Below are 72,089 nucleotides of genomic sequence, written 5' to 3' on the forward strand. Positions count from 1 at the left end.
GTTTGGAGATGTTTAACCGGCTGATTTTCTCGGCAGGATCGATAGATGCAGAAATTCGTCCCCCGGCTGTGTTTTCTTCATTCTGGTCTCCTGAAGTGTGTCTCTGAAGTAGGTATTTCGGAGCCTGCCCTGGGGACTGACGGTACCAGTGTACTGTGTACTGACAGAACCCAAAATATTCACAGCTTAAAGTAACCGTGTCACCGGCAGCAGAGGTTTGTAAAGGCGGATTCTGGGACACCATTGAACTAGAATCTGTAGGATGAAAATGTGATATTATTATGTCTTTAGCTGCTGTTTACCCTGGGAGACCTGTCAATCACGGCCATAGCTCCGCATTCCGCGATAATGCTGTTCTTTATTTGAAGCTCGTTCGAACTTTATTCACTTTAATTGGGAAATGAACAAACTAGGAGCTGCGAAGAAATTTATTTACAAAGCGAATTGTTATGATCCGGAATGCACTGCCTGAAAAGACGGTGGAAAAAGATTCAGTAATAGCTTTCAACAGGGAATTGGTTAGATAACGGAGAAGGAAGAATTGTCTTTAGGGAAAGAGCAGAGCAAGTGGAACTAACTGAATAGCTCTATCACAGAACCAGCACAGACAAGATGAAAGGAATGATTTCATTCTACGTTGCACGACTCTATAATTTCAATTAAATTTCTGTTTCTATTTTCTTGGTGAAAGACATACCACAGAAACATTTTAATGGTCTATTCTGCTCCCGGAGCCAATCACCTTCCCGCAATGTTTGACCAGGTGTAACCCAGCTGTGTTATGTTTAACTGAGCATGGAAAGTTCCAACAGGAAGCAGTGAGATTCATGAGCACAATTGGGCCAAGTGACGCTTAACATCTGTGTGTTGAAGATCAGAGTTTAACTGCAGTTTCACCCTTCAAGGGAGCTCCTGCCTGTCTCAACATCTATTTGTTTATTTTTCTCTAACAAGGGGCCTGTTTTGTTCCATTTCAATTTAATCTCAGATTTCTATGGGCACAGCATTTTATTTCGACATCTGGAATGTTCATTTTGTGACTGGTTTTGGATCTTGGCAACATGCGAACTTGTCCCAAAGTCTCTCAGTTGTCAGTTGGGTTCAGTCTGTGCAGTTTCCGCAATGGTTTTACTGTTACTCACTGGAAACTGGCACTTCTGGCTCTCTGACAATTTCAATTCCTTCAGCCCATTGGCTCACATCTACCCTGTTCGCAAAGCGGAGTCTCTCTAAGTTTAATATTGTGCAGAATCTGCAGAGCCGGATTTTACACACCACACGAGCTACTTCCCACTGTAATAACCTCTTACAATCCTGACCTCTTTGTCCCTTTATTCCTTTCCTCCTCGGTATTTTTCAAGCCTTTCCTAAAGTGCATCAATCACATATTCTCCAACTACACCCTGTGGCAGCGAGTTCCACTCTGTGTAAACAAAGTCTTCCTAATGTCTTTATTTGTTCTGTCGGTGACTATCTTATATTTATGGCTCTTTGTTCTGGATTCGCGGACAAGTGAAAACATTTTCTACACGTGTACCCTAGGGAACAACTTTAGCATTTTAATTGAGTCCACCAGGTCTCCTTGTTGTTTATTTATTTATTTATTTATATTTAGAGATACAGCACTGAAACAGGCCCTTCGGCCCACCGAGTCTGTGCCGACCAACAACCACCCATTTATACTAATCCTACATTAATCCCATATTCCCTACCACATCCCCACAACCTACCTACACTAGGGGCAATTTACAATGGCCAATTTACCTAACAACCTGCAAGTCTTTGGCTGTGGGAGGAAACCGGAGCACCCAGTGGAAACCCACGCGCCACTGTGCTGCCCCAACTTTCTCTTTTCAAGAGATAAGAGCGTCTGCCCGTTCAATCTTTCCAGATAGGTGTGAATTGCTGTTGATGTCTTTTCTCAGGTGTATTAGAAATCCAAAGTTGAGGAAAAAGTCTGGAATTCAATCGCAGCCCGTCCCTCCAGTAAATCTCACTTCCCGGCTTTGGATTTTATTTGAACAGCCCTGAGATCAGTGTCTCCAGAATCCCACCTGGCCGGTGAAGTCCAGTAGGTCTCCCTTTCGGTGAATTATTTCTTACTGGTTGTAAATGGACTTTCTTCCTGTCTGCACTCGTTCCCTCGGCTGTTCCTGTGCCCCTTTTGTAAGAACATTCGTACCTCGCCCTGACTTGTTCACTGCCACGTGTTAATTCAATTAACAGTAACCAAGGATGCAGATGAATTCCTGCAAACCTATCTCATACATGAACAACATGTATTACATAAACTATCACAGATGTACAGCAGAACCAGGCCATTCGGCCTAACTGGTTCAGGCCGGTGTTTATGCTCCACACGAGCCACCTTACACGCTACTATATCTCACACAGTCAAGATGTCATTCCATTGTTTTCTCTCTCAAGTGTTACTGTAGCTTCCCCTTGAATGCATTGATTTTGTTCGTCTCAACTACTCGACGTGATTGCGAGTTACACATTCGAACCACTCCCTGAATGAAGAACTTCCTCCTGAATTGTTCTGTGCTGTTATTAAGAACACAAGTTCACAACATAAGAACAATAAGAAATAGTAGGCCATATGACCGATGTGGAGAGCCTGGAGCTAGGGGTCAAAGGCCGAGGGAAATGAATGACTCATCTATAGAATCATAGATTTGTTACAGCTCAGAAGGAGCCCATTCGGCCCGTCGTGTCCCTGCTGGTTCTCTGAAGGAGCAATTCACCGAGTACCTAGGAAGGTGATCAAGAGTCATTCCTTCATTGAGTGAACTGCACATATTTGGACTTCTGTAGCTTCGAGGACTGTGACGCTTCTAGTTACACCTTGCCATTCCACAAATGATCTGTTTATTCCTACTCGCTGTTTCCTGATACTTAACAAATGTTAAATGCATGCTAATATAGTACTCCCAAATATTGTGTACCGACCTGCTGTGTGGCACCTTATCGAATGCCTTCTGAAAATCCAAATATACCGCATCCACTGGTTCCTTATTAACTACCCTTTAGTGAAACCACAAAATAGATTTGTCAAGTATGATTTCTCTTTCATAAAGCTATGTTGATTCTGCTTAATTGTATTACGAATTTCCGATTGCCCTATCATTGTGTTCCCAATAATAGATTCTAGTATTTTGTTTATTACTGATGCTAGCTGGCCTATAGTTCTCTGTCGCTCCTTTCTGGATCAACGGGTTACATTTCTATTTTCTAATCCACTGGTACTGTTTTAGAATCGAGAGAATTCTGAGATCAAACCAATAATTCCACTATCTCTTTTAAAACCCAAGTTCTAGGCAATCGGTTCTAGGGGATCTGTGAGATTTTAGTCCCACTATTTTTTCCAGTATCTTTTCTTTATTCATATTAATTGTTTTAACTCCTTCTCTCTAATTAGACACTTGATTCTCCACAGTTTTCATTATGTTCTTTTTTTATTCATTCATGGGATGTGGGCGTCACTGGCCAGGCCAGCAGACATTGCCCATCCCTAACTGCCCTTGAGAAGGTGGTGGTGAGCTGCCTTCTTGAACTGCTGCAGTCCATGTGAGGTAGGTACACCCACAGTGCTGTTAGGAAGGGAGTTCCAGGATTTTGACCCAGCGACAGTGAAGGAACAGCGATATAGTTCCAAGTCAGGATGGTGTGTGACTTGGACGGCAACGGGAACTGTAAAAGCAGACGCAAACTATCTGTTTAAACTGTCTGCTAGTTCCTTCTTCCCAATTATAACTTCGCTTATCTCTGCTTCTAATGCCATGCGTTTACTTTCACTGCTCCCTTCCTTTTAACATACTTGCAAAGGTTTTTACAATCTGTTTTCATTTTTCTTGCTAGTTTACTCTCATGTTCTATTTGCCTCCTCTTTATTATTTTGTTGTCATCCTTTTAAAACCCTCACAATCCGCTGGCTTATTACTCTGACAATATTGTTATCTTCTTATTTCAATGCTATAGTATCCTTAACTTCCCTGGCTATGCATAGCTACAACACTTTGCCAGTGGAGTTTTCTGTTCCTCAAGGCAATGTATGTTCATTGAGTATTAGGAATTATTTATTTAAATGCTTGCCATTGCTTATTGAACATCATATATTTGAATATAAACTCTCAACCTAGCTCAGCCTGCACGCACCTGATCCCTCTCTAATTGGCCTTTTAAAACTTTAAACCCTAGTTTCGGGCTTAACCATATTACTCTCAAATTGAATATGACATCTATCATGTTATGATCACTCTTTCCCAGAAAATCTGTTACTTTAGGATTATGAATTAATACAATCTCGTGACAAAATATTAGATCTAAGATAGTCAATTGCGTAATTAGTTTCCTCGACACATTGTTCTCGGTAGGTATCTCCAATGCATACCAGAATCTTATCCTCCAATCTACTTTTGTTAATTTGGTTTGCCCACTCTCTATAGAGATTACACTCTCCCGGGATTATTGCATTCACCATGTTACATGCTCCTTTAACTTGCTGATTTAAACTCTGTATAACAATATGATTGTTTTAAATGCAGTGTTTTTTCTGCACTTTGTTATTTCGTTGCACACCATACTAATTTTAGATCTTGACTTTTTGGTCTAAGATCCTTTCTCACGACTGCCTTTATCTCATCCTATATTACCCGGCCTTGTCCGTTTCCTTTTTCATTTTGCCTAGTTTTTCCAAAAGTCATGTACCCTTGTATATTTAGTTCCCAACTTCAGTCACCCTGTAACTATGTCGCAGCAATGGTTACTAGATCAAATACGTATTTGTGTCATTAATTCAACTGTCTTCTTACGAATGCAGCGTGCATTCAGATATAGCACCTTTCATTTTCCCCCCCACTATCTTTCCCTTAATCGCTCAAGCCTTATTACCGTTATTAAACCATTTATCACTTGCTGACTCAACCTGCTGGATTTTACACAAATCGCTACTCTGCGCTACAGCCTTGACTTATCTTTTCAGACTTACTAAATCAGCCTTGGGAATATATTTATTTAACTGGCGGTATCGAACAGGACGCTGCAGGTATGGAAGGGGCCGCTGTAGTATTGGGTTCACTCTCCCGGTTACTCATTCACGCTGCCCGGCCCGGAATGGAATATCCTGTCCACGAGAGAGAGAGAGAGAGAGAGCTCTGTCACCCTCTCCCGAGTCAGGGAGATACAGCTTCCTCAGTCACAGTGAACAGCGGGAGCGGAGGCCGGAGTCATTTAAACCAACTGTGGATCAGATTGAGAAAGAGTTTGGGATGTTTTGAAGATCCTCCAAAGTCTACGTTAAACTAATGATGGTCCAGATGGTGTCAGCACTCCGTAGACTGTCTGTTCCGTGGGGATCTCACTTCATCCCTCCAGACGCAAACCTGGACCCTACTCCCGGTTCATAATCTGCCCTAAACCTCAAACTGCAATGGAAAAGCTCCATTAGGAAACTGCTGTGTTTTATTTTCAAGGAATTGAGGTGATATTGATCGCGATAATGAACTGAGGGTGAACATTCACCAGGACAGTCTGTAACACGGCGGGGTTTGCAGTCACTTACCGGCTGTGACCGTCACCACCGTCCCGGATCCATCCACGTATCTAGTCTCGGAACACAGTGACACCGCTCTCAGTCACCCCGGTACAGGAACTACCGATACCTCAATCTGCCGGTCACACATCACCAGATAGTCGACGCTGCCCAATTATTCCAGGGATTATAGATTAATAAACAATATTCCATGTTTCACAGTCCCTGTCGGTTCAAACCATTCTTCATGAGACTCTGAACTCTTGGTAAAATGGCCCAGGAACACGGGCTGAGGATGGGCGCTTCATATAAACGGAGGAAATGTCAGACAAATATAACAGAAAGGAGGAAATTGCAATAAAATTAAACCAGATTCCAGCGATGATAATATCAACCCGGCAATTCAGGGCCCGGACCCGGGGAGTTTCAATTTTAATTGTACAGAGGTATTTGTTCAGGTCTCATTCACTGTGACTTTTCCCCAAGTTAACACAATGTCTCAAGTCAATACAATATCCCCCGGTACTTGGTGAGATGTGGGGATATCAGTTAACCGGCGGGGACTGCAGTTCCCGGTTCCAGCTGTTAGATCAGGATCCCATGTGGTGTTTGGGATTTGTGACTGGGATCAGTCATTCCCAATCTCCATTCATTGACAGCAATCCCGGGAATGTCATCACCATCCGCGCACACTCGGCATTTATAAAACTCAGGATGTTAACGGCAATAATCCAATCTCATTATAAACTAGACTGTGGGGGAGACGGTGCGAGGTGGAACTGTGAGGGTTAACGGCAGATTAACTCCGCTTTTTCATTTGTTTCTGTGATAATCTGCAGTGAGAGTTTTTGTACCGTGGGACGCCGAGGCCCATCACTGTGTATTCCAGTACCAGTATTCAGCTTTACAGTAATAGGTGGCGGTGTCTTCAACTCTCACATCCCGAATTCGCAGAGAAAAAGTCTTTTCTGCCTTATTCACCGACACATCAAATCGGCCTCCACCAGAGATCCGCTCCCACTCTGTCCCGGTCTGGGTTTGTCTGAAGAAATGTCCATTTCGGAAAGTATAATCCCAATAACCACCATTGTAAACACAGGTGATGGTGAGAGACTGACACTCCTTCCTGCTCACCGCTCCCGGGGTCTGTGTCACTGACTGACTGAAAGAGCCTGGAAATTAAACAGAGAGAGTTTAATGGGCCAGCAGAGCCGAAACACACAACGAGGCTCAAACCCGAGACAGTGTCTGTAATTGGGATGGACTCGGGCAGCTTTATATTAAATCCACACAATGTCGGTTTGTTTGATTGGTACTCACGGGGTAAACAGACACACAGGGTGAAAACAAGGAGGATTCCCATCGTTTTGCTGCCTGGAGCTGATGGTTTATATGACGGGGAGCTGGAGACTGCAGCCCTGGACTGCTCTGGGAGACTGGACCTCAGAGCTGGACTGAAATACTTCAGGGGGTCGAGTTGATTTGCAGAGGACAGTGTCCCGGAGATGATTGATGGGCCGCACGGTTCCTGGGTCTCTGACTGTGTGTTGTGTGAATAAGCGACAGGTTTAAAGAGGGAACCTGCAGTTTTCTGTCGTTTCATTGGGTCTGTGAGGCCGATGTGAAATCCCCTCCCACATTAGTCTGATGTACAGGGGGTGGGGCTGGGGGAGTTGTTCTGTCAGTAGAGGCTGCCGCCCTCCTTTCCCCCACAGTAATGAGCTGGGAGGTCGCTCCATGTGTTTTTATTGGGTGGTGTTTGTTGAGGGTGGAATGTGGGCCCAGGACACCGGGAGAATCCCCCCTCCCCGCTCTTGTTCCAATAGTGCCGGGGATTCTTTAACATCTCCCTGAACGGGCTGGCGGGGCCTCGGTTAAACGTCTGATCTGAAGGACGGAGCCTCAGACCCGGCAGCTTCCCTCAGTCCAGCAACTGAGACAGTCCAGTGACATTGTCAATATCCAGGCAGAAATACACAATAGACACAAAGAATAAACTCTCCCTGTCATTTAAACACATGCTTCCTGCATCCTCCCCTTCTGTGGTTTGTATTTAAAACGATGTTTTAATTCAGTAATGATTGGTTTCCAGGTCTGTAATATTCAGAGTTTCCAGTTGCAGTGACAAAGAATGAAGAGACACTCCGAAGTAAAATGGATGTTGGGAGAACTCAATGCGTGGGCCTGTTTTAAGGATCGCAGTCACGATCGTATGAAAGCTGTTCATTGTGTATAAACTGTCTCTGACCCAGCAATATACTCTGATCAAATAAACCATGTGAAATGGCTCCGGGAAACTGACAGGGAATATGGGAGCAGGGCTGTTCAATATTTCAGGCAGGCAAGGAAAGGGCAGTGAAGGACAAAAGGGGAATTCAGGACCAAGGTACGTCACACAATCATGGCCGACCTTACGTCACACAAATAGGAAGCCAAGTTCAAATTTTGACAGTGGCTATCCAAGTCAGGCCGTCGCCCTCATATTGAACTCTTCCCCCTGAGCAAATATAACCATCTCCCCTTGACATTGACATTCAATGACATTACAATCGCTGAATCCACCACTATCAACATCGTGTGGGTTACCATTGACCAGAAGCTGAACTGGAGTAGCCATATAAATACCGTGATTGCAAGAGCATGTCAGAGGCGAGGGATCCTGTGGCGAATAACTCACCTCCTGACTCTCCAAAGCCTGCCCACCATCTACAAGGCTCAAGTCAGGAGTGGGTGCAGCTTTCTGGTTGGGTGCAACTTCAACAAACCCTCAGGAAGCTCGACACCATCCAGGTCAAAGCAGCCCACTTGATTGGCACCCCATTCACAAACATTCGCTCTCTCCACCACCGACGCACAGTGGCAGCAGTGTGTACCATCTACAAGATGCACTGCAGCGTCGCACCAAGGTTCCTTAGACAGCACCTTCCAAACCCGCGACCGCTACCACCTAGAAGGACAAGGGAAGCAGATGCATGGGAACACCACCACCTGCAGTTCCCTCCAAGTCACACACCATCCTGACTTGGAACTATCTCGCTGTTCCTTCACTGTCACTGGGTCAAAAACAATCCTGGAGCTCCCTTCCTAATAGCACCGTGGGTGCACCTACCCCACAATGGACTGCAGCGATTCAAGACGGCAGCTCACCACCACCTTCTGAAGAGCACTTAGAGATGAGTAATAAATGCTGGCCTGGCCAGCGATGCCCACATCCCAAGACCGAATGAAAAAACATATTCTAGTGAAGTTTAACTGAGACAGGTCTAGTGTAATATAACCAGAGACATGGTCTAATTCTGTAATAATTAATACACGGCCTAGTGCAAAATAAAGAGAGATTGTGTCTATTGCACAGTGGTGCAGTGGTTAGCACCGCAGCCTCACGGCTCCAGCGACCCGGGTTCAATTCTGGGTACTGCCTGTGTGGAGTTTGCAAGTTCTCCCTGTGTCTGCGTGGGTTTCGTCCGGGTGCTTTGGTTTCCTCCCACATGCCAAAAACTTGCAGGTTGATAGGTAAATTGGCCGTTAAAAATTGCCCCTAGTATAGGTAGGGAAATATAGGGACAGGTGGGGATGTGGTAGGAATATGGAATTAGTATGGATGGGTGGTTGATGGTCGGCACAGACTCGGTGGGCCGAAGGGCCTGTTTCAGTGCTGTCTCTCTAAACTAAACTAATTTGAGACTGACCCATGGGTGAAAAGATGATGTGAATGGAGTTCACACTTCTAACCAGATCATCTTAAACCTGATTGTGACCGCATTAACAGAATGGGTGTTTGAATTTGTAGGTCCGACCGGAATCTGTATTTTGTTACCGAGGGACCATCGAGTGGGATGGAGACAGGCTGGAGAATCCGCTCCCCAGAGGGCAGGTGAACTCAACAATTTAATCCAAGAGGGTTCTAGGAACACAGTAAGATTTGAAACCACGAAGTCAAGTCCCAGATCTGCCAGTGAGTGAAACTATCTCCAGGAACCTTGGCTCAGCAGCTAATAGCTGACTCTGTGTGACCTGTATAATACTGGGCTGGCAGAGACCAGCTTTTCCGGACAGATGCTTCTGGATGATTCCTGCGGATCTGCTGCCATCTGGTGGAATAAATCAGAATTCTCCCCCGCAATCTTTTTCCTTTCATTGGAGAACTTTTGTTTTAGGAGTACATTTTGTAAGACATTCAATAGGAGATTACACCAAAATGGTTATGATAAATAAATGATTACTGCAGGACAAAGAACCGTTAACTAGTCAGATTGTTAAGAATCTTACCAACTAAGGTAATGGATACAGTAGAACTGAAATTACTCGTTCCCATTGGGAGCAGGGTGGGTCTCTTGCCCCGACACCATCTCAAATTCGTATCAGTCAAGTATTTTGAGCATTTATGTGCTGTACCGTTTATAGTCTTAGCCACATCTTGCTAACGTGATAACATGTCAATGATTTCAGATTATTTTAATTCATCCTAAGTACGTTAATTAAAAGATGCCATTCTCTTTAGTTACTCTGCGCTCCGTTTTCTAGTCTTTGTACAAAGTCCTTTTTCACGGTTAGTACCTCATTATCGGAACATTTCTGATACCTTTCTTAATGGCATTTTTGGATTCAATCCGCCTTCTGACGATCTGGCCCCGGCCGAGAACACATCACATCTGTCATTACAGATGACTGTATGACTGTAATGACTCCATTAAACATTGTCCATCAGCTTCTAATCCTGTCCTGAAAACGACCTCTTAGAACCTGATTATATTGTACATTCTTAGTTCAGAACATAGGAACATAGGAGCAGGAGTAGACCATTCAGCCCATCGAGCCTGCCCCGCCATTCAATATGATCATGGCTGATCATCCACCTCAATGCACTTTTCCCACACTATCCTCATATCCCCTTATGTCATTTGTATTTAGAAATCCGACAATCTCTGCTTTAAACAGACTCAATGACTGAGCTTCCACAGCCCTCTGGGGTAGAGAATTCCAAAGATTCACAACCCTCTGAGTAAAGAAATTTCTCCTCATCTCTGTCCTAAGTGGCTTCCCCCTTATTTTGAAATTGTGTCCCCTGGTTCTAGATTCTCCAACCAGGGGAAACATCTTAGCTGCATCTACCCTGTCTATCCCTTTAAGTATGTTGTAGGTTTCAATGAGATTACCTCTCATTCTTCGAAACTCTAGAAAATACAGGCCCAGCTTCCCCAATCTCCCTTCATAGGACAGTCCCGCCATCTCGGGAACAAGTCTGGTGAACCTTCGTCGAGATCAGAGAGAGAGAGAGAGAGAGAGAGCACGGTGGCAGCAGAGCTTTAAAAAGTGCACCAAAAGGAGAGTCGGAGACCAGAGAGAGAGAGAAAGAGAAGAGAAAGAGAGTGCACGGCGGGAGCAGAGGAGGGGGAAAAAAAGCGAAAAGTGACATCAGAGTGACGTCGCAGTCGACAGAGAGAGCAGGAGAACAGAAAGTTGTCCGGGGTGAGTATACAGGTAAGTTTTTAATTTATCTTGATCTCAATCAATCAATTATAAAATAAAAATTGATCGATTCTGTATTATACAAACTAAAAACTAAAGCAAATTTTATAATTTGTAAAACAGAGTGAAAGAGACAGAGACCAGCAGGGAGTGGTATTCGCTCAAATTCGACCAACTAATGCTTAAACTGTATTAAGTATTATTAGAGTTTATCAGTATTTGTAAGTTTTGCTAATAATAGTAAGGTTTATTAGAATTGGAAAGCTTTATTAGCATTAGTAAGGTCTGTTACCAGTAGGAAGGTCTACTTATCTGTGTAATCAAGGAAGGTACAACTTTAAAACAAGTAAATAGCTGGTGAGTATTTTAATAAGTAAGTCGCTGGTGAGTATTTTAACAAGTGAGTAGTTGGCGAGTATTTGTTGTTAGTAAGGTTTATTTTAATAAAAGCAAAATACTGCAGATGCTGGAAATCTGAAATAAAAGCAAGAAATGCTGGAAATACTCAGCAGGTCAGGCAGCATCTGTGGGGAGAGAAGCAGAGTTAACGTTTCAGGTCAGTGACCCTTCATCAAAACTGGCAAAGGTTAGAAATGTAATAGGTTTTAACCAAATAAAGCGGGGGTGGGGCAAGAGATAACAAAAGAGAATGTGTTGATAGGACAGGGTCACTGAGAATAGCATGCCTCATCGATAAATGAGATGCTGTTCCTCGAGCTTGCGTTGATGTTCACTGGAACACTGCAGCAAGCCCAGGACAGAGATGTGAGCATGAGAGCAGGGGTGTGTGTTGAAATGACAAGCAACTGGAAGCTCATGCTTTCTGACTGAGTGGAGGTGTTCCGCAAAGCGGTCACCCAGTCTGCGTTTGGTCTTCCCAATGTAGAGGAGTAAAATTGTGGGCAGCAAAAACAGTATACTGCATTGAAAGAAGTACAAGTAGATCGCTGCTTCATCTGAAAGGAGTGTTTGAGGCCATGGGTATTGAGGAGAGAGGAGGTAAAAGGCAAGGTATTACTCGTCCTGCGATTGCATGGGAAGATGCCGCAGGAAGGGGACGAGGTGTTGGGGGTAATGGAGGAGTGGACCAGGGCGTCACGGAGGGAATGATCCCATTGGAATGCTGACAGCAGAGAGGAGGGGAAGATGCGACTGGTAGTGGCATCACACTGGATGTGGCAGAAATGGCAGAGGATGTGGAGACTGGTGAGGTGGAAAGTGAGGACAAGTGGAACCTTCTCGGAGTTCTGGGAGGGAGGGGAAAGGGTAAGGTTCGTGGTGCGGGAAATGGGCCATATGGATTGAGCTAAGGAACAAATAAAAGGGCAATCACACTGCTGGGAGTCTACTATAGACCCCCAAACAGTCAGAGGGAGATAGAAGAGCAGATATGTGGGCAAATCTCTGAGAAGTGCAAGAACAATAGGGCAGAAATAGTGCGGAATTTTAATTACCCCAATATTAACCGGAACAGTTCTGGTGTGAAAGGAATTGAGGGAGCAGAATTCTTGAGGTGCATTCAGGAGAACTTTTTTGTCCAGTTTGTAGCAAGTCCAACAAGAGAGGGCACAGTTTTAGACTTAGTTTTAGGAAATGAAGATGGGCAGATGGAAGGAGTGGCAGTGGGAGAGCATTTTGGTTGTCGTGATCATAATTCAGTCAGTTTTAACATAATTATGGAAAATGACAGAGATAGAACAAAAGTTAGAGTAGTCAATTGGGGCAAGGCCAATTTTACTACAGCGAGGAATGATTCAGCGAAAGTGGACTGGAAGCGGCTACTTGAAGGTAAATCAGTGTCAGAACAGTGGGAGGCATTCAAAGGAGAGATTCAAGGGGTTCAGAGTAAACATGTTCCCACAAAGAAAAAGGGTGGGACGGCCAGATCTAGACCCCCATAGATGTCAAGGAGTAAGGTAAAGTAGAAAAGGAAAGCTTATGTCCAACACCGAGAACTCAATACCGAAAGTATAGAAAGTGGAAGGCCGAAATCAAAAAGGATATTAGGAAAGCAAAGAGAGGGCACGAAAGAATATTGGCAAGAAAAATCAAGGAGAAACAACGATGTTTTATCAATACATTAAGAATAAGAGGATAACTAAGGAGAGAGTGGGGCCCATAATAGACCAAAAAGGTAACCTATGTGTAAGGGTGGAAGATGTTGGTATTGTTCTTGATGGATACTTTGCATCTGTCTGCGCAAAAGAGGGGGACGATGCAGATATTGTAGTTAAGGAAGAGAAATGTGAAGTATTGGATGCGATAAACAGAGGGAGAGAGGAAGTAAGAAGGGAACAAGCATTTTTGAACGTTGTTAAATCGCCAGGTCCAGATGAAATCTACCCTAGGCTGTTAAAAGAAGCAATTGAGGCAATAGCAGAAGGTCTGACCATCAGTCCCACTGGGTACCGGTGTGGTCCGGAGGATTGGAGAACTGCTAACCGTGTACCTCCGTTTTAAAAGGGGGTGCAGGATAGATGAATAGTTACAGGCCAGTCAGTCTAACCTCAGTAGTGGGCAAATTATTGGAATCTATTCTGAGAGACAGGATGAACCGGGTGCTCCGGTTTCCTCCCACAGCCAAAAGACTTGCAGGTTGATAGGTAAATTGGCCATTATAAATTGCCCCTAGTATAGGTAGGTGGTAGGGAAATATAGGGACAGGTGGGGATGTGGTAGGAATATGGGATTAGTGCAGGATTAGGATAAATGGGTGGTTGTTGGTCGGCACAGACTCGGTGGGCCGAAGGGCCTGTTTCAGTGCTGTATCTCTAAATCTTAAAAAGGCATAGGTTAATCAAGGATAGTCAGCATGGAATTGTTAAGGGAAGATTTTGTTTGACCAACCTGATCGAAATTTTTGAAGATGTAACAGGGAAGATAAATGAAGGAGTGCAGTTGATGTGGTCTACCTGGATTTTAGCAAGGCCTTTTACAAAGTCTCACATGGCAGAATGGTTAAAAAATTAAAATCCCATGGGATCCAGGGAAATTCAGCAAGGTGGATTCAAAATTGGCTCTGTGGCAGGAAAGAAAGCGTAATTGTTAACGTGTGTTTTAGCGACTGGAGGACTGTTGCCAGTGGCGTTCTGCAGTGCTCAGTACTGGGTCCCCTGCTTTTTGTATATATTAACGATTTGGACGTAAATGTAGGGGGCATGATCAAGAAGTGTGCAGGCGGCACAAAGATTGTCTGTGTGGTAGATAACGAGGAGGACAGCCGTAGGCCGCAGGAAGATATTGATGGTCTGGTCAAATGGCAGAAAAATGGCAAATGTAATTCAACCTGGAGAAGTGTGAGGTGATGCATTTGGGGAGGTCAAACCAGGCAAAGGAATACATGATAAATGGGAAAATACTAAGAAGTGTAGAGGAAGTAAGGGACCTTTGAGTGAATGTCACAGATCCCTGAAGGTAGCAGGACAGGTTGATAAGGTGGTTAAGAAGGCATATGAGATCCTTTCCTTTATTAGCCGAGGTGGAGAATATAAGAGCAGGGAGGTTAAGCTGGGACTGTATAACTCATTGGTTAGGCCACAACGTGAGTACTGTGTGCAGTTCTGGTCACCTCATTACAGAAAGGATGTAATTGCACTAGAGAGGATACAAAGGAGATTTACAAGGATGTTGCCAGAACTGGAACAATGCAGCTATGAGGAAATATTGGATAGACTGGGATTGTTCTCCTTGGAACAGAGAAGGCTGAGGTTAAATTTGATTGAGATGCACAGAATTGTGAGGGGCCTGGATAGAGTGAAGGTGAAAGGTCTATTCACCTTAGCAGAGAGATCAGTGACGAGGGGGCATAGATTTAAAGTGATTGGTAGAAAAAATGGACGGGAGATGTGGAAACCCTTTTTCACCCAGAGTGGGGTGGGGATATGAAACTCACTATCTGGAAGGGTAGTTGAGGCAGAGACCCTCAGCTCATTCAAAAGGAGTCTGGATATGCACCTCAAGTGCTTTAATCAGCAGGGCTACGGACCAACAGCTGGAAGGTGGGATTAGAATAGGTGGATCGCTTTTCGGCCAGCACAGACACAATGGGCCAAGTGGCCTCTTTCTGTGCCTTAAACTTTCAATGATTCTATGATTCGTTGCACTCCCTCTATGGCAATAATATCCTTTCTCAGGTAACGGGCCCAAAACTGCACACAGTACTCCAAGTGCGGTCTAAACAAAGGTCTATACACTTGAAGCAAGACTTCACTCCTCCCGTACTCAAATCCTCTTGCGATAAAGGCTAACATACCATTAGCCTTCCGAATTTCTTGCTGCACCTGCGTGTTAGCTTTCAGTGACTTATTGACAAGAACAATATGTGGAAGCGTCTTTAACATTCAGAAGTGTTTAATCAAGTTACTTAAATTATTAGGATCTTTCCCACCAGGCGTGTTTCTGTCCACATTGTGGACTGGCAGAAACCAAACATTATTTGTTCATTTACAGTGAGTTATATCGGAAGTAGCGGTGCACGGATATAACTAGTTCCAGGTCACCTGCTGGAGTTTATATTCTCAATGTGAATGGCGAATTCCCAGGGATACACAAATAAACAGCAGACAATTCTGCCCTCACACAGTTAATGTGACAATCAGACTGAATCAGTGTTCGATGTGAATGATTTTACATGGTGTTTATGTGGATTGTGCTCGGGTTCTGCCCGCACAGGAATGTATTCACGTGTCAGTGTGTGATCCGCTGTTATAAACAGCCCTCAGCAGACAGCAGCTGTGACCCAGAAACCTGCGGCAGTTTTTGCACGAGGCTGTAGCTCGTTCCCATCACTGTGAGACTCAGTGCACAGTAATAGACCGCTGTGTCAGACAGCCTCAGCTTCCAGATGGTCAATCGGTACAACTTGTCTGAATGCTGGACTGCATCAGAAAACCGATTTTGAGCGAAATCCGCCTTACGTTCAGCACCGCCGCTCGTGTGCCTCCGAACTGCAAACTCGGGCTGTCTGCCTGGGTATTGGCGGTACCAGAATAAGTAATTACCATCGTCGGTATAGGTGCAGGTTAAAGTGACATCTTCTCCCTCTGTCCGTGTGCGAGAGGACTCCCGCTGAGTAACAGAATCTCCATCGCTCAGATCTGGAACACACGGTTAAAAAAACAGGAAATCACCGATTAAAACTTCAACTGAACCGAACTGACGGTGAAAATTCTCAGTCAGTGTTTCATAAAATTAAATAGAATTTGAAGCACAGTAAAGGTCATTCGGCCCAACTGGTCCATGCCAGGGTTCCCACTCCACACGAGCATCCTCCACCCTCTTCATCTCACTCTATCAGCATGTCCTTCCATCCCTTTCTCCCTCATCTGTTTATCTAGCGTCCCCTGAAATGCATTCATACTATCCACCTCAACCCCTCCTTGTGGTAACGAATTCCACATTCTCACCACTCTCTGGGTAAAGAAGTTTTCCCCCCCCCGAATTCCCTTCTCGATCTTATTGTAAATGTTATATTTATACATCTGGAATTCGACACAAGTACCAACATCGTCTCCACGTCTACGCTACCCAACTCCTGCACAATTTTCAAGACCTCTACCAGATTACCTTTCGGTCTCTGTTTGCTAGAGAAAGGAGCCTCAGCCTTTACAGTGGTTTCTGAGAGACTATCTCTCTATTCTAGTATCATTCTTGCAAATTGTTTTTTAAAATTTCTCCTGAACTCTTATCTTGTAGAAATATGAAGACCAGAACTGCTCACAATAACCCAAGTGTGGTCTAAACAAGGTTCGATACAAGTTTAATATTAACTCCCTGCTTTTCAATTCAAGTCTTCTGGAAATTAAACCTTTCAAAATTACTTACCGATAATGAATGTCACCCAGACCACAGCGAGAACGGGGAGCCGCATTGCTGCTGCTCCGGAATTCGACGGACCTTTTGTGTCTCAGAAACCTGCAGAACATCGAACAGGAAAATCTGATGCTGGCCTGATGTCATTTCCTGCAGGACATCAAATAGAAAAAGCTGAGAGGATTGGCTCTGACCAGTCTGTTGTCATTTCCTTAACTAGAAGTATGTATTTTTCGTTCAGAAAACTGAGACATTAACATCGAATTCTGATCATCAGAGACAAAGATTATTAAAAATAGTCACCTGGATCTCTTATTAACCTGAGGGACAGTTTGGTCGCTAATTAACCTGAGACTCAGCTTGATCTCTAAATGACCTGAGAGACAGTTTGACCTCTAAATGACCTGATTGACAGTTTGATCTCTAATTGACCTGAGAGACAGTTTGATCTCTAATTGACCTGAAAGACAGCTTGAACTCTAATTGACCTGAGAGACAGTTTGATCTCTAAATGACCTGATTGACAGTTTGACCTCTAAATGACCTGAGTGACAGTTTGATCTCTAAATGACCTGATTGACAGTTTGATCTCTAATTGACCTGAGAGACAGTTTGATCTTTAATTGACCTGAGAGACAGTTTGAACTTTAATTGACCTAAAGCCAGCTTGAACTCTAATTGACCTGAGAGACAGCTTGATCTTTAATTGACCTGAGAGACAGTTTGAACTTTAATTGACCTAAAGACAGTTTGATCTCTAATTGACCTGAGAGACAGCTTGATCTCTAATTGACCTGAGAGACCGCTTGATCTCTAATTGACCTGAGAGACAGTTTGATCTTTAATTGATCTGAGGGACAGTTTGATTTCTAATTGACCTGAGAGACAGTTTGATCTTTAATTGACCTGAAAGACAGCTTGATCTCTAATTGACCTGACAGACAGCTTGATCTCTAATTGACCTGAGAGACAGTTTGATCCCTAAATGACCTGAGAGACAGTTTGATTTTTAATTGACCTGAAAGACAGCTTGATCTCTAATTGACCTGAGAGACAGTTTGATGTTTAATTGACCTGAGAGACAGTTTGAACTTTAATTGACCTAAAGACAGCTTGATCTCTAATTGACCTGAGAGACAGTCTGATCTCTAATTGACCTGAGAGACAGTTTGAACTTTAATTGACCTAAAGACAGCTTGATCTCTAATTGACCTGAGGGACAGCTTGATCTCTAATTGACCTGAGTGACAGCTTGGTCTCTAATTGACCCGGAAGATAGTTTGATTTCTAATTGTCCTGAGAGACAGTTTGAACTTGAATTGACCTGAGATACAGGTTGATCTCTAATTGACCATGTGACAGCTTGATCTCTAATTGACCCGGGAGATAGTTTGATTTCTAATTGTCCTGAGAGACAGTTTGAACTTTAATTGACCCAGGAGACAGTTTTATCTCTAATTGACCTGAGAGACAGTTTGAACTTGAATTGACCTGAGAGACAGTTTGATCTCTAATTGACCCGGGAGACAGTTTTATCTCTAATTGACCTGAAAGACAGTTTGAACTTTATTTGACCCAAAGACAGCTTGATCTCTAATTGACCTGAGAGACAGTTTGATCTCTAAATGACCTGAGAGACAGTTTGATCTTTAATTGACCTGAAAGACAGTTAGATCTCTAATTGACCTGAGAGACAGTTTGATCTTTAATTGACCTGAGAGACAGTTTGAACTTTAATTGACCTAAAGACAGCTTGATCTCTAATTGACCTGAGAGACAGCTTGATCTCTAATTGACCCGGGAGACAGTTTTATCTCTAATTGACCTGAGAGACAGTTTGAACTTTAATTGACCTAAAGACAGCTTGATCTCTAATTGACCTGAGAGACAGCTTGATCTCTAATTGACCTGAGTGACAGCTTGATCTCTAATTGACCGGGGAGACAGTTTGATTTCTAATTGTCCTGAGAGACAGTTTGAACTTGAATTGACCTGAGAGACAGTTTGGTCTCTAATTGACCCGGGAGACAGTTTTATCTCTAATTGACCTGAGAGACAGTTTGAATTTGAATTGACCTGAGAGACAGTTTGGTCTCTAATTGACCCGGGAGACAGTTTTATCTCTAATTGACCTGAAAGACAGTTTGAACTTTATTTGACCTAAAGACAGCTTGATCTCTAATTGACCTGTGAGACAGCTTGATCTCTAATTGACCCGGGAGATAGTTTTATCTTTAATTGACCTGAGAGACAGTTTGAACTTTAATTGACCTAAAGACAGCTTGATCTCTAATTGACCTGAGAGACAGCTTGATCTCTAATTGACCCAGGAGACAGTTTTATCTTTAATTGACCTGAGAGACAGTTTGAACTTTAATTGACCTAAAGACAGCTTGATCTCTAATTGACCTGAGTGACAGCTTGATCTCTAATTGACCCGGGAGACAGTTTGATTTCTAATTGTCCTAAGAGACAGTTTGAACTTGAATTGACCTGAGAGACAGTTTGATCTCTAATTGACCCAGAAGACAGTTTTATCTCTAATTGACCTGAGAGACAGTTTGAACTTTAATTGACCTAAAGACAGCTTGATCTCTAATTGACCTGAGTGACAGCCTGATCTCTAATTGACCTGAGAGACAGTTTGATCTTTAATTGATCTGTGAGGAAGTTTGATCTCCAGCCGATCTGTGCAACAGTTTGCTTTTTACTTGGCCTGTGGTAAATCGTCTCAAAGAAACAAAGACATACGTTGAATGGAGATGAAAATATTCAGTTTATTTCCATTGCTGTCGCTAAACACACTGAGCTGGCTGACACGGGTTAGGAGATGGGGAGTGCGGAGGGAGTGCGGGCGCGGGCGTCAGCTTTCATTAACCTGTCGCGGGGGACACCCAGGGAAGGATTTCCGCTTGTCTCTCTGTATTAGCGACATCCCAAACTGGATGGGAAATGTCATCTGCTGGCTAGATTAGTGGAAAACTTTCGCATCATTTTAGACTGTGTTCACCATGTCTGGAGCTATAGCGACCAGACGAAATCTACCCGACCGAGTGGATTGTTCAGTGTAAACTCCAATGATGCAGAAGAATGAAATTAATGCTGTCGGTGAGCCGTCATCAAACAGAAATCAACCAAACACTCAGAAAATAGACGGATTAGAGCCCTTTGAATATAATCCCAACCCCTAGCAAACTGCACATTTCTGTGCTGGTTTAAGTAGCGTGAAACAGAAAAATAATACATCGGCATTGAAGTGGAACCTGAACTGGAACACACACTATACACAGTCAGTTGGCCTATTAAACCTGCGCGGGTTTCTCCTGTTCATCCCTCATTATCGAATGAGTGAAATCTAAAATCTGTATTCAGTGCTGTTGGGACCTGTCCTGCGGGAATATTCTATCCGAGTAGTATTTGTCCTATTCAGACATTCACAGGGCGGGTAGCCCGGACACACATTGCTTTATTTACAGAGCACAGTAATACACGGCGCTGTCTGACAGCTCCGCCCCACAAACGCTCAACTGAACCGTGCTCTCCTCTGTGTTCAGCTCGGCTGTAAAACGGTGCTTGGCGAAGTCGGCTGAGAACGTGCCTTATTTGTTGAGGGGCAACACGTTTCCCCGAGCCGGATGGGGAACCTGCCAGCACCAGAATAGATCAGCGACAGTGTCTGTTGCTGTAAAACTACAATTTGGCGTCAGTGTTTCTCCCTCCTGCACAATCTCTTCTTTTCGCTCCCACTCTATTTGTTGCAATCACTTGATCAGTGAGCAGTAGCAGTTTATACAGAGACATCTAGAGATGGAACCATCGCCATTTCCGCTCCATCAGCTCCCAGTGCAGCTGAGCGGCGCCGCGCACTTTCCGCCCTTACACAGAGTTTTCAATTCACTCCATTTGTTTCTGCGGTGTCCCCGCCCACAGTTTCCGTTTGCTGTTCTCACTCTGACCCACCTTGCCTGCCCTGTGTTACTGGAGAGATTGCTGCTGCTGTTCCCTGTTTGGAATTGGTCGGATCAGTAGTGCAGTGGGGCAGGGGTCTGTATTTCTGCTCGGACAGAGCTCCCACACTGCGGAGTTACAGACTCAGGGAGCATCATGCGGAACCGTCTCACACCGCGCATCATCATTATATCACTTCTCAGGAAATATTCTCAACTGGTACAGTCAGCAACCCCGGACTTCCGCCACAGATTGGAACCTAAATCTCACGGCGTCATAGTTTAGAGGAGATTTCACTGTTCTGGAGGTTTTTCCTCTATGGTCTATTAAGTAGTTACTGAATGTAACCCCAACTTTCAGTTCAGTTCCAGCCAACTGGAGCGCCAGGTCTGATTGCGACTCTGACACAGAATGAGAACTAGTTTTATATTTGTTTCACTAAGATTGAAATTTAAGGTACCTATAAAATAAACCGAGATTGGAAGAGCAGTCCATTCAGACATCGTACAATGAAATTAACTTCAAGATTATTATATAAATAATAAACATTACTCCTGAGCTGCACTGTTAGTTGGACGGCTGTTGATTTGTCTGTTTTTACACTAACATTCTCCTGTGATAAATACTAACTCTCCGCCTTTCACCCCACACAGCCCGCTGCTCCATTCACCTTGTCACATTGAGGCAGTGTTTTTGTACGAGGCTGCCTCTGGTTCCTGTCACTGTGTCTTTCAGCCCGCAGTAATACATCGCGCTGTCAGACAGCCTCAGGTCGTGGATGGTGAAATTCCCCTCACTTTTCGACTTGTCGAGAGATGCTGAAAATCGATCCCCCACCCCCTTTGCTTTGAAAACATCTCCGTAGTTAGGGATGTAGATGAGGAATTTGGGGGCTTTATCCCGGTCCTGACGGTACAGTTGTAAGGAATAGGAAGTAGCAGTGGTCGAATAGCTGTAATTAATGGTCAGCGAGTCTCCTTCAAACTGCATCGCTATAACCGGCCCCTGTGAGACCGAGTCTGCACCACTAACACCTGCAGAAATTTAGAAATACAGAACTTTAAGCTTCTATTATCATTTTATTATAACTAATATAAATGCGACAGAATCGTTGCAAATAGAGAAAAACAACAATTAAAAGGTAGATTTTCTATGTCAGTGACACCTTCAAAGGGAAAAGGAAAGCTTGTAAACTTTACCAGTTAAGAGAGCTGCAGCTGTGAGGAATGAATACAAGGTAACAACTAACATATTTGCAGAGAGTTGATGGCGGATTTGAACAGAACGGGTTGAACTTGTAACTGTCGAAGTCAGAGCTGGGAAGATGTTGAGTAATATCCGGTCTTTCTACCGATTGGTTCATTCCTGACAGAGTGAACAGGTCACATCCAATTAGCTCAAAGCTCCTTGGCTCTCCAATTAATCCAATTAGCTCAAAGCTTCTTTGTTCTCTGATTCATCCAATCATTTCACAGATCCGTTGTGCGCCAATTCTTAACGCCAGAGCAAGGAGCAGGAAACAGAGTAAAATTGTTCTGCTTACAACAGAGAACTGGACGGAGATCAAATCTAATGTTAGCCCTTTAACAGGGTCAGTCGGTGAGATGCGTCCCAGTCTGTGGACCAACTACTCATGTCTTCGAACTAACCCTATCCTTACCTAGCCATACACACACACAAACTCACACAGTTTGACTGTCACTTTCTGTCTATGTCTCAGTCTGTGTGTTTGTGTGTGTGTGTGTGTCTGTCTGTCTCTCTCACATACACACACGGTTTTGATGTCTCTTTCTGTCTATGTCTCAGTCTGTCTGTCCGTCTCTCTCTCTCGCTCTCTCTCTCTCTCACACGCACGTACACACACACACACTCACATATACACACAGGCAGTTGGTCTGTCTCTTTCCATCCGCCTCAGTCTGTCTGTCTTAGTGCCTATTTGTCTCTCTCTCCCCTTTCTATGTGTTTGTGTGTGTCTGGCTCTCTCTCTCTCTCTCACTCTCTGCGTCTCTGTCTCGGTGTCAATCAATCTGCTTAACTTGGTCTCTGTTTATTTTTGTCTCTGTTTGCTTGTCCCTTTATCTGTCTGTCTGTCTATTTCACTCGCTGTCTCGGTCTCAATCACTTTGTTAAACTTGGCGTCTGTCTCCATCTCTCTTCGTCTCCCTCCTTCTTTTCTTTTTTTTTAACTCAGTCGAACGCTGTCTGTTTAACTCGCTATCTTTCTCGCCCCCTCTGTCTGTCTGTCTGTCTCTATCTCTGTCTCGCTCTCACTCACTTTGTTTAAGTTGGCGTCTTTCTCCATCTCTCTTCGTCTCCCTCCTTCCTGTGTCTTTTTAAACTCAGTCTCACTCTACCGTTTAATTCACTATCTTTCTCGATCCTATCTCTCTCTCTCGCTTTCTCTCTGTGTGTTTGTATGTGTGTGTCACTCTCTCTTTCTGCGTCTCTGTCTCGGTGTCAATCAATCTGCTTAACTCGGTCTCTATATCTTTGTCTCTGTTTGCGTGTCCCTTTGTCTGTCTGTCTGTCTCTCTCTCTGTCTCGGTCTCACTCACTTGTATAACTTGGCGTCTTTCTCCATCTCCCTTCGTCTGCCTCTTTAAACTCAATCTCATTCTATCCGTTTAATTCACTATTTTTCTCGATCCTCTGTCTTTCACTCGCTGTCTCTCTCTCTCTCTCGCTTTCTCTGTGTGTGTTTGTGTGCGTGTGTGTGTCTGTCTGTCTCTCTCTCTGCGTCTCTGTCTCGGTGTCAATCAATCTGCTTAACTCTGCCTCTGTATATCTTTGTTTGCTTGTCCCTTTGTCTGTCTGTCTGTCTGTCTCTGTCTCTGTCCCTCTCTCTCTCTCTCCCTCTCTCTCTGTCTCTGTCTCGGTCTCACTCACTTGTTTAACTTGGCGTCTTTCTCCATCTCTCTCTCCGTCTCCCTCCTTCCTGTCTCCTTTTCAACTGAACCTCACTCTGTCTGTTTAATTCGCTATCTTTCTCGCCTCCCTCTGTCTCTCTGTTTGTCTCTCTGTCTCTCTCTCTCTCTCAGTGACATGAGCAGCAGAAAATTATCGAAATCAGTCTCAATCCCTTTCATCACTGGCCAATGATGTTCATTACCGTTCATAGCCTGAAGATTATGAGGGACATGATGTAGTGAACATCACTGTGTCCTGGTGGGACAGTTTTTAAAAATGTGCCCTGATAGAACTGGTTACAGTCAAGATTTTACTTGCAGAAAATGATTCTATTAGTCATCCTAGAAATCTGCATGTCCGAGCTGACACTGAGTGTGAAAATGTCTGAATTTGACCCTGACGTAAAATGGTTGAGAAATATCACTTATCCCAGCACTGACAGCAATGGCATCGCCTGGAGAAACCCGATCGGATCAGGGTGCATATTCTCTCTCATTTTCTGTACAAACTCTCGGGGAGTAAATGCCTTGTATTTATTTGAAGGACCGCACGGCGCCCTCCTCCCCCACATTCCCATCACCAACCTAGATGCCGAGCAGTACCTTATTTTTGTACGAGGCCCAAGGCAGTCTCGTTCACTGTGAGTCTCAGAGCACAGTAATACACTGCGCTGTCTGTGATCTTCAACTCTTTCACAGGCAGGTGAAAAGTACTTTGTTTCTGGTTGAGATTCGCGCTGAAGTGTTCAAAACCTGGAGCAGTCTCATTATACCCATAACTATTGGCTCTGAGCATATACTGAGGGGCTTGGTGTGGATACTGGCGATACCAGAACAGATAATAGCTTGTAGCTGAATCCGATACGGAGTAACTGCAGTTTATTGCTGAATCTGCCCCCTCTTCTGATCTGACCCCTTGTTCTGACTGGGACACTGGGTCTCCATTACTCATCTCTGAAAGTAAACAGCAGAAACACGGCAGGTTAGACGGAGTAACAGAAAGAGAATAATCACTCGGAGATAGAGCTGTGAAATTGTTTGAGAACTGGGAATATTGTAGAAAGGTCCCAATATCACTGACCTGTGATCAGGACAATAATCAGAGTCAGACAGAGTTTCACCTCCATGGTTCCAGTGTGAACTCCAGAAACAGAGACTGTGATCACTCCCTTTACCGGACCTGCAATGGCAAAATCTCAAACAGCGCCGAGATCTCATCAGATCGGGTGTCTTCTCCCCGCCCATCCGTTTCTCTTTGAGCAGCCGCTTCCTGCAGCTGGGATCATGATCTTTATCAAGTGTCCCGTGGATAGTACAAGCCATACATGGAACATTGGAAATGCACACAGACGGAGCCAGGCACCGATAAACACCCGTACACACACATGCATATACAGACAGATAAATGCAATATATAAACACACAAGATGTTGTGGAAGTTTTTTTTTTAGAAAAAAGCAGAACGTGTGAGAGCGCAATTTACTTCACATCACCACTAGAGGTTCCTCACTCATCGTGCTGACATTTTCATGGCAGGAGATCAGTTTTAAATGCATAAAGTATTGCCGGATGAGGGTGGCCGTTTGTCCCATCTCAATTCGTCCTTCGACAAACCACACACCACTGCATTTTCCTTCAGTTGTTACAAAGATAATTCCGGGGTCTGGACTCTGCAACTGTGTGGAGACCATTCCAACTGTCAACCACTCTCTATGTGACCAACAATTAGTTGATATCAGTCCCAAGAGACTAATTTCATTTTTTCCTCTTAACTGCAGCCTCTGAAGCTGAAGAGACAGCCTCCTGGATCACTCCTGCTGTACCCCCCATGCTTGAATGTCTCCCTTGTAACTTGGTAACCAAAACTAAAGACAGTGCCCACGGTGTGTTCCGACCAGAGCTCTGCACTGTTCGATCAGGATTTCTTTTGACTCGTGTCCTTATTGCCTCGAAGTTAAATATCCGATTGGTGTTGATGACTTCTCCACTGTATTCCCAGCCCATAATGGGTGTGATTTCAGTGGGATACATCAAAAATAGTGGGTCGTATGATTAAAGTTTCACTTAAGGAGGTCAATACGGTCGTGAGGCCCAATTAGAGAGCTACAGTAAGTCCCAGATTTGCCAGCTACGCCCAAGTCCTAATAATGTGTCCATTTTAAAAAAACATTCTGCAACAACTTATGGCGTGTCTCCTTTATTATTTAGTGTCGCTTCAAATCAAATAAATAAAACTGGAAGCGTCCATAATATTTGCAATCGTGGAGGGTTAACTTACCGCATAGAAAATACCCCCCTCCGCAGTAAAATAAATAGAAAGAGTGCAACAGTTCAGGGACTGAATATCAACTTGGACACATTGGACAAACTTAGGTTACTGGAGTGCACCACTAGATGGCGCGCCTGCTCCATCAGGAATATTCACACAGGTGAAATGACAATCACAAACCGTGAGAAGCACAACAAAGTGAATGGTGTAAAGTGCAATCAAATAATTGTGGTTTCTCGTTGTCTCATACAAAAAAAAACATAGAGACCAGACGAACGTCACAGTAAATACAAAATGGAAGAATAATGAAAGGAAATATGAATTAAATACTTATTTAAATGAGTAAAGGAGGAGAATAAATTGGGTTTTGGTGCAAATATTGGAGAACACGCTGCTGATGTTGTGAAAGGGTTAAGGAATCCTAGAGTTGTAAACAGGGACAAGGATTTCAAAACACATAGAGACGATAATAAACCTGCACAAATTATTATTCAGGCCGCAGCTGGAATATTTGGAGCAGGTTTGTGAATCTTCTTTAGGATCATGTTAAAGTCAGGATAGGGTGCGAGAGAGATTGAGAAAGAAGAACCCAGGGTGAGAGACGATAGTTATGAGATATATAAAATCATGTAAAGCTTATGGCACCGAAAGAGGCCTCTTGGCACATAGTGTCTGCACAAGCCGGAAAAGATAAGAGTCACCCAGTCTAATCCCTCCTTACAGCATTTGGTCCATCGCCCTGCAGGTTATGGCACTTCAGGTGCACGTCTGGGCACTTTTTCAATGAGATTGGTTTTCTGCCTTTACCACCCTTTCTTGAAGTGAGTTCCAGGGCCCCAACACGTTCTGAGCGGCACAGTGGCGCAGTGGTTAGCACCGCAGCCTCACAGCTCCAGGAACCCGGGTTCGATTCCGGGTACTGCCTGTGTGGAGTTTGCAAGTTCTCCCTGTGTCTGCGTGGGTTTTCTCCGGGTGCTCCGGTTTCCTCCCACAAGCCAAAAGACTTGCAGGTTGATAGGTAAATTGGCCATTATAAATTGTCACTAGTATAGGTGGTGGTAGGGAAATATAGGGACAGGTGGGGATGTTTGGTAGGAATAGTAGGATTAGTATAAATGGGTGGTTGATGTTCGTCACAGACTCGGTGGGCCGAAGGGCCTGTTTCAGTGCTGTATCTCTAATCCAATCTCCCCTCTAATTCTTCTACCAATCACTTAAAATCTATGTCCCCTCGTTACTGTCCCCACTGCTGATGTAAATAGGCCCTTCCCATCCACTCTATCCATGCCACTCACAATATTTTGCAACTCAATCAAGTCTTCCCTCAGGCTCCTCTGTTTCAAAGAGAACAACTCCAGCCTATCCATTCTTTCCTCATAGCTGCAAATTTCCTGTTCTGGCAACATCATCTGAAATCTCCTCTGTACCATCGTCCCTCCAATTACATCCCTTCTATAATGAGATGACCAGAACGGCACACAGCAATCAAGTTATGGTCTAAGTAATACTGTATAAAGCTCCTGTTCAACCTCCCTACTTTTATATTCTATGCCTCGGCTACTAAAGGAAAGGATTTCATATGCCATTAGGGAAGGAAATCTGCCTTCCTTACTTGGTCTGGCCTACATGTGTTTCCAGACCCACAGCAAGAGTTTCTACTGGTATTTAAAAAGGAAAAGAGTAAGTAAGGTGAGTGTTGGTCCTCTAGAGAGTGAGAATGGGGAGTTAATAGTAGATAATAAGGAAATGGCGGATGATATGAACAAATATTTTACTTCTGTCTTCACTACAGAGGATACAGAAACATTCCAGTAATAGCTGTAAATCAGGACGTGGGAGGAAGAGAGGAACTTCGTGAAATTACAATCATCAGGGAAATGGTCCTGAGCAAACCGATGGAACTGCGGGCTGACAAGTCCCCTGGTCCTGATGGCTGTCCTCCCGGGGTCTTAAAAGAGGTGGATAATGAGGTAGTAGATGCGTTGGTGTTAATTTTTCAATTTCTGTTTGACATATTAGAGTACCGAGTTCAATACATCAAATAATCAAAGAAAGACATGCATTCTTAGAAGGCCATTCACGACATCAAGACATCCCAAAGCGCTTTACAGCCAGAGTATCCTTTGAATCGCTAGATTATGGAAAGTTCCATCAGACTGGAAAGTAGCAAATATAACCCCTCTATTCAAGAAGTTGGGCGGGGTGGGGGTGGTGATGGGGGGTTGGTTGCAGAAGGCAGGTAACTATGGGCCAGTTAGCTTGACGTCTCTCGTGGGGAAGGAGTTAGAATCGATCTTTAAGGAGGTTGTAGCTCGGCAATTAGAAAAACTCAAGGTATTCGGGAATAGTCAGCATGGTTTGTGAAAGGGACATCATGTTTAACCAACTTATTGGAGTTCTTTGAAGGAGTAACATAAGCCGTGGATAAAGGGGAGCCCGTTGACGTATTGTACTTGGATTTTTTGTGACAAGTTGCCACATGAAAGGTTATTGCGCAAAGTAGGAGCTCGTGTTGTCGCGGACAGCATATTAGCCCGGATAGAAGATTGGCTGGCTGACAGAAAACAGAGAGTATGCATAAATGGGTCCTTTTCTGATTGGCAGGATGTGACGAGTGGAGTCTCGCAGGGGTCTGTAATGTGGCCTCAAGTTTTTACAATTTATATCAACGACATAGATTGGAGGAGTAATGGCATGTTATCAAGATTTGTAGATGTCACAACGAAATAGGAAAGTATGTTGTGAAGAGGACATAAGGCGCTTGCAGCCCGAGATAGACAGGCTGAGATAGTGGGCAAAAATCTGGTAGATGGAGTATAATGTGGGAAAATGTGAAGTTTTGCAGGAAGACTAAAAAAGTAGAGTATTACTTCAATGGAGAAAGAATGCAGAATTCCGAGGTGCAGAGGGATCTAGGTGTTCTGGTGCATGAGTCACAAAAAGTCAGTATGCAGGTACAGCAAGTAATAAAGAAGGTGGATGGAATGCTATCCTTTATTACGATAGGAATTAAAAATAAAGGTAAAGATGTTATGCTTCAGTTATGCAGGACATTGGTGAGACCACATCTCGAATACTGTATGCAGTTTTGTCTACTTATTTAAGGAAGCATGTAAATATGTGGGAGGCGGTTCACAGGAGGTTGACTAGATTGATACCTGGAATGAGCGGATTTTCTCATGAGGAAAACTGGGACAGACTCGACTTCTTCTCACAGGAGTTTAGAAGAGTGAGGGGAGACTTGGTTGAAGTATATAAGATCCTGCACAATCTTGACAAGGTGGATGTGGAAAGGATGTTTCCTCTTGTTGTGAATCCAGAACCAGGGGGAACTGTTTTAAAATTAGGGGGTCGCCCTTTTAGGACAGAGTTGAGGAGGATTTTCTTTCTCTCAGAATGTTGTGTGACTTTGGAACTCTCTGCGTCAGAAGGTGGTGGAGGCGGGGTCATTGAATATTTTTAAGGCAGAGGTAGATAGATTCCGAAGAAGGGTCACTGACCCGAAACGTTAACTCTGCTTCTCTTTCCACAGATGCTGCCAGACCTGCTGAGTGAATCCAGCATTTCTTGTTTTTGTTTCAGATTTCCAGCATCCGCAGTATTTTGCTTTTATTTTAGTCGATAGATTCTTGTTAGGCAAGGGAATCAACGGTTCTTGGGGGTAGATGGGAGTGTGGAATTCGAAACACAAACAGCCATGATCTTATTGAATGGTGCAGCAGGTTCTAGAGGCTGAATGACCTACTTCTGCTCCTAATTCGTATGTTCGTATGTATGTTTCTATGTTGGTTGACGCATTTCCTACATGACACGAGTGACTATACCTCAAATGGACCTTTGGCTATAAGGCGCTTTGGGATGTCCTGCTGTCGTGAAAGGCCCTAGAAGAATGCAAGTCTTTCTTTATTTATTTGATTTATTGAACTCATTTCCCTAACATGCCAAGCAGGGATTGAAACTCAACAGGTCAAGGTGGGTAATCTAATCCCATAATCACTACAATCCTGTACCTCTCTGCATCACATCATGTGTCGTCTGTCACAGGCAGCAGGGAGCTTGAGACTGCATCTCTGGACTGCTCTGGCAAACTGCATCACGGGGCCTCACTTAACTACTTCAGGGTTTCGAGTTACTTCACACAGAGCAGTGTCCCAGAGATCATTGGTGGTGCACTTGGTTCCTGAGTCACTGGCTGTGGGTTGTCTGAATAAACAACAGGTTTAAAACAAAAGCCTGCAGATTTCAAACCGTCTCTGAGCACTGTCTGGAAGATAGTCCCACAATGGTCTGATACACAGGAGGGAACCAACATGGAATGTTGCACGTGCATCACCTCCCCGAGAAACAAATAGCAAACGATCAGTACGGTGCAGTGAAAACTCAAACATGGCGATGGACCGCCGTCAACTGACGATGAGAAGTAACTGGCAGCCCGTCTGTGACACGTTGATTTCCACTTCTGTTGCATGATTATATTGTTTACTTATTACTATTACTGCTGCTTTTATAAAGGCTGCATTTGCTGACCAGGCAACCACTAGGTGGCACAGTACTAACACATGCGCAAATGCAGCTCTTCCGCTGAAACGTCACTGTCTAAGACATTCAGGCAGCTGCCCGGATTAAAGATGGCGCTGCTCAATTTATCACAGAAAAACAACTTCAACCCGAAAATCCCCTCAATGGCTGTCATCGCTGCCTCTATTCCACTTCCAACAGTCCCCCGCTCCCTCCTGCCATTCCACTTCCCTCTATCCGTCCTTCCTGCGCCTGTCTTTTCACCGCTAGCTCCCCGCTGCCTTCCCTTAAGCATAAGCCTAACAGCACTGTGGGTCTACCTACCCCAAATGGACTGCAGCGGTTCAAGAAGGCAGCTCACCACCACCTTCTCAAGGGCAATTAGGGATGGGCAATAAATGCTGGCATAGCCAGTGACGCCCACATCCCATGAATGAATAAAAAAAACGCTACAGCCTTGCCGTTCCCCGAACCCCCGCTCAGCCACTCACTCCAGACCTTGCCATTGCTGAACACCCTTCCGCTCTCCTCGGCCGATTGTTCCCCGCTCCGCATTTCCCGTCCCCCCACCCTACCATCTCTGGCCGCTCACTCCTGCTTCCCTCCCACCTCCAGCCGCTAGCTCCAGGCCGCGCCATTTCTCTCCTCTGGGCCACCCGCTCCCAAGTTCGATCATTCTGCGCGCGCGCCCGAAGAAGCAAGGCGGGCCGCAAGAGGTGACGCAGCAATGTCGGAGTGAGTGGCTGAGAGGAGGGAAGCGGCACAGTCTAGAGCTAGCGGCTGGAACAAGGCATGGAGCGGAGACCGAGCGGCCGGAGAATGGCGTAGTGGGAACGCGGGCAGCTATCGGCCGAGGTGAGTTGGGGAGGGAGGGGGGTGGGGTAGGTGGGGAGATCGTCGAGGCCTGGAGCAAGTGGCCGAGGGGGGAGAGCGGCCAGTGGGTCGGGAGAGAGTAGCTGAGTTGGGGGGAGTGAGTGGCGGGGATCGAGCTCTGGCCTCAAAGTGCACTATCCGGGCACTCGGTGCTGTTGACGTTACGTGATGACATATTCCTGCACAGGCGCCAATTAGTCCTGGCAAGATATAGGCTGCATATGGGCAGCATCTCACTGAGAGCAGGAGGCCGTTTTTCCATGTGCGCAGTTTGGAGCGCTCTGTTGACGTCGGTGGGCCGCTGCGTTGTTCGGAGCCACTTTGTAAATTGAGCAGCGCCATCTTTAGTCCTGGCAGCTGCCTGAACGTTGCAGACAGTGATATTTCAGTGGAAGAGTCCGCATTTGCGCATGTGCTAGTACTGCCCCTCCTAGTGGTTGCGTTGTTAGCAAACACAGCCTTCCAAATAGATAGCGATTATAAATTACACATGCCACACACAGAGGATTAGATTTGTCTCATAATCTTGTCTGTCCAATACACTGTGGAACGTTAACATCTGCCATTTTAAACTTACCTCCCCCAGCATTTCTATCTTTGATCGCTTGTAAATACAAGTTAAAATTGCTATTTGAGAAAATCTCGGATGTGAACCCCCCCTGTTGCTGTTGAGCAATGTGTTTCGTTGCAATTTTAAGAAGGTCTCTCTGACTCTTACAATGCAAGCTGAATACCGCTTCTGTCTATTGATGTGAGAATGCCCTGTGGTGAGCAGCTACTGGAACTCTCAGTGTAGATTTTTGTACGGGATCCAGCAGTGTGGGGTCAATGAGGCAGAAATACACAGCGGTGTCAGAGATCAGGGTATAGCTGATCGTTAACTTGGTAATCTTGGTAATTGTATCTAACGTGCAAGAGCTAGTGATGGGTGAGCTCCTGTATACATTCCCTTCAATAGGACGAAGCACGTCTTGTGGAGGCTGCCCTTGGTGCTACCTGACCAGTATATGTAAGCGTTAGACTTCATTGTTTTCGAGGTGTAGGTAAGTGTGACATTACTTCCCTCTTCAACCGTTACTTCAGGGAAGGCGATGTACTGGACCTTGGTGGCTCCATTCTAACATAAAATACCAGCAATAATCATTACCATTGTCATCATGACCATTGTGTTACCGATAATCATATCCAAGTTACAGCAGTCACGGGCAGAATGTATTTTTATGGCAGATGAAATAGAAACTTAGAAGTCATATAATGATGAGGAGCGGTGAGAGACGGTTCTGCAAGATTCTCCCAACGTCTGTAACTCTGCAGTCCGGAAAATCCACTGCCGGAGCAGAATTACAGACCGCCGCCCATTGCACTGCTGATCCAATCAATGCGAAACTGTAATAATCTTTGCAGTCACACATGACAGACAAGGTGAGGCATCGCGAGAGAAGCCAAGGGGAAATGTGGGCGGGGCTGCAGCTGCCAGTGTTGGCTCTTTAGAAGGGTGAATCTCTATGGTGGGGCAGTGAAGGGAAGAAGTTATTCTAGTTCTGATATCTGTGCCGGTGACTTCCATTAAAAAAGCTGCTCACTGACCATTGTATCTACCCAGAGCCGATATAAAGGGGAATATCGATGTCCCCGGGTGCAGAGGGATTCCAATACCTCGACATGATAAGTCAGACAAAGAGCATCTTTCATATTCACTGATTGACAGGTTGGAGCAGAATGGGGGAATAGTAACTGTAGATAGGCTCAGTGGTGCCGGGGTGAGTTACTCATTAAAAATATTTACAACTTATTGACATTCACAATAACCATTTTCACAATAAGTTGGCAGTTAACCATTCGGAACACAGTCTTCCATTTGAACTTAATGGTTGTATTTTAATGCATGTTGCTTTAAAGCTTTAGTTAACTGAAAAGATTAATGCTAACAGTTTGAAATCCCCTCTGACTCTCAAACGAACAAATTCATCCTCCTACTGCCCTCTGTTAGCGAGCACATGTAAACCTAAAAAAATAAGATGAAGAGGCAGCGCAGGGTAACATGGATTGCATATGGTAGATTTGTTAAAAAATTATTTTCTATCGGTCTTCAAATCGGCCCGCCATAACATCCGCCTTCCGCCGGCGGTGCCTCTGAAGTGCAAAGCAGTGGCATTTTCTGTGCAAAACAAATAATTGTTTTCCAACACTGTGAGTCTCAGTGTGCAGTAATAAACTGCATTGCGGGTCAGCTTCATGTGAGATGGTTAATATGGTAAATTTAGTCGAGCTGTCCACTTGTTCCAAAAAACATGTTTTGCCAAAATCTGTTTTATCATCAGAACCGCTGGCATATTTCATCAGAATACACTCGGGTTGTGTTCCAGAGTGTCTCCTGTACCCGAAATTAATAATGGCCGTCGTCCCACTTAATATTATCGATAAAGTTTAAAGTCACCGCTTCTCCTTCTGTCTCAACTGCTCAGCACAGCAGCTGAGTGACAGAATCTCAATGCAATTGATTTGAAAACGCATGTTCAAACATTCAGTCTATGTTGAAAACCGGAGTAGCGATCGAGTGTGTATGATTCACCAGCGTCATTTTACCAGCAGAAGAATGCATTTTCACTGGGAAGGAAATTATTCCTGGGAAATGATATAATGATGAAAGCCGGAGGGAGAGGATTCCACATGCACCCATTGCTCTGCTGATCAAACCAATATCAAACAAGGAACAGCGGCAGCAATCTCTCCAATAAAGTAAAACAGGTCAGGGTGAAAGCAGCATGGGCAAGTTGTAGGAGCTGTTTCAAATAGCAGTGTTGTTACATGGAGGATCCAACTGTGAGATATTGTTGGGTTGTCTTCATCTTCCCTCACAATAATGTCTTCCTCCTTTCTTTGTAAGAATCCATCCAAAGAAGAAAAACCCCGCCCCTGTGCCCTGCCGCTGGCGGATACGGGAGCATTTAAATTAGCATTGTATCCCAGGGCCTCACTGCAATGACATCTGGAGAAGTGTCAGACAGTTCATGCAATACAAATGTATCCTGAAAAAATACTTTAAATTAAACTGAATTAGAACTAGGGGACATGGGTTTAAAGAACAAAAGGTAATTGTAGGATTGTATCCAGAATTCCTTCTTCACACACAGAATATGATGAACGTGTTTAATTAATTTACGGTTAGAGTGGCGAAGAAACAAACCCTGGAATCGTTGAAGGACAACTTTGAGGTCCTAGTGGGGCTGGGAGTTAAGATCACTCAGGACCGATGAGACAGAGTAGACCAAAAGGATTCCGGCCGTCCGAATCATCTTGTGAACGGAAACAGGGCAGACGTTATATCATTATTATTATTTCTGCTGATATGTTGGACAATCAACATGAAAATTTCATTCTCCACCCACCTGGAGAAGGACGTGGGTTCAAAGTAGAAAATTAGGTTTCACGGCAGGAATCATGAAATTTCTCTTCACACACAGAGAGTGATCAAAAAGTGGAATAAAGTTTCGTTTAGACTGTGGGAGGAAAATACACTGAAATTGTTGGATGTTGCAATGGAAGGTGAGGGTTCGGATCTTTCTGAATAAAAGAGCCGCAACAAGAAACAGGAAATAGTGTTTTTATTTGTAACTGGCCTGTGAACAGCAACATGTCGGGATTTGGCGTCATTCGTGCCACGTCGCAGTTCGGAGTAACGTCCAGCAGAGGGCAGTGTGAAAAAGTGAAAAATACTGAGCGGTGAGCTCAGAAACAGTGCAAGCTGGTATCAGTGAGAAACAGAGTGCGGGTGGCTGGTGTGAGCTCAGAAACAGTGGAAACTGATGTCAGTGAGAAACACTGAGTGTGGGCGGCGCGAGTGGGTATACCCCAAGACACAGTTTGTATTGTTAGTTTGACAGGAAGAAGCCTCGGAGCTGGAGCTGAAGCGAGAGTTTTCGTCCTTGACAAAAAATATCCCTGGTTCTAAACCGACCTCCCTGTACAATTCTTTCAGCCACCATTCCATCTGATGTGATAATGTTCCGGATTTACAGAATTTCCATGCTGGTTTACACTCTGGTCTGCACCGATGTGACCGGTGAAGATGAAATGATGCAACTCCCTCGGCGAGTGGTTGTTCGTGAAGCTGGAATCGTATCCATGAACTGCTCTTCTACCACTGCGTTCAACGTCCTGCGTTGGTACAGGCAGCAGCCGAATCAGCCCCTCCAGCATCTGGTGATGGCCACAAGAGGGGCAGATCAACCCGGGAGGATCACTGCTTCAATCGGGGGAGGCAATAAACTCAGTACCCTGACTGTGAGAGACGCGCGACTGACAGACACGGCGACCTATCTCTGTGCAGATAGACCACAGTGTAACAAACAGATAGAGAGTCCGTACAGAAACCTGCACCGAGCGGGAGAGCCACACTTCTGTGTTTCGTGTAACGGGATTTCGAGTAACCAGGCTGTAATAATCGGAAGGAATTAGATCAAAAACTAATTAATAGAGAATCGAGAGAGTGAAGGAACGTAAGAGAGAAAGAGAGTTAGAAACACCGGCAGAAAACAGAAGAGAAAATACGAAAGGAAGAATGAGCAAGAGAAAGGAAATACACGTTACTAATTCGTGCAGAGCAGCACAGCAAACAAGGAAATGAGGAACGAGAAGTGGAAGTGAGAAATATCGAGTGTAAACAAAGCTAAAAGTTAAGAGAAGGCCATAAAAACTCATATTTCCCTTCCTCCTATTTACACATTTGAATTTTCTGTAAAGCCTCTCCCAACAATAGGTCGCTTGAAAGTCCCATTGAGAAACTCGCACTTTATCCATTGCCTGACAGTGTTAAATTCCCAGAGTCACCAGCAGAGGTCTCCGTGGTCACATGTTTGTCGCAACTGCAAATATTTGAGACAAACACTGCGGTCTCGCCGTCTGAAGCAGCAAGGCCCACTGCTCTCGACTGGTTGTTTTGCTTTGACCCGCCTAGTTACCAGATCTGGGTTTCGTTCCCACCTCGTTCTGCAAAGGTGCAACCACTCCCTACAAAAGGACAGTGACTGTAGCCCAGCTCGGGGTGTTTCCATTCACCATTGGGCTAAAGACCACAGGATAATTGGACCGGGGTGTGCAGACGTAATTTAATCGGCAGTTTAAAGTTGTACATTCGGTCACATTTTTATATAAATCCTGTCTCATTCCAACATCCACATTTGTTGAGGAAACATGCCTAAATAAAGATGTCACGTTGTAATTACATCCTCCCACCAGCAGTGGTGTGTGACATCTCTATTAGGGGAATAATAAAAATGTGGCAAATGTACATGGTCGGTTTCCATATGAAAGTGAACACTACAATTTGTAATACAGAAATGTTTTAATATATGAAAATTGCAATGTTCAAATCCACAAAAACTTGCGTTCACCTTTTGAATGTTGCTGTGACAGGACAGCGCACCAATTTGCATCAAGAAAGTGAAGATACTCGAGCATGATGTCCGACTGCTTTAACTACCAAAGAGTTAACACAGAATTCAGTCATGCACGTAGAATAATACGTTGCAGAACCTACCCGGGAACAGGCTATTTTAGATTTGGTAATGTGCAATGAGGTAGGATTAATAAGAGATCTCGTAGTTAAGGATCTTCTAGAGGGAAGGTATCGCCCTCAGGTAGAATTTCAAATTCAGTTTGAGGGTGAGCAACTCGGGACTCAAATCAGTGTCTTAAACTTAAACAAGGGCAATTACAGAGGTCTGAAGAAGGAGTTGCCTAAAGCGGGTTGGGACGATAGACTACAGGGAAATTCAGTAGATGGGCATTGGCAGTCTTTTAAGCAGATATTTCATAACACTCAGCAAACATTTATTCTGGTCAGAAGGAAGGACTCATAGAGAACGATGAACCACCCGTGGATAACAAAGAGAATATCAAATCAAAAGCAAAGGCGTACAAAGAGGCGAAAGCTCGTGGTTGGCCAGAGGATTGGGAATGTTTTAGAAACCAGCAGCGGATGACTAAAAAACTAATAGAGGGAGAAAATTGATTATGAGTGGAAATTGGCAAGAAATAGAAAAACAAACAGTAAGAGCTTCTACGGGTATATAAAAAGGAAGAGAGCAGTTAAATTAAGTGTGGGACCCTTCGAGGATGAGACTGGGGAATTAATAACAGGGAACAGGGAAATGGCAGGTAATTTAAATCAATATTTTGCATCAGACTTCGCGGTGGAGGACACTATAAACATCCCAACAATAATCGATGATCAAGGTATCAATGGGAGGGAGGAACTTGTAACAATTTCTATCACGAGGGAAAAGGTGCTGGACAAACTGATGGGACTAAAGGCAGACGGGTCGCAAGGCCCTGATGGACTGTATCCAAGGGTTTTAAAAGAAGTGGCTGCAGAAATAGTGGAGGCATTGGTCACAATTGACCAAATCTCACTGGATTCCTGTAGGGAATTGTTACAACTGTACAGCGTCTTGGTGAGGCCATACCTGGAGTACTGCATACAGTTCTGATCCCCGTATTTAAGGGAGGAAGGATATACTAGCATTGGAGGCAGTTCAGAAAAGGTTCACTAGGCTGATTCCTGGGATGAAGGGGTTGTCTTATCAAGAACGGATAAACAGGTTAGGCCTTTCTGCATTGGAGTTCAGAAGAATGAGAGGTGATCTTATTGAAGCATATAAGATTCTAAGGGGCTTGACAGGGTTGATGTTGACAATATGTTTCCAATGGTGGGGGAATCTCGAACTAGGGGACATAGTTACTAAATAAGGGGTCACACATTTAAATCTGAGATGCAAAGGTATTTCTTCTCTCAGAGGGTGTTGAATCTCTGGAATTCTCTACCTCAGAGAGTTGTGGAGGCTAGGTAACTAAATGTATTTAAGGAGGAGGTAGTTAGATTTTTGACATCTCTGGGAGTCGAGGGTTATGTGAAGCAGGCCCGAAAGAGGAATTGAGGCCAAGGACAGATCAGCCATGATCTTATTGAATGGCGGGACAGGCTTGAGGGGCTGAATGGCCTACTCCTGCTTCTATTTCTTATGTTCTTGGATCCTGCGCCACTCTTCTCACTGCTGGCTCCCCGCTGCCTTCCCTTAAGCTCTCGCCACAGCCTTGTCGTTCCCCCCACCCCGCTCGATCCAGACCTCGCCACTGCTGAACCTCCCCTACTTCCCCTCGGCCGATTGCTCCCCGCGCCGCGCTTCCTGTCCTCCCACCCCGCCCCCCCAATCTCTGGCCGCTCAACCCATGCTTCCCCCGCCTCCAGACGCCAGCTCCAGGCCGCGCCACTTCTCTCCTCTCGGCCAGTCGCTCCCAATTTCCACCCTTCTCCACGCGCCCGAAGAAGCACGGCCGGCCAAGATGGGGTGACGCGGCGATGTCAGAGCGAGTGACTGAGAGGAGGGAAGCGGCACAGCCTAGAGTTAGCGGCTGGAGTGGGGGTGGGGTTGGGGGGGGGGGGGGGGTAGGGGCGGGGGCGGGGGCGGAGAGCGAGCTCTGAAGAGTGGGGTGGTGGGCTGGCCCTTTAGAAGGTGAATCTCTATGGTCGGGCAGTGAAGGGAAGTCGTTATTCTTGTTCTGATATCTGTGCCGGTGTCTCCCATTAAACAAAATCTGCTCAATGACCATTGGATCAATCCAGAGCCGATATAAAGGGGAATATCGATGTCCCCGGGTGCAGAGGGATTCCAATACCTCGACATGATAAGTCAGACAAAGGGCATCTTTCATATTCACTGATTGACAGGTTGGAGCAGAATGGGGGAATAGTAACAGTAGATGGGCTCAGATTTGCTGGGGTGAGTTACTCATTACAAATATTTACAACTTATTGACATTAACAATAACCATTTTTTCAATAAGTTCGCAGTTAACCATTTGGAGCACAGTCTTCCATGTGAGCTTAATTCAATTTTAATGCATGTTTCTTTAAAACTTTAGTTAACTGAAAAGATCAATGCTCACAGTTTGAAATCCGCTCTGACTCTCAATCGAATAAATTCATCCTCTTTCTGCCCTCTGTTGGCGAGCACATGTAAACTTTAAAAAAATATAAGATGAAGAGGCAGCGCAGGGTAACATGGAGTGGAAATGGTAGATTTGTTAAATAATTATTTTCTTTCGGTCTTCAAATCTGCCCGCCATAACATCCACCTTCCACCGGCGGTGCCTCTGAAGTGCAAAGCAGTGGAAAATTCTGTGCCAAAAAAACCTGTTTTCCAACACTGTGAGTCTCAGTGTGCAGTAATAAACTGCATTGCGGGTCAGCTTCATGTGAGATGGTTAATATGGTAAATTTAGTCGAGCTGTCCACTTGTTCCAAAAAACATGTTTTGCCAAAATCTGTTTTATCATCAGAACTGCTGGCGTATTTCATCAGAATACACTCGGGTTGTGTTCCAAAGTGTCTCCTGTACCCGAAATTAATAATGGCCGTCGCCCCACATAATATTATCGATATCTGTCTTAACTGCTCAGCACAGCAGCTGAGTGATAGAATCTCAATGCAATCGATTTGAAAACGCATGTTCAAACATTCAGTCTATGTTGAAAACCGGAGTAGAGATCGAGTGTGTATGATTCAGCAGCGTCATTTTACCAGCAGAGGAATACATTTTCACTGGGAAGGAAATTATTCCTGGGAAATGATATAACGATGAAAGTCGGAGGGAGAGGATTCCACATGCACCCATTGCTCTGCTGATCAAACCAATATCAAACAAGAAACAGCGGCAGCAATCTCTCCAATAAAGGAGAGCATGTAAAACAGGTCAGGCTGAAAGCAGCATGGGGAAGTTGTCGGAGCTGTTTCAAATAGCAGTGTTGTTACATGGAGGATCCATCTGTGAGGTATTGTTGGGTTGTCTTCACCTTCCCTCACAATAATGTCTTCCTCCTTTTTGTGTAAGAATCCATCCAAAGAAGACAAACCCCGCCCCTGTGCCCTGCCGCTGGCGGATACGGGAGCATTTGAATTAGCATTGTATCCCAGGGCCTCACTGCAATGACATCTGGAGAAGTGTCAGACAGTTCATGCAATAAAAATGTATCCTGAAAAATTACTTTAAATTAAACTGAATTAGAACTAGGGGACATGGGTTTAAAGAACAAAAGGTAATTGTAGGATTGTATCCAGAATTCCTTCTTCACACACAGAATATGATGAACGTGTTTAATTAATTTACGGTTAGAGTGGCGAAGAAACAAACCCTGGAATCGTTTAAGGACAACTTTGAGGTCCTAGTGGGGCTGGGAGTTAAGATCGCTCAGGACCGATGAGACAGAGTAGACCAAAAGGTTTCCGTCCGTCCGAATCATCTTGTGAACGGAAACAGGGCAGACGTTATATCATTATTATTATTTCTGCTGATTTGTTGGACAATCAACATGAAAATTTCATTCTCCACCCACCTGGAGAAGGACGTGGGTTCAAAGTAGAAAATTAGGTTTTAGGGCTGGAATCATGAAATTTCTCTTCACACACAGACAGTGATCAAAGAGTTTCGTTTAGACTGTGGGAGGAAAATACACTGAAATTGTTGGATGTTGCAATGGAAGGTGAGGGTTCGGATCTTTCTGAATAAAAGAGCCGTAACAAGAAACAGGAAATAGTGTTTTTATTTGTAACTAGCCTGTGAACAGCAACATGCGGAGATTTGGCATCATTCGTGCCACTTCGTAGTTCGGAGTAACGTCCAGCAGAGGGCAGTGTGAAAAATTAAGAAATACTGAGCGGTGAGTTCAGAGACAGTGCAAGCTGGTATCAGTGAGAAACAGAGTGCGGGTGGCTGGTGTGAGCTCAGAAACAGTGCAAACTGATGTCAGTGAGAAACAATGAGTGTGGGCGGCGCGAGTGGGTAAACGCCAAGACACAGTTTGTATTGTTAATTTGACAGGAAGAAGCCTCGGAGCTGGAGCTAAAGCGAGAGTTTTCGTCCTGGACAAAAAATATCCCTGGTTCTAAACCGACCTCCCTGGACAATTCTTTCAGCCACCATTGCATCTGATGTGATGATGTTCCGGATTTACAGAATTTCCATGCTGGTCTACACTCTGGTCTGCACCGATGTGACCGGCGAAGATGAAATGATGCAACTCCCTCGGCGAGTGGTTGTTCGTGAAGCTGGAATCGTATCCATGAACTGCTCTTCTACCGCTGCGTTCCAAGTCCTGCGTTGGTACAGGCAGCAGCCGAATCAACCCCTCCAGCATCTGGTGATGGCCACAAGAGGGGCAGATCAACCCGGGAGGATCACTGCTTCAATCGAGGGGGGCAATAAACTCAGTACCCTGACTGTGAGAGACGCGCGACTGACAGACACGGCTACCTATCTCTGTGCAGATAGACCACAGTGTAACAAACAGATAGAGAGTCCGTACAGAAACCTGCACCGAGCGGGAGAGCCGCACTTCTGTGTTTAGTGTAACAGGATTTCGAGTAACCAGGCTGTAATAATCGGAGGGAATTAGATCAAAAACTAATTAATAGAGAATCGAGAGAGTGAAGGAACGTAAGAGAGAAAGAAAGTTAGTAACACCGGCAGAAAAAAGAAGAGAAAACACGAAAGGAAGAATGAGCAAGAGAAAGGAAATACACGTTACTAATTCGTGCAGAGCAGCACAGCAAACAAGGAAATGAGGAACGAGAAGTGGAAGTGAGAAATATCGAGTGTAAACAAAGCTAAAAGTTAAGAGAAGGCCATAAAAACTCATATTTCCCTTCCTCCTATTTACACATTTGAATTTTCTGTAAAGTCTCTCCCAACAATAGGCCGCTTGAAAGTCCCATTGAGAAACTCGCACTTTATCCATTGCCTGACAGTGTTAAGTTCCCAGAGTCACCAGCAGAGGTCTCCGTGGTCACATGTTTCTCGCAACTGCAAATATTTGAGACAAACACTGCAGTCTCGCCGTCTGAAGCAGCAAGGCCCACTGCTCTCGACTGGTTGTTTTACTTTGACCCGCCTAGTTACCAGATCTGGGTTTCATTCCCACCTCGGTCTGCAAAGGTGCAACCACTCCCTACAAAAGGACAGTGACTGTAGCCCAGCTCGGGGTGTTTCCATTCACCATTGGGCTAAAGACCACAGGATAATTGGACCGGGGTGTGCAGACGTAATTTAATCCGCAGTTTAAAGTTGCACATTCGGTCACATTTTTATATAAATCCTGTCTCATTCCAACATCCACATTTGTTGAGGAAACATGCCTAAATAAAGATGTCACGTTGTAATTACATCCTCCCACCAGCAGTGGTGTGTGACATCTCTATTAGGGGAATAATAAAAATGTGGCAAATGTACATGGTCGGTTTCCATATGAAAGTGAACACTACAATTTGTAATACAAAAATGTTTTAATATATGATAATTGCAATGTTCAAATCCACAAAAACTTGCGTTCACCTTTTGAGTGTTGCTGTGACAGGACAGCGCACCAATTTGCATCAAGAAAGTGAAGATACTCGAGCATGATGTCCGACTGCTTTAACTACCAAAGAGTTAACACAGAATTCAGTCATGCACGTAGAATAATACGTTGCAGAACCTACCCGGGAACAGGCTATTTTAGATTTGGTAATGTGTAATGAGGTAGGATTAATAAGAGATCTCGGAGTTAAGGATCTTCTAGAGGGAAGGTATCGCCCTCAGGTAGAATTTCAAATTCAGTTTGAGGGTGAGCAACTCGGGACTGAAATCAGTGTCTTAAACTTAAACAAGGGCAATTACAGAGGTCTGAAGAAGGAGTTGGCTAAAGCAGGTTGGGACGATAGACTACAGGGAAATTCAGTAGATGAGCATTGGCAGTCTTTTAAGCAGATATTTCATAACACTCAGCAAACATTTATTCTGGTCAGAAGGAAGGACTCATAGAGAACGATGAACCACCCGTGGATAACAAAGAGAATATCAAATCAAAAGCAAAGGCGTACAAAGAGGCGAAAGCTCGTGGTTGGCCAGAGGATTGGGATTGTTTTAGAAAACTAATAAAGAGGGAGAAAATTGATTATGAGTGGAAATTGGCAATAAATAGAAAAACAAACAGTAAGAGCTTCTACGGGTATATAAAAAGGAAGAGAGTAGCTAAAGTAAGTGTGGGACCCTTCGAAGATGAGACTGGGGAATTAATAACAGGGAACAGGGAAATGGCAGGTAATTTAAATCAATATTTTGCATCAGACTTCACGGTGGAGGACACTATAAACATCCCAACAATAATCGATGATCAAGGTGTAAATGGGAGGGAGGAACTTGTAACAATTTCTATCACGAGGGAAAAGGTGCTGGACAAACTGATGGGACTAAAGGCAGACGGGTCGCAAGGCCCTGATGGCCTGTATCCAAGGGTTTTAAAAGAAGTGGCTGCAGAAATAGTGGAGGCATTGGTCACAATTGACCAAATCTCACTGGATTCCTGTAGGGAATTGTTACAACTGTACAGCGTCTTGGTGAGGCCATACCTGGAGTACTGCATACAGTTCTGATCCCCGTATTTAAGGGAGGAAGGATATACTATCATTGGAGGCAGTTCAGAAAAGGTTCACTAGGCTGATTCCTGGGATGAAGGGGTTGTCTTATCAAGAACGGATAAACAGGCTAGGCCTTTCTTCATTGGAGTTCAGAAGAATGAGAGGTGATCTTATTGAAGCATATAAGATTCTAAGGGGCTTGACAGGGTTGATGTTGACAATATGTTTCCAATGGTGGGGGAATCTCGAACTAGGGGACATAGTTACTAAATAAGGGGTCACACATTTAAAACTGAGATGCAAAGGAATTTCTTCTCTCAGAGGGTGGTGAATCTCTGGAATTCTCTACCTCAGATAGTTGTGGAGGCTAGGTAACTAAATGTATTTAAGGAGGAGGTAGTTAGATTTTTGACATCTCTGGGAGTCGAGGGTTATGTGAAGCAGGCCCGAAAGAGGAATTGAGGCCAAGGACAGATCAGCCACGATCGTATTGTATGGCGGGACAGGCTTGCGGGGCTGAATGGCCTACTCCTGCTTCTATTTCTTATGTTCTTAGATCCTGCGCCACTCTTCTCAACGCTGGCTCCCCGCTGCCTTCCCTTAAGCTCTCGCCACAGCCTTGTTGTTCCCCCCACCCCGCTCGATCCAGACCTCGCCACTGCTGAACCTCCCCTCCTTCCCCTCGGCCGATTGTTCCCCGCGCCGCGCTTCCCGTCCTCCCACCCCGCCCCCCCAATCTCTGGCCGCTCACCCCATGCTTCCCCCGCCTCCAGACGCCAGCTCCAGGCCGCGCCACTTCTCTCCTCTCGGCCAGTCGCTCCCAATTTCCACCCTTCTCCACGCGCCCGAAGAAGCACGGCCGGCCAAGATGGGGTGACGCGGCGATGTCAGAGCGAGTGACTGAGAGGAGGAAAGCGGCCCAGCCTCGAGTTAGCGGCTGGAGTGGGGGTGGGGTTGGGGGGGGGGGTGGGTAGGGGCGGGGGCGGGGGCGGAGAGCGAGCTCTGAAGAGTTGGGTGGCGGGCTGGCCCTTTAGAAGGTGAATCTCTATGGTCGGGCAGTGAAGGGAAGTCGTTATTCTTGTTCTGATATCTGTGCCGGTGTCTCCCATTAAACAAAATCTGCTCAATGACCATTGGATCAATCCAGAGCCGATATAAAGGGGAATATCGATGTCCCCGGGTGCAGAGGGATTCCAATACCTCGACATGATAAGTCAGACAAAGGGCATCTTTCATATTCACTGATTGACAGGTTGGAGCAGAATGGGGGAATAGTAACAGTAGATGGGCTCAGTGGTGCTGGGGTGAGTTAATCATTACAAATATTTACAGCTCATTGACATTAACAATAACCATTTTTTCAATAAGTTAGCAGTTAACCATTAGGAGCACAGTCTTCCATGTGAGCTTAATTCAATTTTAATGCATGTTTCTTTAAAGCTTTAGTTAACTGAAAAGATCAATGCTCACAGTTTGAAATCCGCTCTGACTCTCAAACGAATAAATTCATCCTCCTTCTGCCCTCTGTTGGCGAGCACATGTAAACTTTAAAAAAAAAATAAGTTGAAGAGGCAGCGCAGGGTAACATGGAGTGGAAATGGTAGATTTGTTAAATAATTATTTTCTATCGGTCTTCAAATCAGCCCGCCATAACATCCGCCTTCCGCCGGCGGTGCCTCTGAAGTGCAAAGCAGTGGAAAATTCTGTGCAAAAAAAACCTGTTTTCCAACACTGTGAATCTCAGTGTGCAGTAATAAACTGCATTGCGGGTCAGCTTCATGTGAGATGGTTAATATGGTAAATTTAGTCGAGCTGTCCACTTGTTCCAAAAAACATGTTTTGCCAAAATCTGTTTCATCATCAGAACCGCTGGCGTATTTCATCAGAATACCCTCGGGTTGTGTTCCAGAGTGTCTCCTGTACCCGAAATTAATAATGGCCGTCGCCCCACTTAATATTATCGATAAAGTTTAAAATCACCGCTTCTCCTTCTGTCTTAACTGCTCAGCACAGCAGCTGAGTGACAGAATCTCAATGCAATCGATTTGAAAACGCATGTTCAAACATTCAGTCTATGTTGAAAACCGGAGTAACGATCGAGTGTGTATGATTCACCAGCGTCATTTTACCAGCAGAGGAATGCATTTTCACTGGGAAGGAAATTATTCCTGGGAAATGATATAATGATGAAAGTCGGAGGGAGAGGATTCCACATGCACCCATTGCTCTGCTGATCAAACCAATATCAAACAAGGAACAGCGGCAGCAATCTCTCCAATAAAGTAAAACAGGTCAGGCTGAAAGCAGCATGGGGAAGTTGTAGGAGCTGTTTCAAATAGCAGTGTTGTTACATGGAGGATCCATCTGTGAGGTATTGCTGGGTTGTCTTCACCATCCCTCACAATAATGTCTTCCTCCTTTTTGTGTAAGAATCCATCCAAAGAAGACAAATCCCGCCCCTGTGCCCTGCCGCTGGCGGATACGGGAGCATTTAAATTAGCATTGTATCCCAGGGCCTCACTGCAATGACATCTGGAGAAGTGTCAGACAGTTCATGCAATACAAATGTATCCTGAAAAATTACTTTAAATTAAACTGAATTAGAACTAGGGGACATGGGTTTAAAGAACAAAAGGTAATTGTAGGATTGTATCCTGAATTCCTTCTTCACATACAGAATATGATGAACGTGTTTAATTAATTTACGGTTAGAGTGGCGAAGAAACAAACCCTGGAATCGTTGAAGGACAACTTTGAGGTCCTAGTGGGGCTGGGAGTTAAGATCTCTCAGGAGCAATGAGACAAAGAAAACCAAAAGGATTCCGTCCGTCTGAATCATCTTGTGAACGGAAACAAGGCAGACGTTATATCATTATTATTATTTCTGCTGATATGTTGGACAATCAACATGAAAATTTCATTCTCCACCCACCTGGAGAAGGACGTGGGTTCAAAGTAGAAAATTAGGTTTCACGGCAGGAATCATGAAATTTCTCTTCACACACAGAGAGTGATCAAAAAGTGGAATAAAGTTTCGTTTAGACTGTGGGAGGAAAATACACTGAAATTGTTGGATGTTGCAATGGAAGGTGAGGGTTCGGATCTGTCTGAATAAAAGAGCCGCAACAAGAAACAGGAAATAGTGTTTTTATTTGTAACGAGCCTGTGAACTGCAACATGTCGGGATTTGGCGTCATTGGTGCCACGTCGCAGTTCGGAGTAACGTCCAGCAGAGGGCAGTGTGAAAAAGTGAGAAATACTGAGCGGTGAGTTCAGAGACAGTGCAAGCTGGTATCAGTGAGAAACAGAGTGCGGGTGGCTGGTGTGAGCTCAGAAACAGTGCAAACTGATGTCAGTGAGAAACACTGAGTGTGGGCGGCGCGAGTGGGTAAACCCCAAGACACAGTTTGTATTGTTAGTTTGACAGGAAGAAGCCTCGGAGCTGGAGCTGAAGCGAGAATTTTCCTCCTTGACAAAAAATATCCCTGGTTCTAAACCGACCTCCCTGCACAATTCTTTCAGCCGCCATGCCATCTGATGTGATAATGTTCCGGATTTACAGAATTTCCATGCTGGTTTACACTCTGGTCTGCACCGACGTGACCGGTGAAGATGAAATGATGCAACTCCCTCGGCGAGTGGTTGTTCGTGAAGCTGGAATCGTATCCATGAACTGCTCTTCTACCACTGCGTTCACGATCCTGCGTTGGTACAGGCAGCAGCCGAATCAACTCCTTCAGCATCTGGTGATGGCCACAAGAGGGGCAGATCAACCCGGGAGGATCACTGCTTCAATCGGGGGAGGCAATAAACTCAGTACCCTGACTGTGAGAGACGCGCGACTGACAGACACAGCTACCTATCTCTGTGCAGATAGACCACAGTGTAACAAACAGATAGAGAGTCCGTACAGAAACCTGCACCGAGCGCGAGAGCCACACTTCTGTGTTTAGTGGAACGGGATTTCGATTAGGCAAGCTGTAATAATCGGAGGGAATTAGATCAAAAACTAATTAATAGAGAATCGAGAGAGTGAAGGAACATGAGCGATGTAGAGAGTTAGAAAGACGGCAGAAAAAAGAAGAGAAAACACGAAAGGACGAATGAGCGATGAAAGGAAATACACTTTACTAATTCGTGCAGAGCAGCACAGCAAACAAGGAAATGAGGAACGAGAAGTGAGAAATATCGAGTGCAATGAAGGCTAAAAATGAAGAGAGGCCATAAAGAACTCATACTTCCCTTCCTCCTATTTACGCAGTTAAATTTTCTGAAAGGCCTCTCCCAACAATAGGTCGCTTGAAACTGTCCTATTGAGAAACTCGCACTTTATCCATTGCCTGACAGTGTTAAGTTCCCAAAGTCACCACCAGAGGGCTTCCTGGTCACATGTTTCTCGCTGTTATCAAACACTGCGGTAACACGGTCTGAAGCAGCAACGACCACTGCTTTCGTCTGGTTCTTTCGCTCTGACCCGCCTTGTCCCCGCTGTCTTTTGGAAAGATTTCTGTACATGCTCCATGTTTGGCATTGGTTGGATCAGCAGTGCAGTCGGGCGGGATTTGCACTTCTGCTCGGACAGAGAACTCCCGAATGCAGAGTCAAAGAGCCATTGAGTGTGATATGGAACCGTGTCGCACTACTCCTCATCATGATATCAGTGCTCGGTAAATGTATTTCCCCCAGTAACAATCCATTCTGCCTCTGCCTGTTGTATTCCAGGTGTTATCGTTGGTAAAATGATGATGATGATGTGCTGATGTGATGTCAATTAATATTAATGTCTACATTAGAATGGAGTCACCAAGACAGAATGGAACAGACGATTCCTGAATTGAGAGTTTAAAATGTCACACAAAAATGCACCTTGACTCTTCTGTGTCTGGTACAGTAAGCACCCAGGGCAGCCTCCTCTGGACGTGTTTTATATTGTTGCTGGATAAAAAGAAAAGAAACACTTCTGCGCTAACTTCTACATTTAATATAACTACCAAGATTGCGGAGCTAACTATCAGCACACTCTTGCTGTCCGGCGCAGCCATGTATTTTTATGCTATGGAGTCCACACTACTGCAGAGATAGAGCTGATCCCGGACAAGCAAAAATCCAGGCTGAGATTGCCAGTTAGTGCTCAGCAGAGGGCGCTCTCGCACAGATAAACAAGATCAATAATTCATTCTCCACAGTGAGAGTCACAGATAGACCTTTATAAAAGGCAAAAAAATACGCAACAAGAATAGGTGAGGCCCACTTCCAGAATTATATTCGTTTGTGATTTCAACTCGTCTTTGTAAAAAAAAACTTCACAAATGCATCTGTGGAACCTTAACTGACCTTTTGTTTTTCGATGTCGTTTCCGTGCCTGTCAATTCTCATTGCATGTCTCCACTTTTATTCATAATCATTTGAATTTCCTCCTTCCACTCTTTAGTTTAATGATATAAAACCTTTGTGGACATATTGGAGGATATTCCACATATCGTACACAAACAGAAAGACTCATGAACAAATGCGGGAAATGGCAGCAGGAAAGAGGAAATTGGTGATAACCTCAAAGAGACAAAGATACAATAATTCGGTCACATAATTAGAGCAGAAAGAAGACAGAAACAATTATTGGAAGGAAAGATTGACGGAAAACGTAGGAGAGGGAAGCAGAGAAGCAACAGGATGACAATATAATGGACTAGATACAGTTGACCTATGCAGAAGATGAAAGAACAGCACAGGACAGACAGAGGTGGCGATCAATGGCAGTCAACTTTCTGGAAATAAGATAACACCCAAGGGTGAACCAATAACAGTTTTTTTCTGCCCTGCATATTAATTCAGAAAGGAGGAGGTGTTGGGTGTCTTGCAAAGCATTAAGGTAGATAAGTCCCCACGGCCTTATGGGATCTACCCTAGAATACTGAGGGAGGCAAGGGAAGAAATTGCTGGGGCCTTGACAGAAATCTTTGCATCCTCATTGGCTACAGGTGAGGTCCCAGAGGACTGGAGAATAGCCAATGTTCTTCCTTTGTTTAAGAAGGGTGGCAAGGATAATCCAGGAAATTATAGGCCGGTGAGCTTTACGTCAGTGGTAGGGAAACTATTAGAGAGGATTCTTAGGGACAGGATTTACTCCCATTTGGAATCAAACGAACTTATTAGCGAGAGACAGCATGGTTTTATGAAGGGGAGGTCGTGTCTTACTAATTTGATTGAGTTTTTTGTTGAAGTGACGAAGATGATTGATGAGGGAAGGGCGGTGGATGTTGTCTATATGGACTTTAGTAAAGCCTTTGACAAGGTCCCGCATGGCAGACTAGTGCAAAAGGTGAAGTCACACGGGATCAGAGGTGAGCTGGCAAGATGGATACAGAACTGGCTCGGTCACAGAAGACAGAGGGTAACAGGTGTTTTTCTGAATGGAGGGATGTGACTTGTGGTGTTCCGCAGGGATCAGTGCTGGGACCTTTGCTCTTTGTAATATATATAAATGATTTGGAGGAAAAAGTAGCTGGTCTGATTAGTAAGTTTGCGGACGACACAAAGGTTGGTGGATTTGCGGATAATGATGAGGATTGTCAGAGGATACAGCAGAATCTAGATCGGTTGGAGACTTGGGTGGAGAAATGGCAGATGGCGTTTAATCCGGACAAATATGAGGCAATGCATTTTGGAAGGTCTAATGCTGGTGGGAAGTATACGGTAAATGGCAGAACCCTTAGGAGGATTGACAGGCAGAGAGATCTGGGCGTACAGGTCCACAGGTCACTGAAAGTGGCAACGCAGGTGGATAAGGTAGTCAAGAAGGCATACGGCATGCTTGCCTTCATCGGTCGGGGCATAGAGTATTAAAATTGGCAAGTCATGTTGCAGCTGTACAGAACCTTAGTGGGCCACACTTAAAATATTGCGTGGAATGCTGGTCGCCACACTACCAGAAGGACGTGGAGGCTTTGGAGAGGGTACAGAGGAGTTTACCAGGATGTTGCCTGGTCTGGAGGGCATTAGCTATGAGGAGAGGTTGGATAAACTCGGATTGTTTTCACTGGAACGACGGAGGTGGAGGGGCGACATGATAGAGGTTTACAAAGTTATGAGCGGCATGGACAGAGTGGATAGTCAGAAGCTTTTTCCCAGGGTGGAAGAGTCAGTTACTAGGGGACATAGGTTTAAGATGCTAGGGGCAAAGTTTAGAGGGGATGTGCGAGGCAAGTTTTTTACACAGAGGGTGGTGAGTGCCTGGAACCTGCTGCCAGGGGAGGTGGTGGAAGCAGATACGATAGCGACGTTTAAGAGACATCTTGACAAATATATGAATAGGAAGGGAATAGAGGGATATGGGCCCCGGAAGTGCAGAAGGTGTTAGTTTCGGCAGGCATCAAGATCGGCGCAGGCTTAGAGGGCCGAATGGCCTGTCCCTGTGCTGTACTGTTCTTTGTTCTTTGTTCTCTAACTGAGCTTCCTACAAACAGGAACTGTCAGATCAGCTCAGCGAAGAATCATAGAATTTCTCACATCCTGTCCACCCACATCTGAAGACTTCTCAGTATATCCACCACAGGCATCATATCACAATGTTCCTTTTGCAGTTCAGCCCCTCGGCAGTGAGTTCTTTGCTGTTGCTCCAAAGATCGAAGATAGTTTGAAAAAATAAAGTTTACTAGTTGAAATCAACTTACCTCAATGGGTTGGGAAGTTATATCCGGCAATAACAATCTCAAAAAAGTATCCCCATCTGGAAGGATTGGTTTCTGATGCTAACCAGTGAGCAGGACTAGTGAGTGGAAGGTGTGAAAGATGGGAAACGAATATTAAAATCGGAATAACAGACACGCCCTGAGATCTGATTTTTGAAGTCATTGATAGATGTTAAAGGAGCGAAAGACAAACCGAAACCGCCTGGATATTTTTTTCAGCTCCACTCCTTTTTCTATTCTCTGTGAAAGTTATAAGGACAGTTTTTCATGTTCTGCTGGTTGTTGGGTTCTTGTTCATGAGAATCCGCCCTACACCTCATCGTGGAGGTTTTGAACCCGTTCCCCGCGCTCTGCTCTCGCCATTTTCAGCCGATAAGCGACAAATTGCTAAAAGACGCCGATTCGCCGCTCCCTCAATACTCTTTCATCGCAAATCGATAATCTGTAGATCATGGATATTTAGCTTAATCATTTTGGACACTGATGTTTCAACTTACCAGTGTCCTGATGGTGACGCTACTGGAATTGGAAGGGAGGAATTGACTCCAGAATGAATCAAATTCATTAACAATCCCATGTTTCCGGTTTCAATAACCAGACAAGGTTTTCAGTCCCCGCCCCACGTCTCTAACAGCGGAACCATTCCCCATATAAGGACAGTGACTGTAGCCCAGCTCGGGGTGTTTCCATTCACTGACAGCCAGATCACCACCTACCGGTCTCACAGCAACACTGGGGACACAAGGAAGTGAGGTGAGAGAATCCTGAGACACAACAGCAGATTATTGAGGGTGGGGATTAGAACGGGAGTCTTCAAATATCCAACTCCCCTTTTACAGAGCGGACAGCGACAATGCGGCTACTCATCATCTGGGTTGTGTGGGGAGCATTTCTGACAGGTAATTGTGGACAAAACACATTTAATCTTTTCTCTCATTTCACAAACATGTTTTAAATCTGAATTTTCAACAGTCCTCGGTTTGATCGTTTCCTATTTGATTATGTTTTTCAGATTTTAGTCATGGAGATTCTGTCACTCAGTCGCATTCCACCGATGTTAAGACAGAAGGAGAAGCGGTGACTTTAAACTGTACCTATGATACTACAGAGAGCAGCTATGATTTATTCTGGTACCGGCAACACCCAGATACACAGCCCGAGTTTATACTGAGCAAATACTCAGGCGGTACTGAAGATAAAGCAGATTTTGCTGAAACCCGTTTCTCTGTAAAGCTCCAAACCGCGACTAAATTCAGCAGTTTAACCATCTCGGAGCTGCAGCTGACTGACTCTGCCGTGTATTACTGCGCTCTCTGGGGCTCACAGTGATGGAAAGCAGTCTCACCCCTGTACAAAAACTGCCTTTGGACTGTGGGTGGGATCTCCTGTCTGTTGGGATTGTGTAGAATCGCGGGCAGATGCAGCCACAATGTGCAGCGCGCTGTCAGGCGCTCAAACACACACCGGGAGGAAACCAAATTAACCTCGGATCAAACTGTCACCCAACGGTTTCCAGGAGCTGCCGAGAAAGCAAACTGCAGAATCCAGTCAGACAGACAGATCCAGCACAGAAAACATATGTGAAGACACCAGTTCTCCCAGGGGAATGGTTGCACTTTTACAGACAGAGGTGGGAATGAAACCCTGATCTGGTAATTATCAGTGGTAAGCCCAAGATTGTTAATAGTGACAGCATTAAGGAGACATCCTGAAGCATAATGGACATCAGAGGAACTCTGTGTTTGGCGCTTGTTTTAAAGATCACAGTCATTACCTTGTGAAATTTTTTCATTGTGTATAAACTTCCACTGCATCAGAAACGCACTCAAATCAAATAAACCCTGTGAACAGGCTGCGGTCAAAGGCTCCGGGAAACTGACAGAGGACTTGGGGAAATATTGCAGGCAGGCACGGAAAGGACAGAAGAAGTCAAAAAGTAAATTACAGTGACACAACTGGATTTATGACGTTCAATTTTAGTGCAAATGCGAGTTTCAGGGCTTTGGAGAAAGCCCAGGAGAATGAAACTGATTTGATAGCTCTTTTAAAGAGCCGCCACGATGGGCCGAATGGACTCCATCTGTGCTGACAGATTCCGTGATTTATTGAATTTCAACTGCATGATTCAAAACGATAGTAATTGTAACCCTGAAGTCGATATTTGTGATATTCGTATGTGGAGTTTAACAGTAACGGTATTAACTAATGTCATGGTTAAATAGTAAATATAAAATATAAAGTTGTGAAGAAGACATAAGGAACTGCAAAGGGATATGGACAGGTTAAGTGAGTGGTGAAAAATTTGGCAGATGGAGTATGATGTGGGAAAATGTGAACGGATCCACTTTTGCAGGTAGAAATAAATATTATTTAAATGGAGAGAGATTGCAGAACTGTGAGGTAGAGAGGGATCTTGGTGTCCTGGTACATGAATCACCAAAGGTTGGTTTGCAGATACAGCAAGTGATTAGGAAGGCAAATGGAATGTTGCCGATTATTGCAAAGCAAATGGAATATCAAAGTACGGATGTTTTGCTGCAGTTGCATAGGGTATTGATGAGATCACATCTGGAGTACTATGTACAGTTTTGGTCTTCTTCTTTAAGAAACGATATATATGAGTTAGAGGCAATTCAGAGAAGGTTTACTCGATTGATACCTGGAATTTGGGATTGTGGGAGGGTGTTATCTTATGAAGAAAGGTTGGACAGGTTGTGTCTGTATCCATTGGAGTTTAGAAGAATGAGAGGTGATCTTATTGAAACATATAAAATCCTGAGTGGACTTGACAAGGTGCACACTGAAAGGATGCTTTCTCTTGTGGGGGAGTCTTGAACATGGGGACACAGTTTAAAAATAAAGCGTCGCCCATTTAAGACAAAGATGAGGAGACTTTCTTTCTCTCAGAGGTTTGTGAGCCTTTGGAACTCTCTTCCCCAGAGAGTGGTGGAGGCAGGGTCATTGAACATTTTTAAGGCAGAGGTAGATAGGTTCTTGACTAACAAGGAAGTCAAAGGGTATCGGGGGTAGGCGGGAAAGAGGAGTCGAGGTCATAATCAGATCAACCATGAATTTATTAAATGGCGGAGCAGGCTAGACTGGGCGAATGCCAACACCTGCTCCTCATTGAAATGTTTGTGTGTTGTACCCAGTCTCAGCTTTATCTATCTGCTTCCGTTGGTATATCATTGTATCACTGTACTTGGTGTGGCCTTTATCTCTCTCCCTCTGTTGGTGTTTCTCTTTATCATCATGCTCAGTCTCATCTTCATCTCTTCCCTCTGTTGTTTCTTTTATTCAACTCGCAGGATGTGAACGTCGCTGGCTAGGCCAGCATTTATTGCCCATCCCTAATTGTTCCGGAGAAGGTGGTGGTGAGCCACCTTCTTCAACCACTGCGGCCCATCTGGTGTAGGTATACCCACAGTGCTGTTAGGGAGGGTCTTCCAGGATTTTGATCCAGCAGCAGTGAAGAATGTGGATATATTTCCAAATCAGGATAGTATGTGGCTAGAGGGGAACTTGGAACTGGTGTTGCCATGCTTCTGTTGCCCTTGTCCTTCTCGAGGGAAGAGGTCGCGGGTTTGGAAGGTGCTGTCAATTTCTGCCGTGCATCTTATAGATGCTTTTACTGTGCGTCGGTGGTGGAGGCAGTGAATGTTGAAGTTGGTGAATGGGTGGCCAATCAAGCGGGCTGCTTTTTCCTGGATGGTGTTGAGCTTCCTGAGTGTTGTTGGAGCGGCACCTATCCAAACAAGTGGAGAGTATTCCATCACATTCCTGACTCGTACCTTGTGGATAGTGGACCGGCTTTGGAGTATTAGGAGGTGAGTTACTCGCCACAGAATTCCCAGCCTTTGTCCTCCTATTATAGCCACACTGGTTATATATCTGGTGCAGTTCAATTTCTGGTCAATGGTAAGCACCAGAATGTTGATTGTGGGACATTCAGAGAAGGTAATGCCGTTTAATAACAAGGAGAGATGGTTAGATTCTCTCTTGGTAGTGTCTACCTGCATCATCTTACTCAGTCTCACCTGTATCTACGTACTTCATTTGTGTACAGACAGGCACAGGGCCAGTCTATTGGTGGATGGGCGGAGACACACTCACCTGCACAGCCAAATTGATCAAATCTTTAACCATTGAATGCAGACAGGCACTTAGCTGATAGCCGTGGGTCGCCTCACTCACTTCCATAGCAGAAATCTCAGTTCTCAAACCTTGGAGACCTGGCAGACACTGAGATGATCCATTGCGAAGATCACATGTGAAGGTACATTGCTCAGATCTATAAGGATTGAATATAGAGAGGCACTGAGCTGATCCACTTTGGTGAGCCTCACTCAGCTGCACCGGTACATTGCTCAGTTTTTAAACATTGAGTCCATACAGGGATAGGACTGATCAACCCTGGGGGCCTCACTCACTTCCATTGGTACATTGCTCAGAGATTTCGTTCGTTGTGCTCTTCCACAATTTTAACCAGCAGTTTCTTTTTCTGTGCTTTGATTGGATTTCTTTTTAGCTCTGTTTATCCCCAGCCGTTTCGTTTTTCCTTTTGCTGCTTTCTACCCATCTTCCCCATTCCCTTCACACCCCCAGACTCCCCCATTGCCATGAACAGTTGGGGCAAATCATTAGAACGCGAGAAGAAAAGCAAAACAGACAGGTAACAGAGAAAACAAACAGCAGCTTAAAATAAAACAATTATACATCATGAAAAGAAGATCTGACCAATGTCCCTGTGCAGGTGAGTTCGGGCTCCCTCAGCGGATCAGTTCAGTGCCTCTCTGAACTAAATGGTGAAAATGTGATCCGCAGGGACCAGCCCTTATACACGAATATAAGTAGCAGAGGCTTCAGACTGTCCCAGGAAGGAACCATTCGGGACACTGGCGCACTGGCACATGCCAGAAGCCACCTCTCACCCGACTGCCACCAAGACGACCACCCTGGATACAGACAACGGGCCGTGGACTCTTCCACATCTTGGGGACGTAGTCTGAGGCACAGAAACTTGTTACTTGGTAGGTGATGGGCTCTAGGCTAAGCTTGGGTTTGAGTGACAGGCTTCTGCTACATCAGGGGAATTCTGACTCACTAACTTGCAGGCAGGTTGATATATGTCTGTGTATCTTTAAACTCTGTGTCTCACTGCACCGGTTTTGATAATGTACTGCGGAATATAAACAGAGGCATGGTCTAGTGAAGTAATGACAGAGATAAGGCCTAGAATTATATAAAAGAGAAAAGGTCTAATGTAATATAAACAGAGGCATGACTTAGTCTCGTCATAAGAAAGATAATCCCTTATGTAGTATAAACAGAGGCAAGTCTAATGCAGAAATTACTGAAACAGGCCCTAATGTAATATAAACAGATACTGGGTCTAGTGTAAAATAATCAGCGTCATAATCTAGTTCAGTTATAGTTGAAACAGGGTCCAGTGTAATATAAAGAACGACCGTGTCCACTGTATTGTGAACAGAGACATGGTCTTGCGCGGTAATAAGTGAGATTGGGCCGAGTGCAATAGGAACAGGAAATTGGTCTAGTGCTTATTATTGAGACTATGTCCAGGTTAATATAAACAGGGACTGGGGCTAGAGTAATTTAAACAGAATCAGGGTCAAGTGTAATCGAAACAGAGATGTAATAAGTAACATGTAATGACTGAGATAGACCCAAAGGTGAACTATAACTCGGCAAAGGATATGTTTTGTGGTGAAAATGGATTTCACACTTCTTACTGGATCATCTTAAACCATATTGTGAGAATATTGACGGAATGGGTCCTAGAATTTGTAGAAGAGAGTGGAGTCTGTATTATTTACCTAAGTACCATCGAGATTGACAGAGACGGGCTGGAAAATTCACTTCCCTAAGGACAAGTGAACTCTCCAATTTAATCGGAGTCGGAGATGATTTTAAACCCACCGAGTTTCTAATATACACGTCCCAGACCTGCCAGGGACGACGTTGTCTCCAGGAACCTTGGTGAAGCAGTTAATGAGCGACTCTGTGTGTGGCCAGTATAATACTGGCAGAGATCAGCCTTTCCAGACAGATGATGCGGGATGATTGCTGTGTGTTTGCTGCCATCTGGTGGCATAAATCAGCATTTCCCCCAGCGTTTTTCCTTCAACCCGGAGAACTATTTACCAGTTTCTTTTGTAAGACATTCTGAAGGACACTACACCAAAACGATGTGATAATTGAATAGTTGTAGTTAGTACAAGACAAAGGTAACAAGTCATATTGCCAAGCATCTTACCAGATAAGACAATAGATACAGCAGAAGTGACATTACCCGTTCCCTTTGGGAGCAGTGTTGATCTCTTGCTCTGCGCTGACTCGAACTCGCATCTTTCATGTTTTTGAGCTTTTATGTGCTGTCTATTTTATATTTTAGTTCCATCTCACGAACATGTAAGCATTACAATGTCTTCAGGTTATTTTTTTTTAAATTAATAATGAACAGGTTAAAACATCAAATCATCTTGTATATTATCCCATCCTCTTTAGTGAGCCTGCGTGCCGTTTTCTCGTCTTTGCATACTGTCTTTTTCACGGTTTGGATCTCACTATCGCAACCAGTTGATACTGATTTTAATGGGCTTTTTGTATTCAGTCGGTCTTCTGACCATCTGACCCAGTGTCTAAGACACACTACACTTGTCCTTACAGATTACCAGTCCATTAATCATTATCCGTCATCTTCTAATCCTGTCCTGAAAATAACCTCTTAGAATCCGTTTGTATTGTGGATTCTTAGTTTAATATGTGCAAGGATCTTTAAATTTAGGAAATGTTTAATCAAGTTATAATTACTAGCATCTTCCCCACCAGGCTAACTTCTGCCTAAACTGTAGACTGATATTTTAAACCAAACATTATTTGTTCATTTACAGTGAGTTAAATCGGAGGCCGCGGGTGCACGGATATAACTAACTAGTTTGTATTGTCAATGTGAATGGTGAATTCCCAGAGATACACAAATAAACAGCAGACAATTCTGCCCTCACACAGTTAATGTGATAATCAGACTGAGTCAGTATTCGATGTGAATGATTTTACATGGTGTTTATGTGGATTGTGCTCGGGTTCTGCCCGCACAGGAATGTATTCACGTGTCAGTGTGTGATCCGCTGTTACAAACAGTCCTCAGCAGACAGCAGCTGTGACCCAGAAACCTGCGGCAGTTATTGTTCGAGGCTTTCGGTCGTTCCCATCACTGAGAGACTCAGTGCACAGTAATAGACCGCGGTGTCAGACAGCCGCAGCTCCGAGATGGTCAATCGATACAACTTGTCTGAATGCTGGACTGTATCAGAAAACCGGTTCTGAGCGAAATCGGCCTGAAAGGCATCACCGCGGCTCCTGTCTGCCTGGGTGTTGGTGGTACCAGAATAAATAATAACCATCGTCGGTGTAGGTGCAGGTTAAAGTGACATATTCTCCCTCTGTCTGAGTGAGCGAGGACTCCCGCTGAGTAACAGAATCTCCTTCGCTCAGATCTGGAACACACGGTTAAAGAAAGCGGAAATCTGTGATTCAACGTTCAACCGAACCGAACTGACGGTGAAAATTCACAGTTTTTGTTTTAGAAAATGAAATAGAATTTACAAAACAGAAAAGGTCATTCGGCCCAACTGGTCCATGCCAGAGTTCACACTCCCCACGAGCATCCTCCACCCCTCTTCATTCCATTCTATCAGCATATCCTTCCATTTTTTTCTCCCTCATCTGTTCATCCAGCTTCCCCTTAAATGTATCTATGCTATTCACCTCAACCCCTCCTGGTAGTAGCGAGTTCCACATTGTCTCCATTCTCTGGGTAAAGAAGTTTCTCTTGAATTCCGCACTGGATTTTTTGGTGACTCTTAGATTTCTGGCCCATAGACTTGGAATTCTCCACAAGTGGAAACATTTTCTCCATCCTCCAACTCCTTCACATTTCAAAGACAAGTTTCAAGTTACTCTTCGTTTTCTCTTTATTAGAGAAAAGAGCCACAGCCTGTACAATGGCTTCTGCTAAATTATCTCTCAATTCTGGTATCACTATTGCAGATCGTTCTTGTACTTTCTCCTGTGTCACTATATTCTTGTTGGAATATGGAGACCAGAACTGCTCACAAACACCCAATTGTAATCTAACCAAGCTCGATACAAGTTTAACATGAACTCATTGGTCTGCAAATTGATTTCTCTGGAATTTACTCCCTTTCAAAAATGTTAAATTTCTTACTGACAATGAATGTCACCCAGATCACAGCCAGAATGGGGAGCTGCATTGCTGCTGCTCTGGAATTCGAAGGACTTTTTATTGTCTCAGGAACCTGCAGAACAGGAAATACCTGATACCGGTATGATGTCACTTCCTGCAGGACGTCAAATAGGAAAGGCTGAGCGGATTGTCTCGGACTGGTCAGATGCCACTTCCTTCACCACCAGTCTGTGTTTTTGTTTTCGAGAACTAAGACCATTAACATCGCAATCGGCTCATCAGATAGAAAGAACAATACAAATAGAAAGCTTTATCTCCTGGTGATCTGAGAGATAGTTTTATCTCTAATTGACCTGAGTGACAGTTAGATCTCTAACTGACCTGAGACACAATGTTATAGTATTGGTAAGGTGGTCTAAATGGATTTTAGCAAGGCTTTTAACAAGGTCCCACACGGCAGACGAGATAAAAAAAATCACATGGGATCCAGGGAAATGCAGCAAGGTGGATACAAAATTGGCTCAGTGGTAGGAAAGAAAGGGCAATTGTTTACGGGTGATTTAGTGACTGGAGGGCTGTTTCCAGTGGCGTTCTGCAGTGTTCAATACTGGGTCTTCTGCTTTTTGTGGTATATGTTAACGATTTGGACGTAAATGTAGGGGGCATTATCAAGACGTTTGCAGACGACGCAAAGATTGTCTGTGTGGTAGATAGCGAGAAGGATAGCAGCAGGCTGCAGGAAGATATTGATGGTCTGGTCAGATGGGCAGAAAAGTAGCAAATGGAATTCAATCTGGAGAAGTGTGAGGTGATGCATTTGGGGAGGTCAAACAAGGCAAAGGAATACATGCTTAGTGGGAAACTGAGAAGTGTATAGGAAGTGAGGGACCTTGGAGTGAATGTACACAGATTCCTGAAGGTAGCATGACAGGTTGATAAGGTGGTTAAGAAGGCATATGGAATCCTTTCCTTCATATGCCGAAGTATAGAATATGAGCAGGAGAGCAGGGAGGTTATGCTGGAACTGTATAACTCATTGGTTAGGCCACAACTTGAGTGTTGTGTGCATTTCTTGTCACCTCATTACAGAAAGGGTATAATTGCACTAGAGAGGGTACAGAGGAGATTTATGAGGATGTTGCCAGGCCTGGGAAAATGCAGCTATGAGGAAAGTTTGGATAGGCTGCGGTTGTTTTCCTTGAAACAGAGAAGGCTGAGGGGAGATCTGATTGAAATGGGGTCTGGATAGAATGGAGGTGAACGGTGTGTTCACCTTAGCAGAGAGGTCAGTGACGAACGGCAATGATTTAAAGTAGAAAAATTAGAGAGGAGATGAGGAAAGGCTTTATCACCCAGAGGGTGGTGGGGGTCTGGAACTCACTGCCTGAAAGGGTAGTTGAGGCAGAAACCCTCAACTCATTCAAAAGGAGTCTGGATATGCAGCTCAAATGCCGTAATCTGCAGGGCTACGGACCGAAAACTGGAATGTGGGATTAGAATGGGTGGATCGTTTTTTGGCCGGCACATAGAAAATGGGCCAAGTGGCCTCTTTCTGTGCCTTAAACCTTCTATGATTCTATGATATAATTGTCGTTGTTGACTTCTCCACTGCATTCCCTGCCCATGTGGGATGTGATTTCAATATCTTTCTCTGTCTCTGTCTCTGTCTGTCTCTCTCTGCCATGTTGCACGGAAGTGCAAGTATAGAACATCCAATGTCTCCCGAGCTATTAGTTCAATGAGTTTCCCACATGAAGTACTCCATTAATAATATCAGTTATAATAGATGAAAGATAATAACCATAGCGCGGATACAAGTTTAAAATAACAGCAGTTGCAGTAAAATCCCACAGTATGTGGGATCGGCATGAATCATGCATCAAACTTACATCCTTTATGTATGGCAAGGCAATTCATGTTCTTTGTGACCTCATCTTTAAAACGAGTAATATTACACCGTTAGGAATGGATATTAAAAATAAACAAGTGCAATCACCAGGATTTAAAATGAAGTTGGCATTAACGTCAAGTATATGTTTTTCTGCATTAAATTGTTTTGACACATTAGTGATAGCAAGAACATGAATAATTGTGCATAATCATTTAACAACTTCCTTCAGCAATTTGAGAATTCATTACTTTCCCGGGCAGAACGCCACTAACTTCATATTGCCACCAGAGGGAGGTCCCTCATCGTGTTTGTAGGTCCACTGTGACAGGTCAATTTCTACATCACAAAGCACTGGGGAATTAGGAAGGACACTCTTCCCATTTTAATTCATTCTTCCAGAAAGCCCCCACACTCCCTACAATTTATTCCAGTTATCACTAATCCAAATCCTTGGTTTTAGACTCTGTTACTTTACCCAGATTCCAAAAACAGTAGAAAAAACAGTGAATTAGGGGCTCTGTATCTGAACGCCCGCTGCACGTGCAATAAAACAGATGAATTGTCAGCTCAAATAGAAATTCATAAGTTCCGGGTTCAATTCTGGGTACTGCCTGTGTGGAATTTGCAAGTTCTCCATGTGTCTGCGTGGGTTTCCTCCCACAAGCCAAAAGACTTGCAGGTTGGTAGGTAAATTGGCCAATATAAATTGCCCCTAGTATAGGTAGGTGGTAGGGAATTATAGGGACAGGTGGGGATGTGGTAGGAATATGGGATTAGTGTAGGATTAGTATAAATGGGTGGTTGATGGTCGGCACAGACTCGGTGGGCTGAAGGGCCTGTTTCAGTGCTGTATCTCTAAAGACTAAAAAAAAATCAACAAAAATACATTAACAGGAATTGAATCACTTTGATTTCTTTCTGATGTGTCTGTTCATCTAGAATTAATCACACTTTAAGTCTTTTGGTACCTCCTACAGAAGGCGATGAGTTGGGATATCAGCACAAGTTGTTTCTTGATACATTATTGTCACAAACTAACTGATATCGACATTTTCACAGCATGAGCAATGTCAATGTCTGACCAGTGGATGGCAGTGAAAGCCTAATTCTTGACACGAAACAGGCGCTGCCTCACTGCAATGGAACCTCTCTCTGTTTATATGACACTTAGACCCTGTCTCTGTTTTATGTTACATTGAACGCTGTCCCTAATTATATTACACTTGATCCCGTCTCTGTTTATATTAAAACTAGACTCTATCTCTCGTTATATTGCACTAGACCTTGTCTCTGTGCACCTGCACTCCAAGGACTGCAGCGGTTCAAGGCAGTTCACCACCACCTTCTCAAGGGCAAATACGGATGGGCAATAAATGCTGGACTAGCCAGCGAAGCACACACCCTATGAAAGAATTTTTAAAAAGAACTAGATCCTGTCTCCGTTTATATTATACTCGACCCTGTCACTGTTTATGTTAATCTAGAACCCCTCTCTGTTTATATTACACTGGACCATGTCGCTGTTTATATTATACTATGTCCTGTCTCTGTTTATATTACACTAGACTTCATTCTCTTTATATTACACTGGACCCTGTCTCTGATTATACTAAATTAGACGCCATCTCTGTTTATATTGCACGAGAGTCTGTCTCTGTTTATATGCAACTAGACCCCGTCTCTGTTTATATTACACTGGACCATGACTCTGTTTATGTTGCATTGGAAAATATCTCTTTTTATATTACACTGGACCCTATCTCTGTTTATATATAAGTGGAACCTGTCTCTGTTTATATTACAATAGACCCTGTCCCTGTTTATATTGCCTTTGTTTATTTTTGTCTAGATCATGTCTGTTTGTATTACACTCGACACTGTCACTGTTTGTATTTCACTGGATCGTGTGTCAGTTTATATTAAACTAGACCCCATCAGTGTATATATTATACTAGACCCCATCTCATAAGAACATAAGAAATTAGGTAATAGGAACAGGAGTAGTCCATTCAGCCCATCGAGCCTGTTGCCCGATACAACTAGATCATAGATGATCTTCTACCTCAATGCCATTTTACCCACACTCTCCCTATATCCCTTGATATCTTTAATATGCTTCAATGAGGTCACAGTTTATTCTTCTAAACTCTAGATAATATAGGCCCAGCTTCCTCAATCTCCCCTCATAGGACAACCCCGCAATCCCAGGGATCAGTTTGGTGAACATCCATTGCACTCCCTCTATGGCAAGTATATCCTTCCTTAGGTAAGGATACCAAAACTATACACAATACTCCAGGTGCGGTCTCACCAAGGCTCTATACAATTGCAGCAAGACTTCTTTACTCCTGTACTCAAATCCTCTTGCAATACAGGCCACCATATCATTTGCGTTCCTTATTGCTTGCTGCATCTGCCTGTTAGCTTCCCGTGACTTATGAACAGGTTCCTTTAGACATCAACACTTCCCAATTTCGCATCACTTAAGAAATACTCAGCATTTCTGTTTTCCTACCAAAGTGTATAATTAGACATTTTCCACATTATATTCCATCTGCCATGTCTTTGACCACTTACTTTCCCTGTCTAAATCCTTTTGTAGCCTCTTTTCATCCTCCTCACAACTCACATTTCCACCTAGTCCCCACTTCCAAATCATTGATATAGATTGCGAGTAGCTGTAGCCCAAGCCCTGATCCACGTGGTGCCCGACTAGTCACAGCTTACCAAACTGAGGATGACTTGTTTATTCCTACTCTCAGTTTTCTGTCTGTTAACCAATTCTCAATCCATAGCAGTATATTACCCCCAATCTCACGTGCTTTAATTTTGTTTACTAACCTCCCGTGTGGGACCTTATCTAAAGCCTTCTGAAAATCCAAATACACCATTTCCACTGGTTCCCCTTATCCATTCTATGAGTTACATCCTATAAAACCTGGAACAGATTTTCAAACATGATTTCCCTTTCATAAGTCCCTGTTGACTCTGCCCAGTCCTACTACTATTTCTAAGTTATTGCATCCTGTCTAATAGATTTAGCAGTTTCCTTACTACTGATGTCAGGTTAACGATCTGAAGTTCCCCATTTTCTCTCTCCCTCCTTTCTTAAATGTTGCAATAGATCCTCTGTCTCTGTTTATATTAAACTTGACCCTGTCACGGTTTATATCTAAATAGAGTCCATCTCTATTTATATTATACGAGATTGCTTCTCTGTTTAGGTTAAACTAAAACCCGTTTCCGTTTACATTATACTATACACTATCTCTGCTCATATTTAGGGCAGCACAGTGGCGCAGTGGTTAGCACCACAGCTCCAGCGACCCGCGTTCAATTCTGGGTACTGCCTGTGCGGAGTTTGCAAGTTCTCCCTGTGCCTGCGTGGGTTTTCACCGAGTGCTCCGGTTTCCTCCCACAGACTGACAGGTTGATAGGTAAATTGGCAATTATAAATTGCCCCTAGTACAGGTAGGGGGGAAGGGGTAGGAATATGGGATTAATGGTTGATGGTCGGCACAGACTCGGTGGGCCGGAGGGCCTGTTTCAGGCATCTCTAAACAAATATCACTCTCGACCCTGACTCAGTGCCTTTTATCTAGGCCCTGTATCAGAAGTTCCTGCACTAGGCTATGTCTCAGTTTATATTAATCTAGTCCCTACATCAGCAATCACAGCACTAGACCCTGTCTCAGTTTATATCAATCTAGTCCTTGTATCAGTAATCACTGGACTTGACCCTGTCTCAGTTTATATTAACCTAGTCCCTGTATCAGTAATTCCTGCACTAGGCCCTGTCTCAGTTTGTACTAATCTGGTCCCAGTATCAGTACTCACTGCACTCGGCCCTGTCTCAGTTTATTTTATTCCAGGTCCTGAAGCTTTATTATAATAAAAGTAAAATGCTGTAGATGTTCGCTGCTGATTGCACAATGTTCAGTACCATTCGCAACTCCTCAGATACTGAAGGAGTCCGTGCAGAAATGCAGCAGGACCTGGACAATATCCAGGCTTGGGCTGATAAGTGGCAAGTAACATTCGCGCACACAAATGCCAAGCAATGACCATCTCCAGCAAGAGAGAATCCAACAATCTCCCATTGACATTCAATGGCATTACGATCGCTGAATCCCCTACTATCAACATCGTAGGGATTACCATTGACCGGAAACTGGTCTGGAGTAGTCATATAAATACCGAGGCTACAAGAGCAGGTCAGAGGCTAGGAATCCTGCAATGAGTAACTAACCTCCTGACTCCCCAAAGCCCTTTCCACCATCTATAAGGCACAACTCAGGAGTGTGACGGAATACTCTCCATTTTCCTGGATGTGTGCAGCTCCAACAGCACTCAAGAAGCTCTACACCATCAAGGACAAAGCAGCCCGCTTGATTGGTACCCCATCCACAAGCATTCACTCCCTCCACCACCGACGAACAGTGGCAGCAGTGTATACCATCTACAAGATACACTGCAGTAACTCACCAAGGCTCCTTAAACAGTACCATCCAAACCTGCGACCTCTGCCAACTAGAAGGACAAGGGCAGCAAATGCATGGGAACACCACCACCTTCATCCTCCCCTCTAAGTCATGCACCATCCTGACTTGGAACTATATCACCGTTCTTTCGCTGTCGCTGGGTCAAAATCCAGGAACTCCCTCCCTAACAACACTATAGGTGTTCCTACCTTATATGGACTGCAGCGCTTCAAGAAGGCAGCTCACCACCACCTTCTCAAGGACAATTATGGAAGAGCAATAAATGCTGGCCTAGCCAGCGATGCCTACATTCCATGAATGAAAAGAAAATGCTGGAAATCTGAAATAATAGTAAGAAATGCTGGAAATACTCTGCAGGCCTGGCAGCATTTGTGGAGAGAGAAGCAGAGTTAACTTTTCAGGTCAGTGACCCTTCATAATTCTATTTTCTTCGCTTTCCCCTGTCTCAGTTATTGCTATTGCTAGTTATTAGTAGCCGGTGTTTCTGTTACCATAAAATTTACCATTTCTGTTTATATTACTCTCGACCATGTCTCTGTTTATAATACGCTCGGCCCTCGCTCACTTCATATTGACATGACCATGTTTCATTTTCTATTCCCCTAGGCCACCCCGAATCCTAGTTTATACTACACTGGCACATGTTTAGATTAATACTGGATGAGACCATGTCTCTATTTATTTTGCATTTGGAATTGTCTCAGTTATTACTGCACAAGGCCCAGTCTCAAATCATATTACACGCGGCCCTGCGTCAGTCAAGAGTGCACGCTATCCTGTCTCTTTTTATATTACACTAGGTATTATCTTCTTCATTGTTGCACTGTAAAACATCTTTTAGAGAGAGAGAGAGATAGATAGATAGATAGACAGACAGAAAAATAGCTAGATAGACAGATAGTGACAGTCATACATATTAATAAAATAATGATATACATTTGTGTGACGATTTAATCGTCTGTGGCTGGGAGAATACGTTCAGTCTTGTGAATAGCTATCAGCAGCTATGTGCAATTTCTAATTGCTCTGGTATTATGTGGGCAATATTTGTGTTAAAAGGATCGGGCGAATCTTGTAACAATCTCCCAGAGATGAGCTGGGATTGAGGGACAGGACTAAAGGTGAGAAATGGTGTACTGCATTTTACACTACTTAGTGACAAACTCTGTCGTGTTAAAGTTTACTAATTCATGTTTGTGTTGCACTGTGTCCATTGCTGACAGTTTTTTCAATGCTAAGGATTGTTTTATAGTGTGCCAGATTTTCTATTTAACTTTCACCTGACCCATTGATTGTGTTGGACAGAATCTAGAACCGTGTCCTCACAGCACCACCAGATGATGTGCATTTGGGTCCTAATGTCCACCCGATTATACACCTCTCAACTCGGTACGTGGTGCAACTGAAACCAGTTCACACAAATGGTGTGTGTGTGTGTGTGTGTGTGTGTGTGTGTGTGTGTGTGTGTGTGTGTGTGTGTGTGTGTGTGCGCGTGCGTGTGACTTTGTGTGTGTGTGTGTGTGTGTGTGGTGGGTGATATGTCAGCCAAGAGCGATGTCTCAATTCATTCCATTTTCGCTGCCTCCGGAGAATCCTTGGCATCAGGTGGCAGAAGTCCTCGAGGAGGCAAACATCCCCAGCATATACACCCTACTGAGCCAGCGGCGCTTGAGATGGCTTGGCCATGGTAGCCGCATGGAAGATGGCAGGATCCCCAAAGACACATTGTACAGCGAGCTCGTCACTGGTATCAGACCCACCGGCCGTCCATGTCTCCGCTTTAAAGACATCTGCAAACACGACATGAAGTCCTGTGACATTGATCACAAGTTGTGGGAGTCAATTACTAGCGATCGCCAGAGCTGGCGGGCAGCCATAAAGGCGGGGCTAAAGTGTGGCGAATCGAAGAGACTTAGCAGTTGGCAGGAAAAAAGACAGAAGGGCAAGGGGAGAGCCAACTGTGTAACAACCCCGACAACCAATTTTATCTGCAGCACCTGTGGAAGAGTCTGTCACTCTAGAATTGGCCTTAATAGCCACTCCAGGCGCTGCTTCACAATCCACTGACCACCTCCAGGCGCTTACCCATTGTCTCTCGAGACAAGGAGGCCAAAGAAGAAGAACAAAAAGAAGTGGTGGGTGGATGGGAGGGGGGCGGGGGGGATGGGGCGGTGGGGGGGGGATGTTGTGGGTGGGTTGGCTGTGTGTGGGTGGCTCTGTGTGAGGTATATGTTTGTGTATAGTGTGCATACGTCGTGTGTCTGTTTGTTTGTGGGTACAGCGTGCCGAGAACGCATAACTCTGAATGCTTGCAATGCATTGCACCAAGATAAGTGATTATGTCAACCAAGTGTTTTTCAGCATTTTATTCAATTTCGAATGATTCAAAATGTAATAACATTGCAAATCGTTTAATAACAATAAAAATTATTCACAACCCATTCTGTTGTGTGCTTTGTTTAGAAAGTGATCTCATACTGACCATTCCGTTTCCAAGGCAAGCACATCTGTCACCGAACTCACTGTACTCTCTCCTCCTCTCTCAGACTGACACCAACTAACTTAAAATCTCCTAGTTTCTAATTCTCTTTGGGGAAAAATCATTCGGTTAATTTTCCCTCATTTCTCCCAATGATAATCCTCAGTTCATCGCCCACTTCAGTGAATATTAAAGCCCAAATAAGTGTATGTTCTTCATTCTTTAAAATGAGAATGGAGGTGAATACGATGGAGGGACCAGAAGCAATCTGTGTGCTGCTTCTTGATGCTGTCAGAGTGAATCCACCCTCACAGGCAGGAAGACTGCTCATGGTGATAACATGAAACTGACACCTGCTATTTCATTCTCAGACAACACAACTTCCTGTTTCTCTGCTGTCGGTTCCAAACCGCACATCTAATTTCTGAGCAGAAAATAAATCCAGGGGCCACAATCTGATGGAAACATCTGCCAATGTGGCCTATATCTGTCCACAGAGTCGGTGCAGAGTCACACAGATCACATTGTGGTGACATTTACAAATGAACCTGTTCCTTGTCTGCATTCTCGGTCATAACTGGCGGTGTTTGTGAATCAGTCACTGAGCTCCCACTGCTCTCTGAAGCCGGGAGCTGGTAGTTTGCTCCCTTTCATTTTGTATCATTCTCAATGTGTGTTCCTTGTTCCCTCTATTACTCATTCGTTATCACTCACCTCCTCGTGTTTCTGCCTTTTTGTTGAAGCCTCTCACAGTATTTTCTTTCTGTCTTTCGCTCTCTCTCTTATTCTCTCGCATCTTTTTCCAAATGTGTGTTCCTATTCCTTGAGGTGTTAAAATAATGAGGGGTTTTTGATAGATTATGTAAGGAGAAACAAGGGTTCTCCTCCTTATAGCCGGGAAGGTTAAGGGGAGATTTAATAGAAGTGTGCAAAGTTCGGAAGGAGTTTTGATAGAATAGATAGGGAGAAACCGTTTTCAATAGCAGGAGGGCTTGTAACCAGAGGGCACAGAGATTTAAGATATTTGGAAACAGAACCAGAGGAAGAGATGAGGAGAATTTAGTTTTTATACAGTGATTTACTGTGATCTGGAATGCACACCCTGAAAGGGTGCTGGAAGCAAATTGAACAGTAACTTTCAAAGGCAACTGGATAAATAGCTGAAGGGGAGCAAAGTGGCAGCGTTATGGGGAATGGAACTAATTGAACAGCTCACTCACTTTTGCAGTGCTCTGAATTTTCCTTTGGTGAGGTTTTGAAGTTTGATTTTTTTTGGTCATCATGAACCTTCAACAGAAGGTTTAGAACATTGGTTTCTAAAAACTGTCAGCTCCACCCCTATGTTTCTGTGTAACACGGGGACTGCAATAAAGAAAAGGAAAGACTTGCATTTATATAGCGCTCTTCACGACCACCGGACATCTCAAAGCTCTTTCTCGCCAATGAAGTACCTTTGAAGTGCAGTCACTGTTGTAATGTAAGAAACACAGCAGCCAATTTGCAAACGACAAACTCCTCCAAACAGCAATGTGGTAATGACCAGATAATCTGTTATTGTGATGTTGATTGAGGGATAAATATTGGCCAAGACACCGGTGATAGCTCCCTTGCTCTTCCTCCAGATGGCACCATGGGAACTTTTACATCCACCCGAGCAAGCAGACGGGGCCTCGGTTAAGCATCTCATCTGAAAGACAGCACCTCCGGCAATGCAGCACTCCCTCACGCCTGCACTACAGTGTCAGCCTTGATTTTTGTGCTCAAGCCCTGGAGTGGGTTTTGAACCCAGAAGCTTGTGACTCAGAGGTGAGAGTGTTACCAACTAACGCCCAGCTGACAGCTGCAGAAGGATGCGAAGGAGCAGATTATTTTCGGTTCCTCTGAGCGATACACCATTGTCATCTCAGATATCAGAAAACTGTGGAGCCCACCGTGTCCTCATGGTCACCCTCTATTGTGTATCAGCTCTTAGTCAGGTGGAATCAGTCCCACGTGCCTCTGTCGTGATGTTTCCATTCGCATTTTATCACACAAATCCCTGTGTCATTCACCATAACACAGAAGCCTGCACTAGGCCCAAAACATCATTGCTTCCCTGCACCTTGCCTTCCTATTCCAGCCTGGTGTTTAATAGGCCCCTGCCTCCCTCAATGTAAGACTACCTGCAGTAAAAGCAGCCTCTGTTATTGATACACTGGAGCCGGCCTCTGTGATTATTATTATACCAGGTCACAGTCTGCCCCGGGCCCTGCAGTTGTAGCTGCCTTCACAAATCCAAAGGCAAAGAGGTTGCGTTTTTAGGAGTGGGCGGGCACGTCAAACCTGCAGTGATGCCCCAGGAACCCCTGCCTTGCTGGTTGGAGAAACTATCCAGAGTTGCTCCGTCCGCCATTTTTTTCACTGCTTCTGAGTCTAAGAAAATAGTGGACAAAAGCACAGAAAGCCTTGTATTTAAACAGCAGTGGGAGCAGCAGGCTAGATTAAGTGGTCGAGTCTCTGGAGTGGGGCTTGAACCCACAACCATCTGACTCAGGGGTTAAAGTGTCATCAATTATTTAATGCAGATATGGTCAATCTTCAGTTCCCATTACACTAGACCATGCCTGTGTTCTTACACTAAGTCCATCTCATTCAGACGGCAGTGGTCATTGACTCTGTTATTAGGCATTTGGCAAAGAATTTTCTATTATATCTATAGGTTCTCACTCACACACACTATGATCTGAGACCAAAAGTTTGATTTTGGTGCACTAGATACTGACTCTGTTATCATCACACTGGATCAACTGATGTGCTCATGAATACACTGCATCCTGCCTGTATATCAAATACTGTCTTTGTTACGCTCAAAGTAAGCCACGTCTTTGTTGTTATACTCTGGGTCCTGCCTCCACTCTTCCTGTATTCGAACATGTCACTGTAATTGTTACACTGAGACCCTGCCATTGTTAATGTTAGAAAAATAATCTGCCTGTTATTCCGATTCGAGTGCCCGCCTCTATTATTACTGCTGGAAACTTTGTCTCTGTCAGATTTCAATAAGAACCTATTTCTGGTATTGTTAAAGTTGACCCTGCTTCTGTTAACCTTACACTATGACGTCTTTCAGTTATTATTGTACAAAGTATTGTTTCAGTTATTATCACATAAAGACATGTTTCTTCGAGTTTGACTTTAGGTCCTGTCTCCTTGTTATTATTGCACTTGCCCATATCTCTTTTTATATTACACGGTATTAAAAATCTGCAGTTACAGTTTGAATAAAAGGAAATAAAATGCAGAACAAAATCTGGTCAAGTAGGTTCTATATCTTTGTGGAACGACCTTGAAATCATTAAGGATGATTTATTTGGTACACACACACACACACACACACACGCACGCACACACACACACACACACACACACACACACACACACACACACACACACACACACACGTATATGTAACACATTGTGTGTTCTCATTTCAGTTTTTCCTTTTGATCAGATGAGGTTTTATTTTTGGACATTAGGAC

The 72,089-nt window shown here is 44.3% G+C and overlaps 2 non-coding genes and 3 gene segments (V, D, J or C); 1 reads left to right on the forward strand and 4 right to left on the reverse strand.

Moving 5' to 3' along the window:
• The window catches only part of LOC137348621 (Ig heavy chain V region 102-like), a 6,672-nt gene extending 81 nt beyond the window's left edge, over positions 1 to 6,591 (reverse strand). The window contains 3 exon segments of the V gene segment in view: positions 1 to 255; positions 5,564 to 5,631; positions 6,515 to 6,591. The exon segment at positions 1 to 255 is cut by the window's left edge and continues 81 nt beyond it. Of these exon segments, the coding sequence occupies positions 1 to 255; positions 5,564 to 5,631; positions 6,515 to 6,591 (400 nt within the window).
• A 9,029-nt stretch (positions 6,592 to 15,620) lies between these two features.
• LOC137348497 (T cell receptor alpha variable 38-1-like) lies at positions 15,621 to 16,889 on the reverse strand. The segment is given in 2 exon segments: positions 15,621 to 16,098; positions 16,826 to 16,889. Coding segments are annotated over 2 exon segments (438 nt in total).
• A 19,822-nt stretch (positions 16,890 to 36,711) lies between these two features.
• On the reverse strand, positions 36,712 to 36,841 carry LOC137349455 (small nucleolar RNA SNORA15). Its single transcript, XR_010969401.1, has one exon. It is a non-coding gene; the product is annotated as a small nucleolar RNA SNORA15 (small nucleolar RNA).
• A 5,864-nt stretch (positions 36,842 to 42,705) lies between these two features.
• LOC137349456 (small nucleolar RNA SNORA15) lies at positions 42,706 to 42,835 on the reverse strand. The gene has a single exon (XR_010969402.1). It is a non-coding gene; the product is annotated as a small nucleolar RNA SNORA15 (small nucleolar RNA).
• A 9,161-nt stretch (positions 42,836 to 51,996) lies between these two features.
• On the forward strand, positions 51,997 to 54,066 carry LOC137349048 (T cell receptor alpha variable 38-2/delta variable 8-like). The segment is given in 2 exon segments: positions 51,997 to 52,368; positions 52,482 to 54,066. Coding segments are annotated over 2 exon segments (363 nt in total).
• The last annotated feature ends 18,023 nt before the right edge of the window (positions 54,067 to 72,089 follow it).

This window comes from Heterodontus francisci, chromosome 34 (assembly GCF_036365525.1).
Source record: "Heterodontus francisci isolate sHetFra1 chromosome 34, sHetFra1.hap1, whole genome shotgun sequence".
Taxonomy (NCBI): domain Eukaryota; kingdom Metazoa; phylum Chordata; class Chondrichthyes; order Heterodontiformes; family Heterodontidae; genus Heterodontus; species Heterodontus francisci.